Source organism: Rutilus rutilus, assembly GCF_951802725.1.
Source record: "Rutilus rutilus genome assembly, chromosome: 1".
Lineage (NCBI taxonomy): Eukaryota > Metazoa > Chordata > Actinopteri > Cypriniformes > Leuciscidae > Rutilus > Rutilus rutilus.
Genome location: NC_140209.1, coordinates 78,056,644 through 78,128,732, shown reverse-complemented (window position 1 = coordinate 78,128,732; position 72,089 = coordinate 78,056,644). Strand labels below are relative to the sequence as shown.

General features: G+C 41.6%; 1 protein-coding gene across 1 annotated transcript; it reads left to right on the top strand.

The window, feature by feature from the left end:
* Nucleotides 1-11,525: 11,525 nt before the first annotated feature.
* On the top strand, nt 11,526-54,920 carry LOC311305260 (uncharacterized protein; the record flags this gene model as incomplete). Its single annotated transcript, XM_084432857.1, has 7 exons — nt 11,526-11,615; nt 12,412-12,494; nt 14,042-14,147; nt 20,313-20,357; nt 20,922-21,003; nt 47,569-48,870; nt 54,693-54,920. Exons 2-7 carry the CDS (start codon nt 12,413-12,415, stop codon nt 54,918-54,920), a joined length of 1,845 nt encoding a protein of 614 aa, XP_084288983.1. The 5' UTR covers nt 11,526-11,615; nt 12,412.
* Between the last annotated feature and the right edge of the window lie 17,169 nt (nt 54,921-72,089).

The following is a 72,089-nucleotide window of genomic DNA, read 5'->3' as shown; positions in this document are numbered from 1 at the left end:
ATATTAAAATAGTAATGAATAAAGCCCTCGCGCTCATCAAATACGTTTTGCGTCAGATATCAACGGAGAGAGATAGAGAGTAGTAAAGACAGTAGAGCTGCACGATTAATCTTTAAAAGATCTCGATTCAAACACCCACGCGATCTTATTCCTAAATTACAAAAACCTCACCCCTGAACTGAACATTAAAATCTGTTTGCGCTGTCGTTAACCCAGAGAGAGCAGTTGTCAATATGAAACAGCTTTACAATCACACAGTATTTCTGTTACAAATATTCAAATGATCACAGATGTACTGAGATAAAAGTTTATAATTAGAGTAAACACGGGAGGTCTACGACCACCAAAATAGAGTAAATCACCTTTTGAAAGTTGCTGCCTTCAAATAACGAGTGTATCGATTACATCTGATGCTTCAAAACATTCATAAAGTCCGTAACTTTTTTGTGTTCAAAATGTACAAAATGTATACAATGAGCGCATCATGAATGCCTTTTTTTCAAACCGTGGTTTTGTCTTATCCTGGATCGCAGCCGTTGCGGAGTAGCCCAGTACCTGCGTGACTCGTCATAGACATAAATAGAGAGAAGTAGCTCCGGCAACAATGTTCTTCCGCAGGACGCATGCAGTTGTGTTTATTAACTGCTAGAGCGCTGATTAATCCAGTAATGAAACAAGTAAAGTCTTTATGAATCATTCAAAACGATTTTAAAAATAATTTGTTCTACACACATATTACATGGGTGTTCAAGCATATTCTACCCCTTCTGAGAGGGTATTCTCCACTGCTGGAGATACAATAAGCTAGGAGAGGTCCCAAATTATTCTAGAGAATGCAGAAATTTTTATTTTCCTTAAAAAAAAAAAAAAATAATAATTTTTGCAAAAATTGCAAAACTAATATGTTGAATTTGTTGACATTACCAGTGTGTTAAACTCATTTGGGATTTTTCCCTTTCTACTATTTTTTTATTAGTTGTTTTAATATTTTTTAATGAATGGGAACCGGAACCGGAATCGTTTGGTGGAACCGGAATCGGAACCGGAACCGGAAAATTTCTTACGATTCCCAACCCTAGACACTACGTCCATATTTTTTTACAGTCTATGGTCGAAACACTGATCCGAAGCGTGATTCGAAACACCCATGTCACGTGACTATGACCAAACGAAGCCTCGAAGTGTTTCACTAAGTGTTTCATCAGGTGTGGTCCGCCGAATCAGTGTTTTATTGACACGGTCGGGAACAGACCACACAATCGCACATCTGTATAAAAGTGAAATCAACGCATTTTGACCTCGTGGGTTTTTGAGATAACGGATTTTTGGTGATATAGTGACATAGTGTGATTTGATTAGTTATAGGCAATTTAGGCTTTCATTTAAATTTACACAACACATTAACTGATAGGCTAGAGACAGACAGAGTATACATATAGTGACACATTAATAGATACATAGATATAAATATATATAGACAGCTAGATTAATAGATAGATACATATATAGATAGATTACAGATAGGCCTACATATATAAATACATAGATTATAGATAGATTATACATATATAGATAGATTATACATATATAGATAGATTATACATATATAGATAGATTATAGATACATACATAGGTAGATTCATATAGATAGATAGATAGATTTGGATAGATAGATAAAATGCACACAAATCCTGGTGAGCAGTTTCAGTCTGTGTTATGTTATGTAATCTGAATCATGTAATATATACTTCATATATGCCGTCAGTTTAGGATTTGTTACTAATTGCTGTTTTCATTTTTATTCAGAGCCAGAAATGTCAACATCAGACCCATCATCATCATCATCACCATCACCATCAACACCAGTAGAAACAATACCTCAACGATGCGTATTTGCCCAGAACACATGATCCACTAACTTACTGGAAAGAGAGAGCAGTAATCTTTCCTCATTTGTATGTCCTTGCTAAAAAATATCTTTGTATGCCAGCAACAAGTGTCCCTTGTGAGAGGATTTTTTCAAAGGCTGGAGAAATTATCTGTAAAAAAAGAAGTAGGCTAAGTCCTTCCACAGCAGAGAAATTAATATTTTTGAATACAAATCTCTAAAAAAGTGAGACATTGTGGCTTGATTTCTTTTATTAATATTCATTTTTCATGACCAAAATAACACTATGCACAGTGAGTAGCCTATAGGTTACAAGCTTCACATATTAGAAAATTATAATAATAAAAAAACAACACATTTTTTTTAATGGCTCGTCAAGGTTGTTTCAGATCAACACCTGCAAGTGACCACTAGGTGTCACCGCTGAGACGGGTGTCGGATTGATTCGAAGCCTCGACACAATATGGCACATTTGGTTCAACTGTTTCATTGCTTCACGAGGCCTCGATCTGGCCATCACTAATGCCTACATGTGCGTTCCGTCCGTGTGCACGTGTGATGCTGATATTGCGCGATGTTAATCATGGGGAACCCGAGACTGAGTGCATTTGACCGGCATAAAATCGGCATGTCAGATTGCCGGTCATGGCAGATCACGTGAAAATCGGCCAATTCCGGTCACCAGCAGATCAATCGGTGCATCTACTCCTAACTTAATAAAATAAGCTTTTTTTACTATGAGGAATTATTACATCAAAATGTAGATCTGTGTGGTGGTAGACTACTTTATCTTAATGAATACATACACTTCTCTCGCATTTGCTTGTGTGCCAGCGATTACCGTATTTTCCGCACTATAAGGCGCACTTAAAAGCCTTTATTTTTTTCAAAAAACGACAGTGCGCCTTATAATCCGGAGCGCCTTATATATGGATCTGGCGCCTTATGTTAACGTCTGTTAAACAACCGCTGACTTAAACCTTGTTTATACTTTCGCCTGACACCGGAGCGCGAGCCTCCGCTGACTGCGCGCGCAACTCCCCAAACAGACGAGGCATTTATACTTGACGCAACTGTTTTGTTTTAGACTGAACACCAGACCATATAACTGATTTAGACGCGCAAACTGGGTGCCGGTGTGATGAGATGTACTACTAATATCCGTCTGCTCGGGCAGATTCGGCTCAAAGTCATGCATCTTCAGATTCAGAGGCGCGCGCGCTGTTAAGCCGAATCTGCCAGAGCAGACGGATATAATTTTTTTATTAACTTCGCGCTCATGCGGACGCGTCGAGTATAAACAAGGTATCTTGGTTTACATTTGGACTTTGGATGTGATCTTAGGCTTGAAAAGGTTGGTGACCACTACATAACGCAAACCCAGTCAAACGTTTGACTGCAGTATCTTCTATTCTATGCGCCTTATAATCCGGTGCGCCCTATATATGAAAACAGTTCTAAAATAGGCCATTCATTGAAGGTGCGCCTTATAATCCGGTGCGCCTTATAGTGCGGAAAATACGGTAACCCTTCAGTGCCAGTGTTGGCACGCGTGCCTTAGGTTGCCGAGCCCTGCTCTAGATCTAATATTATCACATGGAATAGATGTTGATGCCGTTGAAATTCTGCAGCAGAGCGATGACATCTCAGATCATTATCTAGTCTTGTGTAAATTACATTTAGCCAAGGCTGCAAAGCCGACTCCGTGTTTCAAATATGTTAGACCTATCACTTCTGCCACTAAAGATTGCTTTATTAATAATCTTCCTAATCAGTTTCATCATCTTAGCATCCCGGATAGCTTAGAAGAACTAGATATTGCAACAGAAACTTTTAACTCTCTCTTTTCCAGCACTTTAGACACAGTTGCTCCGTTGCGTTTAAAGAAGATTAAAGAAAATAATCCAACGCCGTGGTACAACGAGCACACTCAGGCCCTTAAGAGAGCAGCCAGAAAAATGGAGCGCAACTGGAAGAAAACTAAACTAGAGGTATTTCGCATTTCATGCTTATTCATCTGCTTATTTTTCAACCCTATTAGAAGAAAATAAACATAATCCTAGGTATTTATTTGAAACGGTGGCTAAACTAACGAAAAAGAAAGCTTCAAACACAGAAGTTTCCAAGCAGCACAGCAGTAATGACTTTATGAACTTCTTCACTTATAAGATTGATAATGTCAGGGACAAAATTATAACTATGCAACCGTCTACTACAGTATCGCATCAGGCAGTGCATTGTAGTCTCCCTGAGGAAAAATTTGATTTGTTCGTTGCTATAGGAGAGGAAGAATTTACTAAACTCGTTAAATCATCTAAATCTACAACATGTATGTTAGACCCTATACCGACTAAGCTACTGAAAGAGATGCTTCCAGAGGTCCTAGATCCTCTTCTTAATATCATTAATTCATCTTTGTCTCTAGGATACGTACCAAAAACCTTTAAGCTGCCTATGATTAAACCGCTTGTTAAAAAAACGCAACTTGATCCTACAGAATTAGTCAATTACAGGCCGATCTCGAATCTACCTTTTCTGTCAAAGATATTAGAAAAGGCAGTCTCTTCACAACTGTGTTCCTTTTTAGAAAGAAATGATATCTGTGAGGATTTCCAGTCAGGATTTAGACCGTACCATAGTACTGAGACTGCTCTCATTAGAGTCACAAATGATTTGCTCTTATCATCCGATCGTGGTTGTGTCTCTCTATTGGTGTTACTCGATCTTAGTGCTGCGTTTGACACCACTGACCACAACATTCTTTTAAATAGACTAGAAAACTATGTTGGCATTAGTGGAATTGCACTAGCATGGTTTAAATCATACTTATCTGACCGTTATCAGTTTGTAGCAGTAAATGAAGAGATGTCTCATCGAACACAAGTTTAGTATGGGGTACCACAAGGCTCAGTACTAGGACCGCTGCTGTTTACTCTGTACATGCTACCATTAGGAGATATCATTAGGAAACATGGAATTAGCTTCCACTGTTATGCTCACGATACTCAGCTGTATATTTCTTCACGCCCAGACGAAACTTACCAATTCACTAAATTAACAGAATGCATAGCTGATATAAAAAATTGGATGACTTGTAATTTCCTACTTCTAAATTCTGAAAAAAACAGAGATTCTAATTATTGGACAAAAAACTTCCTCACGTAATAACTTAGAATACTGTCTAACACTTGATGGCTGCTCTGTTAAGTCTTCGTCGTCAGTTAGGAACCTGGGTGTGCTTTTTGATACCAATCTTTCATTTGAAAGTCATGTGTCTAGTATCTGTAAAACGTCTCAGGTTACGAATGTAACCTATGTTCCCTGAGAACAGGGAACGAGACACTACGTCATTGGGGAACTTCATATCGGCTTTGGGGAACGCCTCAGGCGTGACAGGTGTCTGAAATCAAATATCAACTCACGGCAATCATGTGTACCGGCGACAGCCCGTGAATCATTAGCTTGATTGATTAGCGCTCGACCTGGATGTATAAAAGGGAGCCTTGCACACATGACAACATCCTATCGTCTGAAGGGACTGTTGCAGGCAGGCCCCGAGGCATGGCAGGGAGACGTAGTGTCTCGTTCCCTGTTCTCAAGGAACATAGGTTACATTCGTAACCTGAGACGTTCCCTTTCGAAGGGAACTCGACACTACGTCATTGACGCTTTGGGGAACGAAATACCCACTCTGCCATGCTGAGGGGAGTGCATGCCCAAAGGCAGTGACAACTGTCCGAACCAGTAAATCAGAAAAAACTGGAACCACTCACCCTTAGGTCACATCGGGCTCTCAGTGACAGCACTCCCTACCGGTCATAGCCCAAGCTAATGAACCTAGAAAACCGCCAGAACATAGTTAATGGGGGGTATATCTGGGCCAGCTCAAAGGCTTAGGACCACAACTTCCAATAGAAGGGGTCCCTTCTAGGGAGTGTGGCTAAGGAACCTGAGGGAACCCCAGCCAGTCACTATTCAGGGGAATGCGCCACCTGAAATACCACCAGGCAGGCCTGACCTGGTGTCAGACATAAGACACTACAGTCTGGCCACTTCCTGTCTGTCTGAAGACAGAGCCTCTGGTCACTTGCCTTTAGGTAAGGCATCTAACCCGAGGGACTGCAAAGCAGGCAGTAAAACCACTCGGCCCGGATCTCAGACACGGGATATCCTGGAGAGTATGACTCAGCATAGCGCTTTACAACCCTTGCCAGCGAGGGTAGTTTCTCTACTCGATCCATGGATCTACCCAGTGTTTGTATTTTAAAACCACTGAGGAGGTCTGTGAGGACCTAGGACTGAAATGCCACCAGGCAGGCCTGACCTGGTGTCGCTACATAAGACACTACAGTCTGACCACTTCCTGTCTGTCTGAAGACAGAGCCTCTGGTCACTTGCCTTTAGGTAAGGCATCCAACCCGAGGGACTGCGAAGCAGGCAGTAAAACCACTCGGCCCGGATCTCAGAGACAGGATATCCTAGAGAGTATGACTCAGCATAGTGCTTTACAAACCTTGCCATCGAGGGGAGTCTTCTCCACGGATCTACCCAGTGTTTGTGTTTCAAAACACTGAGGAGGCCTGTGAGGGCCTAAAGGGAGCTCACCTTCAGGAAGGCCTGGTAGGACCTCTGACCTGATAACCACCACAACATGTGAGAGTTTGAATTCAACCACAACATGTGGGAGCTTATACTCAGGAAGGCCAGTGAGGCCTCTAACCTGGCAACCACAATAGGTGGGAGCTCACATCAGGAAGGCCGGTGAGGCCTGTAACCTGGCGACCACAGCACGTGGGAGCTCACATTCAGGAAGGCCGGATGAGGCATGTAACCTGACATGTGAAGGCTCATAACCAGGAAGGCCTGGTGAGGCATGTAACCTGGCAACCATCGTATGTGGGAACCCATGATCAGGAAGGCCAGATGAGGCCTGTAACCTGATCACCACAGTAAGTGGGATTTCACATTCAGGAAGGCCGAGGAGGCCTGAAGCCTGGTGGCCACTAAATGTGGGAGCTTAATACTCAGGAAGGCCGGTGAGGCCTGTAACCTGGTGACCACAGAATGTGGGAGCTCATAGGATGGCCTGGAGAGGCCTCTGACCTGCTAACCACATTATGTGGGAGCTCATTTAACCACAGTATGTGGGAGCTCACATTCAGGAAGACCTGGTGAGGCCTCTGACCTGATGACCACAGCATGTGGGAGCTCATATTCAACCACAGTATGTGGGAGCTCATCTTCAAGAAGGCCTGGTGAGGCCTATAACTTGGTAACCACAATATGTGGGAGCTCATATTCAGGAAGGCCTGGTGAGGCCTCTGACCTGATAATCACCGTATGTGGGAGCTATACTCCAGAAGGCCTGGTGAGGCCTATAACTTGTTAACCACAGTATGTGGGAGCTCATATTCAGGAAGGCCTGGTGAGGCCTCTGACCTGATAACCACAGTATGAAGGAGCTCATGTTCAACCACCGTATGTGGGAGCTCATGTTCAAGAAGGCCTGATGAGGCCTCTGACCTGAAAAACCGTAGTTTCTGGGAGCTCATATTTAACCACAGTATGTGGTAGCTCAAATTCCCACTATATGTGGGAGCCCATCTCCAGGAAGGCCTGGTGAGGCCTCTGACCTGCTAACCACAGTATGTGGGAGCTCATATTCAACCACAGTATGTGGGAGCTCATAATCAACCACAGTATGTGGGAGCTCATATTCAACCACTGTATGTGGGAGCTCATATTCAACCACATTATGTGGGAGCTCATATTCAACCACAGTATGTGGGAGCTCATATTCAGGAAGGCCTAGTGAGGCCTCTGACCTGCTAACCACGGTATGTGGGAGCTCACATTCAACCACAGTATGTGGGAGCTCATATTCAGGAAGGCCTAATGAGGCCTGTGACCTGCTAACCACAGTATGTGGGAGCTCAAATTCAAGAAGGCCTGGTGAGGCCTCTAACCTGATAACCACAGTATGTGGGAGCTCATATTCAACCAGTGAATGTGGGAGCTCATATTCAGGAAGGCCTGGTGAGGCCTCTGACCTGATGACCACAGTATGTGGGAGCTCACATTCAACCACAGTATGTGGGAGCCCACATTCAGGAAGGCCTGGTGAGGCCTGTAACCTGACATGTGGAGGTTCATAACCAGGAAGGCCTGGTGAGGCCTGTAACCTGGCGACCACAGTAAATGGGAGCTCATATTCAAGAAGGCCTGTGAGGCCTATGACCTGATAACCACAGTATGTGGGAGCTCATATTCAGGAAGGCCTGGTGAGGCCTATAACCTGATACCCACTGTAAATGTGAGCTCATATTCAAGAAAGCCTGTGAGGCCTATGACCTGATAACCACAGTATGTGGGAGCTCATATTCAAGAAGGCCTGGTGAGGCCTATAACCTGATACCCACAGTATGTGGGAGCTCATATTCAGGAAGGCCTGTGAGGCCTATGACCTGATAACCACAATATTTGGGAGCTCATATAAAGCTAAGGCTAAATATGAATATGTTAGACCTATCACTTCTGCCACTAAAGATTGCTTTATTAATAATCTTCCTAATCAGTTTCATCATCTCAGCATTCCAGATAGCTTAGAAGAACTTGATATTGCAACAGAAACTTTTAACTCTCACTTTTCCAGCACTTTAGACACAGTTGCTCCTTTGCGCTTAAAGAATATTAAAGAAAATAGTCCAACGCCGAGGTACAACAAGCACACTCAGGCCCTTAAGAGGCCTGGAAAGATGGAAGAACTGGAAGAAAACAAAACTAGAGGTATTTCGCATTTCATGGAAAGAGAGCTCGATTGCATACAGAGAGGCCTTAAAAGCTGCTAGATCTGCTTATTTTTCAAACCTATTAGAAGAAAATAAACCAAACCCTAGGTATTTATTTGAAACAGTGGCTAAACTAATGAGTCAGTAAATGAAGAGATGTCTTATCGATCACAAGTTCAGTATGGCGTACCACAAAGATACTCAGCTCTATATTTCTTCACGCCCAGACGAAACTTACCAATTCACTAAATTAACAGAATGCATAGCTGATATAAAAAACTGGATGACTCGTAATTTCCTACTACTTAATTCTGAAAAAACAGAGATTGTAATTATTGGACAAAAAACTTCCTCACGTAATAACTTAGAATACTGTCTAACACTTGATGGCTGCTCTGTTAAGTCTTCGTCGTCGGTTAGGAACCTGGGTGTGCTCTTTGATACCAATCTTTCATTTGAAAGTCACGTGTCTAGTATCTGTAAAACTGCATTTTTCCATCTTAAAAATATATCTAAATTACGTCATATGCTCTCATTGACAAATGCGGCACAATTAGCTCACTTTTGTTCTTATTGACTCAAATAACTCAGTCGATTTTGGTCATACAGGCAAGTTTTGTACATAATTTGTACATAAAACTGTTAAATGTCTTCTTTTATTTGTGTATACTCATAATAAAAACAAAATGTTGTGTTTTTCGTAAAATAAAGAAAATAAACAATGCTCGTTCTGCCGTCTCTCTAAATGAGAAACTCATTTTGAAACGCGACAGAAAATGACCTGTAACTCAGCGAATGTTTGTCACACAGACTTGAAACACATGTCTATACAATGCTTGGAGTCTCTATTTTTAAAGTATGTATATTATATAAAAAACAAATATTCTCTTTTTAAGTAATCCGTGTGAAAGCAGTGGCATGTACAGTTTCTCAAACGCGTCCTAATTAATTTTAATGTGACCACGCCCACGCGCGCACAAGCGATTGACATGCAAATGATCCATGTGGAGAAACACAGACCTGTAAACGCCCTCATCACCTCAAAACAAAGATTCAGAGACTTCGGTAACTTACTCCTCTCTGCTTTTCATCGAGTTTGGAAGACTGTTTGTGCTGTGCTGTGCTGTTTACCTTGTACTTACCTCAGAAGAACGCGATTTGAAGATGAGAAGATTTTTAAGGTAAGACATGTTAAACGACCAGTTTAAAATGTATGTTATGAAATGAGTTTGGAGTAAAAACATGAACTAAGCCTAATATCATACATGTATGTATCTATAAATAGACAGATTTAGTGCAAATATATTTCAGCCTCCGGTAAAATATGTGATAGGCTACTGTCTACATTATATTTTTATATAAATGTTCGGTTTTGGTTAGCCTATGACACACTTCAATACTGCCTTATGCATAGATGTTTGTGAATACAGGTGTAAATGTTTGAAATGTGTGTTGTTCGCGAACAATCCGTTCATAATATGGTAACCATAATGTTTCATATTTTGGAGCGAGCTCTGGTTTTGAATGTATCGCGATCGCATTTGAAAAGCAAAACGCACCAAACAAAGGCTTCATGTTTTTACTATTATCTCATTTCATATCATCATAACGAATGGAAACATTTGAAGTAACATATGATAATGAATATATTTTTCTCTAATGTAGTTGTTACTGAAATCTTTTGGAAGATTTATATGCTGCTATAGGTTATTGTTATTATTATTTTATGCAGCACTGCCCATAGCCTATGCTTACAAGGCACAACAAACCTGGTGTTCATTATATTATATATTGTTGGAAACATTTGTGTGTGTGTGTATTTTGTGAATTTTAAAAAGCAATTTTAACCAGAAAAATCTATATTCCCTATAGTTTCTCTTGATATCAGTATGTTCACTTTTTTATTTATTTCAGGGCCCAGATGCCACTGAGTCTTGCTGACTTCAGTCTCTGTATTTGAACATGGTAAAGTGAAAATCAAACACCTTGGAAATGAAAGGTATGTACAATGTTTTTAGGAATGGCACAAAGGTCTCTGTCTTTGGATAATTGTTTTCAACAGTGTGCTTTTTCTTTTTTAAATCTCCTCATTCTTTGTGCAAGGTTGCTCAGAATCATAGGGCCTGATAGCTCATGATAGGGCCTGATAGCTCCTGAAATAGGGCCATTAGGGAGTGTCTTTGTCTTTCTCAGGTGTGAAAAGCTTGCATATTAATGAGGTGATCCGCCCCTCCCGCATAAAGCTTTCTCACACAAAACATGTCTTAGAAATTATAAATCAATATATTGTCTTCTCTGAATGAGCAGTCAGGATGATTTTCACATAGTTTTGGAGCAAATATTCTAGGCTACGTGATACAATTTTCAAAAGTCTTGTGAAGAAATAATCAGTAGGGGTTTCATTACCTTATATCAGTGACAATTTTTTTTGTATTTTCACAAACCACGCATAAATGTCATTATCTCAAAACTACAAACTTTTACATACATGCTGCTGATATATTATTGTAGCAGAGTTTGTGCTGAATACAGTGTAATTAGACTTTAGCCATGAAAATGTCACAAGTAACAGAAATAACCAGAAATGTCAGAGCATGTCAGAACACCTCCAGGCCCAGAAAACCTCTCAGACCCCAGAGGGTTAACCTGTCAGGCAACACCTGAGCATATAAGAGGCCTGGATGAAACCCTGCCCAGTCCTAGGGGGCGGGACTCAGCCTTCACCTGTCAGGCACACCTGAGCATATAAGAGGCCTGGATGAAGCCCTGCCCAGTCCGAGGGGGCGGGACTCAGCCTTCACCTGTCAGGCACACCTGAGCATATAAGAGGCCTGGATGAAGCCCTGCTCAGTCTGTCCCTGTGTTTGCTGCAGAGAGTCCGACTGCACCTTGTATTGCCCATCTTTCACAGTTGGCTGAGCACTGGATGCAATATTTGGGTAAGTTATGGATATTAGTGGATATAGTTAATGATGTTTCTTTGTTCAGTGTTGAATGACTGCTCTGATTAAGATTTATTAGAATATCTTTGTTTACTGATTATTGTTTTATTTTGCCTTTTAGCTGTTAAATCATCTATCAGTCAGTTACATAAAACTGTTTAACAGCCTAACCTCTGGGCTTCATGTTTTAACGGGCTAGCCAGTGCAGAGGCATTTAAAGAGCACAACTACCATAAAGTTTCTACAGTGGTAATAAAAGTATTAGTCCAGCATGTGTAAAACTGGTAGTAACATCACCAATGATCGTAAATGTAATGTTAAAGCATTGATAATAACAACCTGGAGGCCGCACACCTCCCAGTGACAAGAAAATGCTTGTTTAAAAAGAGGTTAAGGGTATTTAGTCTGGGTTATTATAAACTAATACAAGAGGGTTACAAAATAACACCCCACTAATGAAATGAAACAGTATGGTTAATAAATAATATCACCACTCTATACGGACATACTGTAATTAACAATGAGTAAAAGTAATTTGTGTAAGGATGATTTGTTCTTTGTCATGCTTTGTTCTTTGGATCTCAGACGGGAGCCAGCTCCAGTTTGTTCACCTAAAACAGCCCCCAGCCCCAGGCAGCTATAACAGTCAGTGGTTACTGTAAAGTTCTCTGTCTATCAGGAGAGGAGACGGAGCAGCCGGAGGACAGCAGAGGGACACCAGATGTTCAGCTGAAGGAATAACTGGAAAGGTGCACCACTACTTTGATAATAAGAAGTGTTCAATGTTTTGCAGAATGATGGCAGGTGGGATAAAGAGCCGGAGGACACTGAGTCTCCTGATCCTCCTCATCTTCCTCAGCCTCACTGAACTATTTGGTAAGAAATATTTTACATTTTAACACGTTCAGGCTCTCTTCTACATCTTTAAAGTTTCAATAATATTTGACTTGGCAACACCAGCGGTTACTGAGGTAATAAGGTATTTACCTTATTACCTCGGTAACCGCTGGTGTTGCCAAGTCAAACATTAACAGCTTGACACAAGACACAATGTGTGAAATCAATAGTGTATTATTCATTATTTCATTATATTAAGTGACTTTAAGTACTACGTACTTACATTGAAATTATTAATTTGATACAATGTACTTATTGTGTAACTACATGTTTTTACATTGTACATTTAAAAAATTCCTGCATGTAATTACAGCTGTAATTAATTTATGTAATTACATTTGTAATTACACAGTTGACCCTTCCCTTACACCTTAAGGCTACCCAATCCACCTCACCTGTCCCTAACCTTACCCGTATCACACCTCAATAGCAGCAAAAGTGTTTTACAATACAACATGAACACAATAAGTACATTGTACTTATGTTTTGATGTAAGTACATAGTATTTAACGCCACTTAATATAAAGTGGGACCATCCTTAACACTAAGAGGGTTTAACAGACATGTAGAATAAATATGCTGACAGATTGTGACAACCCTTTAGCGTGTAGAGACTTATGCAACAAACAAATGCCTTGATGTTTTGGGGGGGTCAGACTATTCACCAGAGAACCAGTAATAACACATCGGGATCAACAGCAGACAGTTGTTCATAATCATTTGCATGAATGTGTCAAATTACAATATCTTTAGAAGAGAAATTGCTTTTATGAAGTGACCAGATGATGTGGAGGTTGAACAAGTAGTGTTTATTTTAGAGTTTCACTTCTGACCTGAGAAATGTACCAAAGCCACTGAGAAGAACTGTAATGACTGAGGCCCAGACCAAGTGTTAGGCTAACCTAACCTAACCTAACCCTAACCTAAACTAACCCTAACCCAGAGCCCATTTACCAGGAGAGATTTCTTTAAATACTGAACTGCCCTTATTTGTTTTAACCAAAACACTGTGAGCCCATACACAAAAGAAATATATTTGAAATATATTTTCAGAGTATATTTTGGAATATATGCAAATATTTGAAATTGGCCCAGTAAATATATTTCACACTTAACCATATATTTTTGTTATATTTCAGAATATATTTCAATGTATTTGGAATATATGCCACATATATTTTTGACACTTTTGGGGACCCATACAGACAAAAATACATTGAAATATATTCTGAAATATAACAAAAATATATGATGTTAAGTGTGAAATATATTTACTGGGCCAATTTCAAATATTTGCATATATTCCAAAATATACTCTGAAAATATATTTCAAATATATTTCTTTTGTGCATGGGAGGAAACCTTGTAACTCCTACACCAATCTAACTCATGCAGTCACAGTACGTGTGGGTTAATACTGCAGGAGACACTCACTGAGCTGCTGAAATATGACAGACATCTTAATAAAGACATCAGCCAATAAGCATGAGGAACACCTACACATAAGTATGACATGTTTGTTTCAGAGGTGAAAGATGAGTGGCAGGATCTCCGCCCCGACACCGCTGGCCTGCACCGCCTCAGAGGACTGTCTGAACACATGCTTCATGAAGGACTCCCGTCAGACCAAAGGTATCTGGAGAAATGTCTCAGGAACGCCTTGATGGAACTTCCTTTGGCACAAAAGTCCACTTAGACTCAAGGGTGAATTATGGGATGACATTTTATATGCAAAAGGTCAAAGGTTAACTTTAACTTTGGGGTTTAAAATGTGTGTGAAGCATCCAGGTTTTAGAACTTGTAGCTTCTTTGCAGGAACATCCATATCTGAAGCAGTGAAGGTTGGCTTGTGGTCGAGCACGGCCCTGCAATCTGACATAATTATTACTCTTTCTTAATTCTTAAAACGGAATTTGCTTTGGTCATGAGGTGCTACACGCAGACAAACATACAGTCGACATAAATAAATGTAGAAATATCTAAATATTAGTGCTGGGCAACGATTACAATTTTTAATCGCGATTATTCGCATGATTTTCTTGCGATTAATCACATTTTTACGCGCAAAATTTAATAATGAATTCTAAAGTAGTGTATTGCGCACTTTTGATGTAAATGTACTGCTATATACACAAAAGTGCAATAACATGTGGTTTGCAAAAACTTTAAACAAATAGCCTAATGTGCTTTTTACCAGCAGTTTTCCCTTTACACAGTAGCAATAAAATATTTCTTGTAAATCTCAACTTAAACATTAATGTAATCAAATCAAATATTTAACCAAAGCTATTTGCCACTGCCAGGGCATTACATTTTATCTAGCTTGTTAAAACAACTTACCATCAGCATCCAGTTTTCTTGGGTTTTTCTGAACAGGTATCCACAGGTATCTCTCATCAGGGAGCAGCAGAAACCGTCTGTGTTCAGTAGCAAGTGTCCCTGTTACAGTGAGGTGAAGTGGTCGAGCACGAGGTGCAGTGACAGACAGGTGCGTTCCCGTGAGACTGTCGCGGTTGTGCGCACACGCCCGCCCGCTCGCTGCCGAAGTTGAATTGTCTTGAACTTTTTGTACACGACATGCAGCACAAATCATTGGGAGAGAAACTGATCCTCGCTGTTTGTGAGTTTCCAGTATCTAAATAGTTATCAAGTTTAGCGTAAGTTATAACTTAGCCTAGTTTTGACGTAAATGGACACTAAGTTACGACTTACGCACTTCTAAATATTTTTGCGTTGCACCATTAAACTTAGTTGAAGCGTAACTCTACATATAAACTAAATATTTACGGCAGCCTCCGATCAGGAGTAACGGATGGAATAAAATATCAGACACACTGAACTGCATCAATAAGCTCTTCTTTTACCTGACAGACTTCAATTCTTTAGACATATATGATTATGTTGACATTTACACTCGCTTACATTTTAAGAGAGAGAACATTATGTGAAAAGATTACTTTGTTAGCGGCTATCTTTAACACGAACCCGTCCTAAACAGCACGCCGCTGTGTGCATCGGTCCATGCCCAGGCAGCAAGCCAACATTGAATAAACATTGTTTTTCCATCTGAATCATCATTATGGTTGATATTGAAATTTCAATGCAAAATAAATGTTGTATCACCATTACCATATCGATGAAAACCTGATGTTATTAATGTTGATGGCAACAGTGTTGGGGAAGTTACTTTTAAAAAGGAGTGTTTGCTCGTTACTCGTTACATTTTAAAAAAGTAATCCGTTACTTTACTTAGTTACCCCGTTTGGAAAGTAACTTTTTACTTTACTCGTTACTTTTACGTTACTTTTATGTTGCTTGACTTTGGGCGGAACCCAATATCTGTTCCTAAATATGTAGACATAAAGTTATACAATGGAGGACATAACAGGTAATTATTTTGTGCTCTTTATTATAAAAAATAGTATCAATTTCGAAAGAAAAAAAGTCCTTCTCATTGGCGCTGCTGTGTGCGGCAACTTTTATTCTCAGCCGGCTCTGCATCATGGGGTAGAGTGCGACACTCCGCGATGAGCAGCGCGCCCGCGCCACTTCTCTCCGCTCCGCTCCCCCTATCCACCGAACATTACATTCCGGCAACAGCCAATAAAGCTTCCCTGCTCTCCAACACCGGTGTGAATCGCGTCTTGATAGCATAGGACAAAATGATATAGAAGACATAAGCTTAGTTTTCAGACATACGACTCACTCTATCAAGGGAGTAGGAGAAAAAAATATATATTTTGAGAGAAAAAATATATTTTGTTTAAAAGTACACATATTCAAGCTTTCTATATATTTCTCAGGTCTGTGAGACAAGTAGCTTATCTGAGTTTCGGTTCATTTACAGTATAGAGACGAGCTCCAGTTCACGCGCTGGTGCCGTCATGATTATTTTGCATGCCATATTGACTTATTTATTAAATTCAGGCAATTAATCGGTTGGTAAAACATTGATTAAAATTAAGATACAATTAATACAAAACGAAATTCGTTTTAAAGAAAGTCTTTCTACAAAAACAAACTTAATAAAGTGGTCTAAATCATGTCTGCCCACTCCATTTATCTCCCGATATATTGCACAAAATTATGATCTTACTCATGCTTTTCACTTTTCATATAATCAACATAGATTAAATTATTTATTTATTTTATTTAAACATAAATATGAAACTAAATAGTTTTCTTTAATTTACTTATTAAATTCAGGCAATTGGTTGATAAAACATTGATTTAAATTAATATACAATTAATACAAAACGAAATTCACTTTAAATACAGGTTTTCTACAAAAACAAACTTAATAAAGTGGTCAAAATCATGTTTCCACACAAATTTTTTATTTTATTTAATTTAAACATAAATATGAAACTAAATCGTTCTCTTCAGTTCTCAACAGTTCTCTTCTCTCAAGCGCGCAGCTGAGGCAGTGTCGCTGTCAAATATACCCATGGGAAAAGTAACGTTGCGCCGAATTGAAAAAGGAACTACGTTTCGTTACCAAATTTTTAGTAGTAACGCGTTACACTACTTTTTACCCGAAAAACGCGTTTGTAACGCGTTATCAAACGCGTTACACACAACACTGGATGGCAACAATATTGGAACAACATTGATCTATAGTTATCTTTATGATTGATTAAGCATTGATATTTGGTTAACCGGGCGATCGCTGAATGTGTTGAAAAGTTATTGATTTATAGTTGACCGGGAAACGACGCTGTTGTTGAAGAGTCATCGGCATATAGTTGACCGGGAAATGTGATTGAAAATGCATCGATTTTTGGTTGACCGGGAGATCAACACCAACGTACTGCACCGGACACAGCTCATATCTGGACCTTGGCACAGCGTACAGGTAAGCTTGCTTAATGTTCGATATGAATGAATTGTACCAAATCAAATACTGTTAGGTTGATCGTTAACATGATGGTTAGTAACCGACGCAGTGCTGCAGTCACTGAAATAGATTTTTGTTTTACCAATGTGTCAAAATCTGCCAAAAGTACTTTGTTGTTCTCTTCTAGGTTATAAAGTTAGCAAAACCTCCGGGTCCCGTCTATTTTTGTGATAGCTAGCTCAAAATACATGTCTGTACCCAGGGCCGTTTCTAGCCTTTTTGGCACCCTAGGCAAGATTTTTGTTGAACAATTTTCCTGGAGGGAGTAAAGTTCATAAATGATCGTTCTTTCCCATAAGATTTTGTAAAACTAAGTTGGGTAGACCTCTGTCCCACTAGGGGGGTTCGGGGCATGCTCCATGAGAAAAGGGAGAAGAGCGAGTTCGGCAAAAGGTGGATTCGAACTCGGGTCGAACGAGTCAAAAGCTACTTTCAAGCACCTCACGTAACTCCTTTTGTAACTCCATTGTGTTTGTTTTAAGAAATGATAACAGTCGTTTTATACTAGTGCTAATGCGATATCACGATTTTTGATGATCTTCTGCACCTTTTCTGAGCGCGCGCGGGGAAGTGTTATTATACAGCGCCTGACAACCAGGCCTGGCGTCAAGGGGGGGCTTAGCCCCACACTTCATATAGAAACAATTAAAATGCCTCGTTAATTTTAAAGACATAGCCTATTATTATTAGCCTGTTTTTGCGGTGAGATTTATGCATATTCCTCCATGCACCCAGTATTTAAGCAGAAATAAATCTGCAAAAATCTTTTGTCTATGGTAACTCTAATCAATACATTTACTATTTAATTAGTTATAAGTATCCAGTTATTTATATTAAATGTGTTGAGTTAACAATAGTTCTTAATTAATGAAATAATAAACATGATTTTTTTTAGAGTCACTTGGCCTCATAAATTGTCCTTATGAAAGATGTCACTGCAAGCTAATCCTTTTTGCCTCCCTTTAATTCGAATACATCCATGAACATATTGGGCACTTTTGAAAAGTGCTTTGAATGTAGATGAATGTCGAAACATGATAGGCTAGCCTACAACACATGGACAAATATCCGATCATTGAAAAATCATAGGCCATAGCTACTGAATTTGTTCCAAGTGTTCAAATATGTGTTCTGTTTAACTTAATTTTTTGCATTGTGATTTTATTTTCTGTTTTAGATGCTCTTACTCAGCAGATGGGGACAGCCGCCATCACCCAGCAAAAGTGGCTGCGCTATTGGCCAGACTGGGCAGGAGGGACTGGATGACAAAATATTCAGGCGTCAGAGGACATTGAAGTGTAAATAAAGAGTACAAATAATTAAAATGGCTAATAAAAATGAATTTGTTTAAATAGTGTGGTGTGTTAAGTGTTTTATACAAGATTTCAAATGTTCCATTACTTTTTAACATCCTGGCTGTAGTTAAAGCAGGCTATTTAATTTATGGCATTACATTTAAAATTAACATTTAAAAACGATTGAAATTCCATTGAAATCACGTTGATCCTTAGTTCAGTTGAAATTTCAACATTGATTCAATATTCCTGATAATTGAAATACCATTGAAATTCCGTTGATCTGTGGACAGGATTTCAACGTTGTTTCAATATTAAAACGGTGCAAAATGATGTAGAATCAACATCAGAGTTCGATGTTGATTCATTGACTAAATGTTGAAAAAGGAATGTTGATTTAACATAGTTTCAATGACTGTTTGCTATCTGGGTGTGCATGTCAAATAAAAGTCATAATCAATAAACGTAATTTCTTATGTTTTTTGTATCAATATTTATTTATTGATCTTTATTCATTTCATTTCAAATACAGTTTCTGGATGTTATTTACAAAAACACTTTCATGATCAAGTATCGTATTTAACGGAAACTTATTTTTACCGTTAGTAACGTGAGGCAAAAGAATGAAGGATAAAATGAAATTCACAGCATTTCAACACAACTTCTGCTCACGTATTTGAAGGCTGCTATTGGATCATCGAGGCGAAACGTCATATTATGCGACTACGCATTACTTTACGGAGAGCTTACGACCTACTAGCTAGGTTCTGCCTTACGAACAAATGGTGCAACGGAATAAAGTTCAGAGTTAGTTACAAACTAGCTAGTAGTTACTAAGCCTCTAGTGTGGACTTTACGTTCCAATTTAAGAAAGAACTTACGAACGGCTGGTGCAGCCCTACCCAGGACATCAACAGGAGGGAATTCACATGGCAGAGCATCCCCGCTAAACTAACGCAGGCCTATCAGTTAAAGTTATGTATAATTTTAATTAAATTAGGGGCCACCAAGACGACACCATTCTCTCTACACAGACTTTGAGAAACGCTGATGGCGTTCAGATGCGCATTAAGAACTGGTTCTATAGTTATGTGCGTTTGAATATATGTGCGCAGGTTTGTTATTCCCTACAGACCAAGCCTAAACAAAGTACTGGTGTTTCCTTATAAATTTTGATACAGAATTTTATTTTATTTTGTCACTTCGGGGTAGATACGCGAATTGAGTTTCCTAACGACGCTTTATCTGTAGAGTGGTAAAGGGATCCTCCATAGGGAGAGACTAGTTGGCACTTCAGCACTGCGTTGTCATCGGGTGATAATAACGCGTTAACGTGCCCAGCCCAAATAAATATGGAATAAAACAATGCAAGTTATATAAGAATAATAAAGAGCACCGGGAATCACAGCCGGAAACTGAATAAACACACAGGAACAAAGCAAAGCGCACCTAACACTGAGGCAGCTATACTCAGCGCCATCTTGATGTCTATCAGTCAGGCTCTAGTGTCAGTACTGGCACCTTACTTGGTTACACATCTGTTTGTTATAGTGTGTTTTTAATCAAGGGAAAATAAATAAAACAAGAACTGTGTTATCATCTTAGGGACACATCCATCCATGAGGCCAGAGTTAAGAGATCCAGCAGCAGGTGAGGATGCATTTACTCTTTGTTCTCATCTAAGCTTTTTGGTTCAATTCTTCACCCTTTTGTCCTAATATGGTCACTTGGTTCCAAAAATCAAAGATGGCGACGGCCACTAATCAAACTCAAGGCTCCAAAGCGGTAGTCCAAACCAGCGGGTGACATCACGGTGTCTACATCCACCTGTCTTATACAGCCTGTGGTGCGGCCCAAACCACTGCACTGACACCGCTGTAGGACCAATGTTTAATTTTGCAAAATATTTAATTTATACCAATGTGTTGTTATTCTTCTTACTTTTTATGGGTTTTAATGAACTAGTGTGATTATAGTGTGAACTATAATAAGTCTCTATAACTCTATAATAAGCGTGTTCATCTTCTCTCAGGGTGGGCATTGGCTAATGAACTAGTGTGATTATAGTGTGAACTATAATAAGTCTCTATAACTCTATAATAAGCATGTTCATCTTCTCTCAGGGTGGGCATTGGCTAATGAACTAGTGTGATTATAGTGTGAACTATAATAAGTCTCTATAACTCTATAATAAGCGTGTTCATCTTCCCTCAGGGTGGGCATTGGCCAGAGTGTGCAGGGTCATTGGCAGCAGTGTGAGGAGGGCTTTACGTCCTGTGGCACTCAGGAGGAACAGGTTGGTGGACTTTTTAAATTAATTTAATGAAAAATTATAATAATAATAATAATATATCAGGCTACAAAGCTGTACTGTAATTCTCTAGGAGAAATCAGTGAGACAGCATTTAGCAGCAGGAGTCATAGTTGAGACTCGAGGGAAATGCCTTGCTCAGTCACATTAGTTATTGTCCTCCTCAGGAGAAGAAAATAAACAACAGTAGAGCGACTTTAGAGCGTTCAGCCTGACCAGGATGTAGTGGCGCGGGCGTGCAGTGATTAGCACTGTCGCCTCACAGCAAGAAGGTCGTGGGTTTGAACCCTGGTCGTTCCAGGCAGGCCCTGGCATTCGCCCATCACAACCAGCCGGACATCCCTCACCAATACACCATCCTTGCTTTTAAGGGCTTAGATTTAGGGTTTGACGAAACTCCTAGCCCATGACACTGCACAATAGTGGGGCCATGACAACTAGACAACAATATATTTTAATAGGTTTGGTATTTGGGAAAAAAATGTATTGCTGATATATAGATGATGGGGGGTCTCGGAGTAACCAAGTTAGATGAAGTTACTGTCAAAATGTATTCGTATAGCGCTCAATTCACATAGTCTCAAAGCAGCTTCACAAAAAAACATATTGTAAGCTTTAGGCTAATATTGAGCAGTTTTAGGGCTAGGCAATATCACGAAATATGTTGCTGATAAATTACTGTTTGAGATTTAACCTAGATAGCCTACTCTTATATTTATTAATTTACCCTGCAGATAAGTCAGTGCCACTTTTAGTGAGCATGATCATGACAGCATGAAATTACTGGCATAGCATAGGCTATCAAAGGAGAGATCATTTCTATCTAGGCTGATAGGCTAGACAATATTTTTCCGCATGTCATGCAGGGCTCCGGAATTTCAAATCATTCGTAAATTCTTCTTTGTTTTTCCATTAGGATCTGTGAATAAACACAAACTCGGGATTTTACACAAATGATGATAATTCACTGTATTTCAGTAAAACATCGGATAAATCCGAAAGTGTGTTTTATTTTATTTTAAAGCAAAACCACAGTGACAAATAAGACAATAATAGGCTAGCCTACCAAATAGTATACAAGCCCAGATCGATATAATAAATCGTACTCGGTTACTAACGTAACCTCGGTTCTCTCTAGAAGAGGGAACGAGTACTGCGTTTTATCAAAACGCTACGGGAAAAGTCTCTTTTCACGAAACACTGAAGCAAAAAATTATCCTTTAATTTTCATATATGTAAAACGCGTTGCGGCAGCAGCAGTCAGCTATGGCGAGACGGCTTGCTCGCTCATTGGCTGCTCTGCGGCAACTGCTTAAGCCTATCGAGCGAGGCCTGAGATGACGTCAGGCCAATGAGGGCGCTTCGCGCCCTCCTCGCCACTTCCCGCCGAAACGGGCGTGGCTTACCTCTATAAAAGGAGCTCGAGAAGGCTGATTCACTTGATTTTGATCGCCGAAGCGAACCAGAGTGAACCGTACGCACGGCAGAGAACGCAGTACTCGTTCCCTCTTCTAGAGAGAACCGAGGTTACGTTAGTAACCGAGTACGTTCTCTTACGAGAGTTCTCTCGTACTGCGTTTTATCAAAACGCTACGGGAACCCCTTGCAAAACGCCGTGCGTGCTGGGATAAAAACACTGATCACCGGAAGCTATTTCAGGCACACAGTGCATAATCACCAGATTGACTCACACAGAGTCAGGGAATAAGGGTGGGAGCCTTAATTCCCTATACTGTAGCGTCGTAGAATAGACATGTCCACAGACGCAAGTATAACATCACATAGACAGGGTAGGGAACCTGAACTAATGTGGGAAATGTGGGTCTTACACAGTTCTGCCCAAGATAGTCGGTAGCGCATTGCGCATGGGTTTCAGCGGTCTGACTAGACGGCTGAACAGATTACACCGACAAAAGCTTAGCCTGTAAGGCGGGAACCTCTAGGTTATAAAACCTGATAAATGTAGACGGAGAGGCCCAGCCTGCCGCCGTACATATATCCTGTAGGGAAATATATCCCGCTGGACCAAGCCCACGAAGAAGCAACGCTTCTTGTAGAGTGCGCTCTAACTCCCAACGGGCATGGAATGCCCTTGGCAGTATAAGCCAGCGCTATGGCGTCAACTATCCATCTGGATAGACTTTGTTTCGAAACAGCCATTCCTTTGGAACGTCCGCTGAACGAGACAAAGAGCTGCTCTGTCTGTCTGAAGACAGCAGAGCGGGACATATAAGCTCTTAAAGCCCTAACAGGGCAAAGAAAACTTGAGTCCCCTTCCTCACTCGATGCCGGCAGGGCAGCCAGGGAAATAACCTGAGCCCGAAAAGGCGTGTTGAGGGATTTCGGCACATAGCCGTGCTTAGGTTTGAGTATGACTTTAGAGTCATTAGGACCAAACTCCAAGCATGCCGGGCTCACAGAGAGCGCGTGCAGATCGCCTATGCGCTTCACTGAAGCGAGAGCCATCAAAAACACTGTTTTGAAAGACAAATGTTTGAGGCTAATAGACTGGATAGGCTCGAAAGGGGCACCTTTCATGGCCGCCAGGACCGTAGAAAGGTCCCACATAGGGACTGAAGGAGGTCTGGGTGGATTCAGTCTCCTAGCTCGCCTGAGGAAGCGGATGACTAAATCATTCCTTCCCAGTGACTGACCCAGCGTTGAACCGGAGAACGCTGAAATAGCCGCCACATACACTTTGAGCGTGGAAGGGGATCTGCCCTTATCCAACAGCTCTTGTAGGAAGGAGAGAACCTCCGTTACCTCACATTCGAGGGGTGAAAAGCTCCGAGCTGTACACCAGCCGGAGAAAGCCGACCACTTTGAAGCATAGAGTCGCCTGGTCGACGGCGCTCTAGCCTCCGTGATGGTATTCATGACTCCCTCTGCGAGACCAACGGGTATCCGTTGAGCGCCCACACATGAAGGGACCATAGTTCCAGGTGTGGGTGCCAGATCGAGCCCCTGGCCTGCGAGAGGAGATCTCTCCTCAACGGCACTGGCCATGGAGCGATGTCTGCTAACTGCATCAGAACTGGGAACCATGCCTGGTTCTTCCAAAACGGTGCTACAAGCAGCACTGGGCATTTCGTTTTCCTGACCCGTTCCAACACCTGAGGCAGGAGGGAGATGGGGGGAAAAGCGTATAGCAGGCAGCGCGGCCACTTTTGGGACAGCGCGCTGTCGGTCTTTGAAAAGAATGCGGGGCAGTGAGCGTTTTCGCGGGACGCGAATAGGTCCACCTCCGCTTTGCCGAATCTCTCCCACAACAGCTGGACTGTTTGTGGGTGTAGAGACCATTCGCCCGTAGGAACGTTGTTCCTGGACAGTCTGTCCGGGCCCACATTCAGCAGCCCGGGCACATGTACTGCTCTCAGCGAGCGCAGGTTGTGCTGAGCCCATAGCAGGAGGCGTTTCGCCAGCCTGTACAGGGGTATGGAATTCAGACCGCCCTGGCGATTTATGTAGGACACCACTGCCATGTTGTCCGAACGGACTATGACGTGTTGGTCCTTGATGTGGGGACAAAAACGCGTCAGCGCGTTGTGCACTGCCAGCATTTCTAGGCAGTTTATGTGTTGGAGCTTTTCCCGTTCCGACCATAGGCCGAAGGACGGTCTGCCCTCGAGCAGCGCTCCCCATCCCGAGGTGGATGCGTCCGTAGACACCATCCTCACCCTCGAGGAAGTCCCCAGGCTTACACCTGATTGGTACCAGTCTTTCGCCATCCAAGGCACCAGGGCTGTGACACAGTCCTGATCGACCTTGAGGCGTAATTGACCGGACACCCACGCTCTGCGCGGAACCCGCGCTTTCAACCAGAACTGCAGCGGGCGCATGCGGAGCAAGCCCAGCCGGAGAACTGACGATGCTGAGGCCATGAGACCCAGCATCCTTTGAAATTTTCTGAGCGGGGTGAAAGCGCCGCGGCGGAAAGACATCGCCGCGCGCTGAATGTTCAGCACGCGCTGTGGCGACAGCCGCGCTGTCATAGACTGTGAGTCCAGAACTATACCCAGAAACGGAATCGTTTGGCTGGGGTTCAGTGAACTCTTCGCCCAAATGACCGTGATACCAAGATTCTCGAGGTGATCGAGTAAAATGGCTCTGTGCTCTATGAGCTGAGATCGTGATTGGGCTAGGATCAACCAGTCGTCCAAATAGTTCAGCACTCGCATGCCTCTGAGTCTGAGAGGAGCGAGCGCTGCGTCCATGCATTTCGTAAATGTACGAGGTGCCAGGGACAAGCCGAAAGGCAGGACTGTATACTGGTATGTCTGACCCTCGAAGGCGAATCTCAAGAATCGCCTGTGATGTGACGCTATCTGTATTTGAAAATACGCGTCCTTCAGATCTATCGACATGAACCAGTCTTCTCGGCGAACATGCGCGAGAATTTTGCTGGTTGTGAGCATTTTGAAACGGCGTTTCACTAATACTCTGTTCAGTCGTCTGAGATCCCGAATGGGTCTGATACCGCCGTCCTTTTTGGGGACTAGAAAGTATCTGCTGTATATCCCCTGTTCGCTTTGAACTCGGGGAACAAGCTCTATCGCCCCTTTGCTTATCAGTTTTGATATTTCGGCGTGAAGTAGGTGTGCTACATTCAGCGGAACCGAAGTTTCGACGCGCGCTGTGAAGCGCGGAGGGCGTCGACAAAACTGTAGCGAGAAGCCTCTCTTTATAATGCCTAAGACCCAGTCCGAAACCCCTGGAAGCGCTGCCCATGCATCTGCATGGTTGGCTAAGGGCCGGATACAGAGCGCGCTCTGTTCGCCGTGCGACAGAGGTACTATGGGGCTCACAAACATAGGCGTTATGCCTGCGGCATTTGAGGCGGGGGGCGCGCTTAATACAGCGGGCGGAGCGCTCGCCCTCGACCTTACAACAGTGTTTGGCTGAGTGAGGGGGGGCTGCGCGAGTCCCGTGGGACTCATGTGTGCGAGTAGATGTGGGCTGTGAGCGGGCACATTTACTGCTTGGGGCGCGCTGCTTGTGTAAGCAGCGCGCGCGCTGACAGGTCTCGTTTTTACAGAGAGCCTGTGATCTGATAGACATAGTGTTCGTGGGCACTGAGTAGTGGGCACTTTTACTATGTGGGGAGCGCAATCAACCTGAGTCGATTTTATTTGCGCGAGCCCTAAGTGCAGGGCTGTGCTTGTGTGTAGGGATGGGCACTGAGAAGTGGGCATCGACACTACATTTATAGCACCATCGGCCGTGGCCGGGACACCAGAAATACCGTGAGTAAGTGTGGGCGCGGGAGAGCGGGAACAGTTACTGCAATGAGTGCACTGTCTGTCTGAGCAGAGTGAATGCACACAGGTTTCGTCTTTACAGAAACCACAAGGCATGCAGAACATAGTGTTTGTGGGCACTAGGCAGTGGGCACGTTCACTATGTTGCGTGCGTGATCGACCCGAGTCGAATATATGAGCGCGGGCCCTGTGTGAAGGGCTGTGCTAGTGTGTAGGGATGGGCACTAGCAGTGGGCATCTTCTCTACACATATAGCATCATCGGCCGTGCTCGTGGGCAGCAAAAAACACGTCTGCAGTTGCCTCTCGGGGAACAAACAGAGTGATTTGCATTCGGCGGCATAAATATTTTCTGCCGGCCGGCCTGGGGTTCGAACCTCCGACCCCCCGCGCGCAGGTCTAAGAATCTACCACTGGACCACAGTGAAGATACATTGATAAAGTCAGCGCGAGTATTATCCGCACTGGCGTTTGCTTGTCAGGCATGTACCACGTGCTTGTGGGCAGCAAAAAAAAAACACGTCTGCAGTTGCCTCTCGGGGAACAGAGTGATTTGCATTCGGCGGCATATATATTTTCTGCCGGCCGGCCTGGGGTTCGAACCTCCGATCGCCCGCGTGCAAGTCTAAGAATCTACCACTGGACCACAGTGAAGATACATAGACGGCATGTACCACGTGCTCGTGGCCAGCAAAAAACACGTCTGCAGTTGCCTCTCGGGGAACAAACAGAGTGATTTGCATTCGGCGGCATAAATATTTTCTGCCGGCCGGCCTGGGGTTCGAACCTCCGATCGCCCGCGCGCAAGTCTAACAATCTACCACTGGACCACAGTGAAGATGCATAGACAAAGTCAGCGCGAGTATTATCCACACTGGCGTTTGCTTGCAGGCCTGTACCACGTACTCGTGAGCAGCAAAAAACACGTCTGCAGTTGCCTCTCGGGGAACAGACAGAGTGATTTGCATTTTCAGAACGCCTGCAAATGTGAGAAGAGTGGAAATCGCCCAGATTCAGCGGGGCTGAAAACACTCCATTCTCTTTCGCCAGTGACGCGCGGGAACCGTAGAAACGGTGTTCGGTTGCAGGCAAGCGGGTACTACGCGCTCGCTGGCTGCAAAATGCATCTCTGCAGTCGCCTTCAGGGGACTTACAGAGCAAAGCATTGGCGGCATAAATATATATGCCGCTAGACCGGGATCCGAACCCCGGTCTCCCGCATGGAGACACTATAATTCCACCACTGAGCCACAGGGGGATACAGGCTTTGAAAGCGGCGTCAACATGTATTCTTCGGCGTTTGCTGGCAGGCAAGCGTGTAACAGACTCACTTTCTGCAATAATATTTCCAGTCGCCGAACAGGGAACTGAGAAATGTGAGAGAAAAGAGTTCAGACCGACCAACGGTGGGACTAAGAACACTCTTTTTTCCTTCGCCGGTGAATGACGCGTGCAGAGGCAGGGTAGCTTTTCTTGTAACGTAAAGAAAAACTAATCCCGCCGTCCGCTTCCAGGAAGGGCAGCCTCGGAAAGGATGCCTGGCGAGTCCTCAGAGTCACCGTAGGCAATTGGCTCGGAGCGAGCGCGAGCGCTGCCTGAGAAGGCGTCTTGAAAAAGACGCAGCTCTTTTAGGGGTGAGTGTTGCAGCGAACACACACACACACACAGAAAACAGAGCAATAGCAATAAAGGATATAGGCGTCGGAAAGCGCAGCAGGTACGGCTGCCTGTAGAAGGCGGCGTTGGCCAGCGGCTTCGAGGGCTCGTCCCGCTGAAGTGCTTGCTTCGAACGACGCTTGCTTCCGTGATCCAGTGATCCAGCGATGCGTGCGCTTCGCTGAAGAGATTAAAATCAAGTGAATCAGCCTTCTCGAGCTCCTTTTATAGAGGTAAGCCATGCCCGTTTCGGCGGGAAGTGGCGAGGAGGGCGCGAAGCGCCCTCATTGGCCTGACGTCATCTCAGGCCTCGCTCGATAGGCTTAAGCAGTTGCCGCAGAGCAGCCAATGAGCGAGCAAGCCGTCTCGCCATAGCTGACTGCTGCTGCCGCAACGCGTTTTACATATATGAAAATTAAAGGATAATTTTTTGCTTCAGTGTTTCGTGAAAAGAGACTTTTCCCGTAGCGTTTTGATAAAACGCAGTACGAGAGAACTCTCGTAAGAGAACTGTTTTAGTAAATACATATTTATTTATTTATTTTCACATTTCAGCACTAGCCTACACGGTTTTAATTCTATTGTAGCCAACGCACAAAACCCAATGGCCTGATGTCACAGTAACAGATAGTCGAAGTAGCCTACGGTTGACACTTATAGAAAACATGAATCTTTAAAACTATAACACAGGGATTTACAGAACCAACAGGCCCTCATTTTATTAACAAAGAAACGTGAGTTTGCCATTAAACATTTTATTTGCACTTTGTAGCCTACCAAATAATGCACGCATTGGACAACATCTCGTTAAAAAAATTACAACAAAAAACGGCCGTGTTTTAAAAATTAAAATCAGCTGCTTTTACATTCTTACAGTGAATTATCATCCTTTGCGTAAAATCCCGAGTTTTTAAAACATCTCCTTGAAGTAGGCCTGCGTTCGTTTTTAAACAATAACTTCATCCATTCTGTTTCTTAATAAAACATTAGCCAATAGATCTTAACTAAAATTACCATGGTAAACCGACAAGATAGACATATAGCCTACGATTAAAGTTAGCATTTAATATTTCTTTAATACGGCCAAATCATTCAGAAAATCGTACTTAAAGGAATGCGCATGCTCAGACCTGAATCGTCTACACCAATAAGATTGCGGTATTATAAACCAATTAAATTGGGTGTGGGCAGAGCGACACGTGTCGCCCCGCCTAAAAGTGTCGCCCCGACCCATCGTCCAGGCTGCACTCTGGGGTACTACGGGTCTCGGGGTACTCCCCCAGAAGACTTTAAACATTAAACACTTAATTTCCTGCATTCTGGAGACATACTTGTGTCAACCCTCAAAAACTGCTACCTTCTTATGCCATTTGTCCAACTGAACCCTATAAATCATTGAGCTACATTTAAATAATTAAATATCATAGGCCATTAAATACATTTATTATGATTTTTATAATTACTATTGATAATAAAAAAATATATATTTAAAGGTTCAGTGTGTAATATTTCTGAGGATCAACTGACAGAAATGCAATATAAGATCCATAACTGTTTTCAGTGGTGTATAAAGACCTTATATAATGCACCATTATGTGTTTATTACCTTAGAATGAGTCATTTGTATTTACAGACACCGCTGGGCCTCTTCCATGCTTCGTCATGTTTCGACAGTAGCTGAAAACAGACTAACTGCGCTACAGAGCGCGTTTCGCGCTTATACAGTCTATGGTTTCGTCACTAAGTTCTTCTTGTTCTACTTCAGGCAGTGCAGACACTCATCTCTATGTTGAATACTGTGACAGCATGAGAGGTTCAGGATCTTTAATTTGTGCGAGTTCCCAGTAAACACCACTTCAACAGTCTCTTCAGTATTTAGGTGTGTTTAATGATTAAACAAAAGGTTTACAACTTAAATCTCTTCAGCTCAAAAGTAACTTAATCTTCTTTGTTTCACAGAGGTACGTCTCCTTTCCACAGCCACACACAAATCAACAATTTCTCACACCCACTATTATGGTGCGTTCAAGTCCTCCTGGGAATTTCGTACATACGAGGTGGGAAGTCGTGTTGACGACGTGAGGTGCGTTCAAGTCAGTTTCGTCGGAGCAAGATGGTGGTGTACCTTCTTTTAATGAATAACACGAAAATATAGCAAGTTTTGTTAACTCTGCTTATAGAAAATGAAGAACAAAGAATGCGCATCGGGTGTGTTTTTCTTTTTATGTTTTTAATTAACTTATGAGGCCAATGTAAATTAACTGTATCATTATATAATTAGTTAATTGTTATATTACAAGTAGGCTATATCATATTTTGTGCAGAGAGCTTACTTTGTTATAAATGAAAAAGCCTTACAATGTCACTGCTAAACCTGTAAGTGATATATTTTACTATCACTTTGCTCAACTACAGACGTTGCATTCATTGATTCTGCCATGCTTCTCACTGACACGCCCCCAACTCGTACAGATCGGGGCTTAAAGAAAATCCCGAGCTCCCCACTGGTATTTACGACATTGTGGTGGCGTTCATGTGCATTCAACTCGTAAATACGATCTATACGAGATGACTTGAACGCACCATTAGAGCCTGCTGTTGGACTCATTAGCTGCAGCTGTACTCTCAGGCAGCCTGGGTTTTGTAGTCCTTAACAGACGGCCATCTTGCTCCAGCCATCTGAGGGCAATGTATCTGCCCTCTAGAACATGCCCTCTCATGATGCCACATACCCCCTCCTCTGCTCTGAGCCTCTTGGTTGGCAGGCCGCTGTGAAGAGCACATTCTTGCGAGAGAGGGCATCAGCATTTCCATGGCATCGTCCAGGCCTGTGGACAACAGAGAAGTTGAAGGCTTGCAGACTTAAAAAACATCTAGTTATTCTGCCATTGTTCTCCTTATTCCGGGCCATCCATTGCAGTGGTGCATGGTCTGTCATTAATACAAATTTCCTCCCCATTAGGTAGTACTTGTGTGCCTCTAGTGCCCATTTAATAGCCAGGCACTCTTTCTCAATTGTGGCATAATTTTTCTCGTGCTTTGCCAGTTTCCTACTGATGTAGAGCACAGGATGTTCCTCGCCTTTATGTGTTTGAGAAAGGACTGCTCCTAGACCCACCTCAGAGGCATCAGTCTGCACCAGGAATTCTTTTGTGAAGTCTGGAGATTTCAAAATCGGTCTGGAACACAACATCCTCTTTAACTGGGAGAAGGCCTCCTCTGCCTCTTTGCTCCACCTTACCATTCTGGAGTGTCTGTTAGTGGTTAGCTCTGTGATGGGTGCAACCAGACACAAATCTCCTATAATATTTGGCTAGGCCAAGGAAGGACTTTACCTGTCTTTTGGTTTGTGGCCTAGGCCAGTTCTGAATGGCCCCAACTTTGGCTTCTTGAGGTTGTACTACACCCCTACCTATTGTATAGTCCAGATACTCAGTTTCGCCGTAGGCAATTTAAATTTTTTTTGGGTTTGCAGTCAAGCCCGCCTCTCTTAGGAAATCAAGTACCTTCTGCACCATTCCAAGATGGCTTTCCCAGTCTGAGCTGTGGATTACCACATCATTTAAATAAGCAGCAGCATACTGCTGTTGGGGTTGAAGAACACAGTTCATGAGCCTTTGGAAAGTGGCTGGAGCCCCACGAAGGCCAAAGGGTAAATGAGTATAATGGTATAGCTCTTCTGGTGTTGCAAAAGCAGTCTTCTCTTTTGTATCTGAAGATAAGGGAACTTGCCAGTAGCCTTTTGTTAGATCTAGTGTTGAAATGAAGCATGCTTTACCTAGCCTGTCAATCAATTCATCAATGTGGGTCATAGGGTATGCATCAAACTTTGAGATCTCATTTAACTTCCTAAAGTCATTGCAGAACCTTACTGTGCCATCGGGCTTGGGGACCATTACTATAGGGCTCGACCATGCACTCTGCGACTCCTCTTTGACCCCAACTTAAGCATTTCCTTCACCTCTTCCTTGACGGCTTCTCGTCTGGCCTCTGGGATTCTGTAAGGCCGCTGCTGTACAATTTTCCCCGGGACAGTATGGATCTCATGCTGGATCATTTGAGTATGGCCTGGGACTGGGGAAAAAACATCTTTGTTACTAGCTTTGTTCTGGGTTCAGATCTGGGCTCACACAAACTTCTTCTCGTGGTGGGTCACTGGGTTTCCTTGGGGAAAGAGCACACACCATCACGTCTCTAGGGTGCCAACGTTTCAAGAGGTTGACATGGTATATTTGGTCAGGCTTTCTCTTGCCTGTTTGCTTAACCCTGTAATTGACCTCCCCTACCCTCTCTTTGACCTCAAAGGGTCCCTGCCAGGTGGCTAGGAATTTTCACTCTACAGTGGGCACCAGCACTAACACTCGGTCTCCTGACTGAAATTCTCTAGGCTGAGCTGGGCAGTTATATATAGCTTGTTGTTCCTGTTGCGCTTTCTCCATATGTTCTCTTACAATAAGGTAAATGGCTGCCATTCTGTCTCTCATTTCCCCCACATGATCAATGAACGACCTATGGGGGCAAGGCTGTTCCTCCCATGCTTCCTTTGCTATATCCAGCAGTCCCCTTGGCTTGTATGGGTACAAAAGTTCAAAAGGGGCGAACCCTGTAGAGGCTTGTGGTACTTCTCTAATTGAGAACAACAGATAGGATAAGAGTTGATCCCAGTTTCTGCCATCCGTGTCAATGGTCTTACAAAGCATCTGCTTGAGGGTCTTGTTAAAACGCTCCACAAAGCCATCTGTCTGTGGATGGTACACTGATGTTCTTATTTGCTTTATCTTTAGGAGGGTGCAGAGCTCTTTCATTACACGAATGGGGTCCCTTGGTCTGTCAGAATTTCTTTTGGGATACCCACTCTAGTACTAATCAGGAATAATTCTTTGGCAATTTGTTTTGATGTAGCTTTCCTTAACGGCACCGATTCAGGGTAGCGGGTTGCATAGTTTACCATCACCAAAATATATTGGTGACCCCTGCTGCTCTTCGGGAGAGGCCCCAGAATGTCCATCCCAATCCTCTCAAAGGGGGTTTCGATGATGGGTAAAGGAATCAAAGGACAACAAAAATTAGGTTTTTGAGCTGACTGCTGACACTCCGGGCAACTACGGCAGTAGTTCTCTACTTCCTTATGCACACTAGGCCAAAAGAACCGTTTTAACTATCTTTCTTTGTTTTTTTCCACCCCTAAATGTGCCCCAAGCAGATGAGTGTGGGCTAGTTGCAGTACTGTGGCCCTATGGGTTTGAGGCACAAGCAATTGCTCTATAGTTTCCTCCCCCTCTTTTTTTATTTGGTAGAGCAACTCATTCTTAATTGCAAAATGTGGGTACACTATTGGAAGATTACTGGGAACTATTCCATCTACAACTTTCACATTTTTCAAAGCATTAATGAGTGTAGGGTCATTCATTTGGGCTGTTCCATACTGGCCTGTTAACACCTGGTACCCTGGCACTTCTGGACCGCTATCACTCCCTTGGGTTGACCCCAGCTGGTGTGTTAGAGTTTGGACATTTTGACTTGCATGATTTATTATATTTTGTCTGATTTTACCCCTTGGCTGCTGTGGTTCTCTTGTTCTCCTTGCTTGTACGTCTTGCCACAACATGTGAAACACAGGACAATCTCGTCCAATTAATACCTGTACCGGCAGGGATCCCACCACCCCAGCTCGAATTTCATACTTCCCTCTAGTCGTGACTATTGTTACTGCAGACGTGGGGTATGCACAGGTATCACCATGCACACATGAAACTGGAACTGAGTTTTCTGGTGAGATTTGCTTTGGGTTGACCAAGGACTGGTGCACCAGGGTAATCATGCTTCCAGAGTCCAGTAATGCCTCTACATCTTGACTATTTACTGATACAGGGCACGTCATAGCTTGGAACACAGAGTTGCCCAACAAGGCAGCAAAAAGGTTATTTTTCAAGCCACTTGAAGACTCAGCCGTCGGCATAGGCTCATCTGTTTGGTTGCACTGCCATGAAATGTGTCATACTTCCCCACACTTGTAACAGGTTCTCAGTTTATACAATGTGCTTTCGACTGGCGAATCTTGCTGGCTGGACCTTTTCCCCTGTGGACTGGCCCATCTGGGAGTAGGGGCTCTCGGGAATTTTTTTTGTTGGGGCTGCGCATTGGTTGGGAACCGTGAGTTCAGCATTTCTGCACTGGCTTGGTATCTTTCAACTTCTATCAATTCTTGGGGTGAACTTGGGTTATTCAGACGGACAAATCGTTTAGCTTCAGCAGGTAGGGCTCTTACAAATCTGTCCATCACCAAGGAATCAACCACTTCTGTTGCTGAGGGTGCCTACCAGGCTCTAACCATTTCTTAGCCAGACGCATTAATTCGTGCATCTGTGTACGTGGTGGCTGTTCTTTCTTGAAGCACCATGCATGGAACCTCTGGGCCCTCCCGAATTCTGTAAAACCACTGCGACTTAATATTTCTTTCTTTAAGGAGTCATAATTATTGGCCAAGGTTGGGTCTAGATCTAGGAAAGCTTTCTTTGATTCTCCAGATAAAAATGGTGCCAATATTTTGGCCCATTGATCTCTTGGCCATTTTTCTCTGAAAGCAGTTGTCTCAAAAGCATGCAAGTAAGCTTCGACATCATCATTTTCTCCCATTTTGGGAATAAAGTCACTAGCCCATATCCTGCTAACATCTTGGGCTTGTTTCATTTCCAATTCTTTAACTTTAAGGTTATTAGCCCGCTTTTGTTCCTCCAGCAAGCTAGCTTGGATTTTCTGCTGCACTTTATTACTCTCTATCATTGTTTTCAATAACTCTTCCATTTTACAATCAATTGATTGTGTACTTCGCTTAGAAAAAAGGCTTGTGAGGTCCTCTACGTCAGTGGTTCCCAATTCCAGTCCTCGTGACCCACTGCTCTGCACATTTTGTAGGTCTCTCTTATCTGACACACTCGGTTCAGTTCATGGAGTCTCTCCTAATGAGCTGATGATCTGGTTCAGGTGTGTTAAATAAGGGAGACATACAAAATGTGCAGAGCAGTGGGTCACGAGGACTGGAATTGGGAACCACTGCTCTACGTCACTCTGGAACATCAGCAGTCATCCACTTGCCCGCATTCTCCACCATATGTGACAGCATGAGAGGTTCAGGATCTTTAATTTGTGCGAGTTCCCAGTAAACACCACTTCAAATGTCTCTTCAGTATTTAGGTGTGTTTAATGATTAAACAAAAGGTTTACAACTTAAATCTCTTCAGCTCAAAAGTAACTTAATCTTCTTAGTTTCACAGAGGTACGTCTCCTTTCCACAGCCACACACAAATCAACAGTTTCTCACAAACACTATTAGAGCCTGCTGTTGGACTCATTAGCTGCAGCTGTACTCTCAGGCAGCCTGGGTTTTGTAGTCCTTAACAGACGGCCGTCTTGCTCCAGCCATCTGAGGGCAATGTATCTGCCCTCTAGAACACGCCCTCTCATGATGCCACAATATATACGCTAGTAGAAGAAGAAGAAGAAGTAATAATATACTGCAGAGTACTTTGACTCTTTTTTTTAACTTTGATATATACAGAGTACTTTGACAAAGGTGCTGACGGAGCAACAGAGTGAGCTTACATTTCACAAACACTTCAAACGACTGCGTGCGGTGCCTGTGGAAGCTGAGCCCTCAGCCCTGCGCTTCAGCCAATAACAGACAGTTCTGAAGCGCTTCAGCCAATAACAGACAGTTCTGAAGCGCTTCAGCCAATAACAGACAGTTCTGAAGCGCTTCAGCCAATAACAGACAGGTCTGACTCCGGTGCAAAACCAATCAAAACTTCCAGGTCAGCTGGGGGGCAGGGCGTTCTTTGACATTCAATCACTGGCGCTCGTGTTTAGAATCCGTATTGCTAACGTTTCAATATTTTATTGAATATAAGTGAGCTATGCTCATATTCTGATTTTAAAATGTAATTGTGGCAACTCCTGAAATGGGTCATCCCATTAATATTACCAGAGCACTGAGCATTTGAAGTAAATAAAAAAACTCGGCTCATAACATGGACACCGTTATTGCATGGACGGAGCAAGAACAATGTAAGTGTCTTGAAAACATTGACACAGTTCAACTGAAAGGTAAAGCTTGCCCTCTTTAACAATACAGTTAAACTAAATGTACGAAGCAATCTTTATACAAAGCTGAAAAACCCTCAACAACAGTGAAATAAGATCGCATGATGTGTCTGTCAATCAGATGCATGTAAAAGCAATAGTAGGCTCCCAGCACATTTTTGGTAGAATGGAAAAAAAGAGCATTTCATTTAACGTTAACCATACCCCACTTATTTTTTTTTTTCTGGCACTTTTTTATTCATACTACTTCTCTCTTTTTTTATCAGACCTTTCACTTAACCCTCTTTGCTTTCAATTATGAATAAAACAATGTATTTTGTATTTTAATTTATTAAAAGTAATAAAACATTTCTCTTGACAACAGGGAAAGCTAGTATGTTTGCTTAGCATACCGTCAAAAACTACAATTTATGAGTTTAATATGATATTTTGCTTCAAAAATCAAAATGATTTGAAATTACTTCTGTGGTTTCATGTGTGATAATATATTAATTTATTAAATTCTATAATACAGGCTATGTTGATTAGCATTGCATTAATGGGTTAGTTCACCCAAAAATGAAAATTAGCACATGATTTACTCACACATAATTAATATAAATGTCCTGGCTCCTCCAAGTTGAATGGCTGGAAAAAATTTAAAACCCAAAAAAGTGCATCCATTCGTGATAAAAATAAAATACTCCACATTGCTCCAGTGGGTTGATAAAGGCCTTCGGAAGCGAAGCCATGGGTTTTTGAAAAATACCCATATTCATAACTTTATAATCTAAAATAACTAGCTTCCGCCAGACGATCATACGCATGCTAAGCAAATTGACTTGCACCACAAGAGTAACCTGTGACACATGTATGATGTAGAATGTAGGAGTATCGTAAACTTAGACGCCTCTCGTGGTTTAAACAAATAGGGCTGTGCAACAAACTGAAGCTCCTCTTCTATAATATATATACGTTGTGCGTCGAGTCAGGGGTTAGTCTTCCACCGTGAATCAATGTGTAGGGCAGGCCATCTTAAGTTTATCATGCGACGACAATACTTTTTGTGCGGAAAAACAACAAAAATAACGACTTTATCCAACTATTAGTGTTCTTCAAAGTGGGCCTCTGACGAGAGTTCACGGGAGCGCCAGGACGCATGCGCGAGAACTGAGCTTACGGCGTTCTTCTTCTACTACTACTTGTTACTGGCTGCTCACTCCTTGGGAGTATTACCGCCATCTACTGTACTAGATGACGTCCCGACATTGCCGGAAGCGCAAAACGGTCCGTTTATAAGCAGAGGAAGACGCTATGAAGACGTATGTAAGCCATTGAATTCGACACTTATTGTGATTTAGGTCTCGATGATGTCGGGATGTCATCTTGTACCTAAATCACAATAAGTGTGGAATTCAATGGCTTACATACATTGCGTGTATTTATTCAATTTCATAATATTACAGTCAGTTAAAAAATTATTGGAATTAATACATTAAAATGATTCGATGATTTAAATTGAGCAATTCAAATTAAAATCTAAATTCAGTTTCTAGTGACACATATTTATGTACACACAGTCAGTGTTAAAGGCAGGGTAGGTAGAAATGGTCTAAAAATTGTATTTTTCAAATTTGTTTAAACTTTATGTACATATCAATACATAATTAAAATGTAAGTACTCTGAAAAAGAAAGTATCAAAATCGAGTGTCTGTAGACCTCTCACGACTGTTTTAAAGACATCTCATTATTTCCATTCACTCCACCCCCTCATTTCTGTGCTTCTTCCAAAGCCACGCCCCCAAAACACATGAACGCGCGACTCCGACCGCTGAGCTAGAGGACGCATTATTTACCTGAGACAAGCGGAGGGGAAGGGGCATTTTTTTGCCTGGTTTGCCTTCACTAACTGCATATGCCGGTACTGTAAATTTAGATTGCTCTTTCTCTGCCATTGTTTTGGTATTCCTAGGTTCAGTGCCTTCTTCTTCTTCTTCGATAGATTTTATTGGCAGCTTGCAAACATAGTGCATTACCGCCATCTACTGGACGGAGGTGTGATCAGGTTCCGTGCCTCTCGCACTCCTCAAATCAAACGGTCGCGCGCAAGTGGGCAGGTGCTGTGTGGCAAAAGGGTGGTTGCCATGGTTGCGAGAGAGTGACAGTCGCCTAAGCCAATCCTTTGATTCGTCCCGAATCGAAATAATGAGCTGTGTTTAATACAGATTAAACGGTCTAGAGTCACTTGATTTTTATACTCTTTTTTTCAGAGTTCTTACATTTTAATTATGTATTGATATATATAGAAAGTTTTAACAAATTTGGATCTTTAATTTTTAATAAATCCTACCTACCCTGCCTTTAAACTAATGAAACGAGTTATTAAAAGAGTTCAACATCAGAAAACATGGAGTGAGATACCACATGTTTCATAAATGATCATCTTGACCTAATCTTTATTCATATTAAGGCGAGACACGGCAGGCAAAAACATCAGGTTTTTTTTACTGGTCAATTTTGAGATTTTTGAATATTTGTCTTCAATAACATGTCTTCTTTCAGACTTGTGGTGAAAAAAAGTCTGAAATACACATTTAGGTCTTTATTTTACTGCACTGTGTCTGTTTGCGTCTGTAGATTTCTTATAAACTCATCAAAAGTTGCCGTTCTCAATCAAAATGTCTGCTCTCTGTCATCACACACACCGCTGGAAAGCTCTCTCTCTCCCGTACAGTGCTGTCGGATCCAAAATATGATCATTTCCTTTTTATCAGCAACCAATCGCGAAAGTAAAAGGGCTGAATGCGCAATCTCATTGGCTGATGATAAATTTTTAAAGCCTGTTTTCTCAAAATGACCTTTCTCTCATCCTCCAAGTCCGAAATAAATCATAACTCAGCGAATACTTCTCACACAGGCACGTGAGATATGTCTTTATGAAGCTTGAAATCTCCTCTTTTAAATGAAGTAATTAATATAAAAAACAAATGTTTTCAACTCATGTAATCCGTTTGAAAGCAAGGAGAGGTACCGTTTTTCCTTCTGCCTCATTATCTCTATAATCAGCTGCGGCCGCCCCGCCCCCGGCGCGATTCACATGTAAATCGTTAGATGATCTAGTATGCATCGCATACGCCCCTCGATCAATGCCATAAAAAGTTTCTTCATCAGACTTACTGATAGTTCATCGCGTTTTGAGTATGAAACGCTTCTCCGGTAATAAAGACTCCCTTCAGATGATTCTGGACAGCGAGGAAGAATGCACCTTTTCCTCAGAGGAAGATTGTAACTCAGACGACGAACAGCAGCATATTGAAGAGCGAATTCCGCCGAGAACACAATTTCGGAGCAAGTTTTACTTAAAAGTCTTTTGTCTTTTATTTTTCGTGTTCGCATGTATGAGGAAAAAACAATATTACGTGACAGTTCTCCATTATGGACGTGAGCGCTCTAAAAAAAGCACTAAAAGACTTTCAAACTTTCACAGAGACCTCAAAACAGAAAGTACAAATCCTTTCTTTAAAACGAATTTCGTTTTGTATCAATTGTATCTTACTTTTAATAATTTTTTCATTAACAAATTTCCTGGATTTAAACTGCAAATTAACATTTATATTTCTTATAATAAAAATGAAAGACCTATGTTACAGACATATGAAAGACAACATTTCGTTGATTAGTTTTGGATAGATTATACATTTTTAATGTAAAATATCTGCCACCTCAAATAAGCTTTTGTTTGCCAATATTTGCTTATGTTAAATATAATATGTTTTGTCAAAAATAAAGTTATCAAATAATCAATCAAATCCTTAACTTTGAAATATGTATGATAAAATGTATACTTTAGTTTTTACAAAGAAAGATTACACTTGAATTGTTGTTGTAATTGTAACCTTTTTAATAAAAAAATATATTTATAAGGTAGATGTAAACAAACTATTAAAAGGTAAATACAAGCCTTTTCTTTAAATAACTTTTATTGTGTTTTATTATCGACAAATTTGGGGAGAGCATAAATATTCCAAAACTGAAAATACAGTATGAGAATTAACTGCACAATTACTAGACATGTTTTCCTTGGATATTATAGGCCAAATTGCAAGCACAATATGAGGAAAAATAAAAAAGATTTGAGATGCTTCCAACTGTTGCTCTTGCATTCTTGTGGCTCAGTGACTCACCTGAATGAATGGCTAATTAAGTATGCAGGCCCCATTGTCTCCTCAGGTGTGAACCACTAAATATGCATGATCGTTGACGCCCACTCCGCATATTGCCTTTCCAAACAGAAAGTGCTTTGCAAAATTCAAATCAATGTATTGTGTTATGTGAAGGATTAGGCAGGGTGATTTTCACATCATTTTGAAGAAAAAACACTAGGCGATGACATCCATTAGACAAAAGTCTTATTGGCACATATTTAGTGTGTGTTTTGTGGTCTTATTTCAGAAACTTTAGTTTTTAGTTTTTTCAATAACCACGCATAAACATTATTCTCTCAAAAATGCAGACATGTACATTCTTGTTGCTCACATTTCATGGTAGTCCTGTTTGTGCTAAATAGTGTGTAATTTTTTTTGCCATTAATATGTTTATAAGCAACTGAAAAAAGCAAAAATGTCAGGGCATGTCAGAACATCTCAAGGACCCCAAAAACACCTCAGACCCCAGAGGGTTAAACATGCATTAATTTATGGCATAAATGTACATAGAAAAAATACATAGAAATGTACATAGAAAAATACAGTTAGTTAAACATGCATTCATTTAGGGCATAAACATATCGCCACCGTCGAGTCGTCTCTTATCAGGCGTCGAGTCATCTCTGCACGGGTGTTGGGGCGTCTGTAGTTTCCATTGGAGGCTGGATACAAACTGGAGCTGACAATCTAGCGTCCCGAGATAACAACAAAAAAGCAGATGGGAAATAATTAGCGTAGCTGCTGTTCATAACAATAATGCATTTAATCTGATTCAACTGTAGTATAAAAGGTAAGTATTATGTGAATGCTTGGCTAAAGAAATGCGTCTTTAATCTAGTTTTAAACTGGGACAGTGAGTCTGAGCCTCGAACAATATCAGGAAGGCTATTCCACAGTTTAGGAGCAAAATGTGAAAATGCTCTCCCTCCTTTGGTGGACTTAGATATCCTAGGAATGACCAGAAGCCTCGAATTTAGTGACCTTAAAGAGCGCGATGGATTATAGGGCGATAGAAGATCCGTTAAATATACTGGAGCTAAACCATTTAGGGCTTTATAAGTCAGTAGCAATACCTTGTAATTGATACGGAACTTTATAGGTAACCAATGTAGTGATGATAAAATTGGTGTTATATGATCATATTTTCTTGATCTAGTTAGAACTCTAGCGGCGGCATTTTGGACTAACTGTAGCTTGTTTATTGAGGATGCAGGACAACCAGCTAATAAAGCATTACAGTAATCTAGTCTCGAGGTCATGAATGCATGAACTAACTTTTCTGCATCAGAAACAGATAGCATGTTACGTAGCTTAGCAATGTTTCTAAGGTGGAAAAAGGCTGTTCTTGTAACATATGAAATATGATTTTCGAAAGACAAGTTGCGGTCTAATATAACATCAAGGTCTTTTACTGTAGTGGATAAAGTAACAGGACATCCTTCTTAAGTAAAGTTGTAGTGTGAGAGGTTTTGTGGGCAGTTTTTTGACCAATTAGTAATACCTCCGTTTTATCTGAATTTAATAGCAGAAAATTACATGTCATCCAGTATTTTATATCTTTAACACATTCTGTCAATTTAGATAATTTATTGTTTTCATCTGGTCGTGATGAAATATATATTTGAGTGTCATCAGTATAACAATGGAAACTAATTCCATGTTTCCTTATAATATTACCAAGTGGCAGCATATATATTGAGAATAATAGAGGGCCTAACACTGATCCCTGCGGCACTCCATAGTTTACTGACGTTATCTTCGATTTAACCCCATTTAAACAGACAAAATGGTAGCGGTCAGATAAGTACGATCTAAACCAGCTTAATGCTTGTCCATGAACACCAGTGTAGTTTTGTAGTCGATCTAAGAGTATTTTGTGATCTATAGTATCGAACGCAGCGCTAAGATCAAGTAAAACTAGTATTGAGATACAGCCTTGGTCAGAAGCTAAAAGTAAATCATTTGTGATTTTAACGAGCGCAGTTTCAGTGCTATGATGCGGCCTGAATCCAGACTGAAACTTTTCATAGATGTCATTTTCTTGCAAGAAAGAGCCCAGTTGAGAGGACACAACTTTTTCTAGTATTTTAGACATAAAAGGTAGATTTGAAATGGGTCTGTAATTTGCTAGATTATTATGATCTAATTGTGGTTTCTTAATAAGCGGTTTTATAACTGCCAACTTGAATATTCTTGGAACATGACCTAAAGATAAAGACGAGTTAATAATATTGAGGAGAGGCTCTTCCACTACAGGTAACACTTCTTTCAATAGTTTAGTTGGTATTGGATCTAATAAACACGTTGTTGGTTTAGATGCAATGATAAGTTTACTTAGCTCTTCCTGTCCTATAGTTGTAAAGCGCTGTAGTTTTTCTTGAGGAGCGATAATTGAGGCTGAATCATAAGACACCATTAAAGATTGTACATTTACAATTGTGTTTCTGATGCTTTCTATTTTCTCAGTGAAGAAATACATGAAATCATTACTACTGAACTGTAACGGAATATTTTGCTCAAGTGACGTCTGTTTATTTGTTAGTCTAGCCACGGAGTTAAATAAAAACCTTGGATTATTTTGGTTGTTTTCTATTAGTTTGCGGAGATGCTCAGCCCTGGCCGCTTTTAGGGCCTTTTTATAACGTGACATACTGTCTTTCCACGCGATTCTAAAGACCTCTAAATTAGTATATTAAAGTATATAAAGACCTCTATTGACAGTATATTCTGATTTACAGGATAACAAAAGTAGATATCCATAAATCCCCTTTTCCCCCATCTAATATGTGAACACAAGGAAAAAAGAATTTTTAACCTGACATATTTTAAATATATGCAAATTAGTGCATATTTAATTAGATATTGCCTAATTTGCATATTTAAACATTAACCCTCTGAGGTCTGAGGTGTTTTCTGGGCCCTGGAGGTGTTCTGACATGCTCTGACATTTCTGGTTATTTCTGTTACTTTTGACATTTTCATGGCTAAAGTCTAATTACACTGTATTCAGCACAAACTCTGCTACAATAATATATCAACAGCATGTGTGTAAAAGTTTGTAGTTTTGAGATAATGACATTTATGCGTGGTTTGTGAAAATACAAAAAAAAAATTCTCACTGAAATAAGGCCATGAAACCCCTACTGATTATTTCTTCACAAGACTTCTGAAAATTGTATGACGTAGCCTAGAATATTTGCTGCAAAACTATGTGAAAATCACCCTGACTGCTCATTCAGAGAAGACAATATATTGATTTAAAAATTTTACGACGTGTTTTGTGTGAATAAGCCTTATGCGAGAACTCATTAATATGTATGGCTTTTCTCACCTGAGAAAGACAAGGAACCTCCCCTAACGGCCCTATTAGGAGCTATCAGGCCCCTATCATTCTGAGCAACCTTGCACAATACTGTAAATGAGGAGATTTAAAAAAGAATGGCTTTTAAATTGTTTGGATTTATTTACACAACATAATCCAAATAGACACAACAAATGGCAAAAAAGCACTTATTAAAAGACAGAGACCTTTGTGCCATTCCTAAAAACATTGTAAATACCTTTCATTTCCAAGGTGTTTTATTTTCACTTTACCATGTTCATGTTCCAGAGACTCGTGTGAATGTTGAAGTCGGCAGGACTCAGTGGCATCTGGGCCCTGAAAAAAAAAGTGAACATACTGATATCAAGAGAAAGGCCTGCACGATTTTGGAAATAAATATTAGATTTTTCTGGTTAAAATTGCTTTTTAAAAATCACAGAATACACACACACACACACAAATGTTTCCAACAATATATAATATAATGAACACCAGGTTTGTTGTGCCTTGTAGGCATAGGCTATGCGCAGTGCTGGGTAAAATAATAATAACAATTGATAGCAGTATACATCTTCCAAAATATTTCAGTAACAACCAAGCTAGAGAAAAATATATTGATGTTACTTCAAATGTTTCCATTCGTTATGATGATATGAAATGAGATAATAGTAAAAACATGAAGCCGTTTGGTGTGTTTTGCTTTTCAAATTTTCAAATGATACATTCAAACGCGATCGCGCTGCAAAATCTGATACATTCAAACGCGATCGCGCTCAAATATAAAACATTATGGTTACCATATACATATCTACGTTCGACCAGATATCCACAAACACAGTAGGCCTAACAGTAAACACGGGTCTAAATATTATAATATTCACCATATATCTAGCAACAGTTCAACTGCAATGTGACATTTATGCAACAATAACAAACATGTAAGAATTTCTTACCTTAAATCTTTCTTGTCTTCAAATTGCGTTCTTCTTCTTCTGAGGTAGCCTAAATCCAATGTAAGCTCAGGCGCGTCTTTCAAACTCGACGAAAAGTGAAGTGAAGTGTTTTGGTGTTTTGTTTTTGAGGTAATGAGCGCGTTCGCGTTCCATGTGGAGATTTGCATGTGAATATCTTTTGCGCGAGTAGGCGTGGCCAAATAAACTGTAATGAGCAAGCGTTTGAGAAGCTGGACATCTTGTTGGTTTTATACAAATTACTTAAACAGAGAATATTTGTTTTCAGTTTGAATCCGATCATTTAAAAGTACACACTTAAATGTTTAGCGGGCAAACCACCCTTTTCCGACTGAGAACCATGGCCTCGGATTTGGAGGTGCTGATTTTCATCCCAGCCGCTTCACACTCGGCTGCACACCGTCCCAGTGCATGCTGGAGGTCCTGGCTTGATGAGGCCAACACGACAACATCATCCGCAAAGAGCAGAGATGAAATCGTGTGGTCCCCAAACCTGACCCCCTCCGGCCCCTGGCTGCGCCTAGAAATTCTGTCCATAAAAATTATGAACAGAACCGGCGACAAAGGGCAGCCCTGCCGGAGTCCAACACGCACCGGGAACAAGTCTGACTTACTGCTGGCAATACGAACCAAGCTCCTGCTCCGGTCGTACAGGGACCGGATAGCCCTTAGCAAAGGGCCCCGGACCCCATACTCCCGGAGCACCCTCCACAGGCCGCCGCGAGGGACACAGTCGAATGCCTTCTCCAAATCCACAAAGCACATGTGGATTGGTTGGGCAAACTCCCATGAGCCCTCCAGCACCCTGTAGAGGGTATAGAGCTGGTCCAGTGTTCCACGACCGGGACGAAAACCACACTGTTCCTCCTGAATCCGAGGTTCTACTATCGGCCGGATTCTCCTCTCCAGTACCCTGGCATAGACTTTCCCAGGGAGGCTGAGAAGTGTGATCCCCCTATAGTTGGAGCACACCCTCCGGTCCCCCTTCTTGAAAAGAGGGACCACCACCCCGGTCTGCCAGTCCAATGGTACTGTCCCCGACCGCCACGCGATGTTGCAGAGGCGTGTCAGCCAAGACAGCCCCACAACATCCAGGGACTTGAGGTACTCAGGGCGGATCTCATCCACCCCCGGTGCCTTGCCACCGAGGAGTTTCTTGACTACCTCGGTGACTTCAGCTTGGGTGATGGACGAGTCCGCCTCCGAGCCCTCAGCCTCTGCTTCCTCAATGGAAGACGTGACGGCGGGATTGAGGAGATCCTCGAAGTATTCCTTCCACCGTCCGGTGATATCCCCAGTCGAGGTCAACAGCTCCCCACCTCCACTGTAAACAGCGTTGGTAGGGCACTGCTTCCCCCTCCTGAGGCGCCGGACGGTTTGCCAGAATCTCTTCGAGGCCGACCGATAGTCCTTCTCCATGGCCTCACCGAACTCCTCCCAGGCCCGAGTTTTTGCCTCCACAACCACCCGGGCTGCAGTCCGCTTGGCCCGTCGGTACCCATCAGCTGCCTCAGGAGTCCCACAAGCCAACCAGGCCCGATAGGACTCCTTCTTCAGCTTGACGGCATCCCTTACTTCCGGTGTCCACCACCGGGTTCGGGGATTGCCGCCTCGACAGGCACCGGAGACCTTACGGCCACAGCTCCGAGTGGCCGCGTTGACAATGGAGGTGGAGAACATGGTCCACTCGGACTCAATATCTCCAGACTCCCTCGGGATCTGGTCGAAGCTCTGCCGGAGGTGGGAGTTGAAGATCTCTCTGACAGGAGATTCGGCCAAACGTTCCCAACAGACCCTCACAGTACGTTTGGGTCTGCCGAGTCTGTCCAGCTTCCTCCCCCGCCATCGGATCCAACTCACCACCAGGTGGTGATCAGTTGACAGCTCCGCCCCTCTCTTCACCCGAGTGTCCAAGACATACGGCCGGAGGTCAGATGAAACGACCACAAAGTCGATCATCGACCTCCGGCCTAGGGTGTCCTGGTGCCATGTGCACTGATGGACACCCTTATGCTTGAACATGGTGTTCGTTATGGACAAGCTGTAACTAGCACAGAAGTCCAATAACAGAACACCACTCGGGTTCAGATCAGGGGGGCCGTTCCTCCCAATCACGCCCCTCCAGGTATCACTGTCGCTGCCCACGTGGGCGTTGAAGTCCCCCAGTAGAACGACGGAGTCCCCAGTCGGAGCACTTTCCAGCACCCTTCCCAGAGACTCCAAGAAGGCCGGGTACTCTGCACTGCCGTTCGGCCCGTAAGCACAAACGACAGTGAGAGACCTATCCCCGACCCGAAGGCGTAGGGAAGCGACCCTCTCGTTCACCGGGGTGAACTCCAACACATGGCGGCTGAGCTGGGGGGCTATAAGCAAACCCACACCAGCCCGCCGCCTCTCACCATGGGCAACTCCAGAGTGGTGAAGAGTCCATCCTCTCTCGAGGAGTGTGGTTCCAGAGCCCAAGCCGTGCGTAGAGGTGATCCCAACTATCTCTAGTCGGAATCTCTGAACCTCACGCACAACCTCAGGCTCCTTCCCCGCCAGAGAGGTGACATTCCATGTCCCTAGAGCTAGATTCCACGTCCAGGGATCGGGTTGTCTAGGCCATAAATGTGTGACAAGTATTCGCTGAGTTTTGTTTCAGTTTATAGACGTGCTCAAGAAAAAAAAGTTCACCGCGACGGAGAGGCAGAAAGCACACCCTGTTTATTTTCTTTATTTTACAAAAGCACAATGTTTTGATTTGATTGTAAGTGGACACATACAAAAGTAGAAATATCACAGATTCTTTTTTTATATTTCTTTTTTCTGTATGACCATAAATGACGGAGTAATTTAAGTTTATAGTTCTACAATGTGGAGAAAATCCAGCAAAACGCGCCGGCGCGTCTGCCGACCCCAGAGGGTTAAATTACAGAAAACTTGTAATACACTTTTTTCTCATCTAAATGTAGGTAATCACCTGGGAAAGTTTCATGGTGATATCTGCTAGTTAAAGATTGTACCCTATTCACCTGTAGTGTCTCGCCTTAAATGTCATATATATGTTCATTTTCCAGAATGGACAGAAGATGATTGCTTCAGAGATCTCACACAGCTACAGCCGAAAACTTCTGGTCATGGCTGACAAAGAGAAGCCAGCCGAGGACAGAGTCCAGCAGGAGTTCAGCGTGGATCCTCATTACTCAGTAACAGTCAGCACAGAACGCCTGTTCAATGGCTCATGTGGACCAGAAGCAGACCAGTATGACCACCAGCAGATCCTCATTATGCAGGACGACCCTACTGTCAGGAAAGCTGCTGCTTCTCTCTATGAGAAACGTCCAGCAGTGACCTCTGTCTACGCTCTGGATGAACACCAGAGACCCGAACTGATCCACGGTGCCCCTGTGCCTCTGTCAGAGGACAGCCGACTGACGCTGGTAGGCCACGGTGAGAGAGACGGCTCTGGAGAGACGAGACTGGCAGGGTACACGGCTCGAGACGTGGCCAGAATCATTCAGCACACCTTCAGGACGGGCCACAGAATCAGAACGACCAGTGTGGTGGCCTGTGAGTTGGGGTCAGATGAAGAGTTTGCTGAAGCCCTGCTGAGGGAGCTCCATGAGACGGCCCACATCGAGACCGAGCTGCACCTCAGGAGCGCTGTGCTCCAGGTCAGACACACAGGAGAGATCATCACCCAGGAGATCTCAGAGGAAGGGGTGCAGTGGAGACAGAATGATGACAGCAAGAAGGTGGTGGCAACCCTGGACAGGAACGGAGACGTAGTTATCAGAAATGAGCCTGGCAGCAGAGGAGAGCAAGTCTTTACTCATGAAAGAAACTTTCTAATGCCCAAAAAAAAGAACCAACCAAAACTTGAAGTTACCAGCAAATACGGCTGGCCTGATGAGCCACACAGATTTATTGACCAGAATGTTTATGAAGGGTTAGACACTGATGCTAAAACTGCTGTTAATGAACTTGAAGCTCTGTCCTGGGCTTTCTTTCATGAACACCTGGACCCTCCACAAAGAGTAAACACAGTCAACCTGGACATAAGGCAGAATTATGTAATAGGGAAAAAAAAGCAAACAAATAACCAGCTGGAAGGCATTGAGTGGATAACGAATCAGAATGAACTAGAGAATGTTCTTTCCAGGTGTTATGTGATTAACACAGCACAAGATGTCAGAAGAATCATCCGTCATTATGCAAAGGATGGAGATGATGTAGTTACACACCTGATGGTCAGAGACTGGATATACGTTGTTAATCCTGTAAATCTGTATGTGTATCCAGTTGGAAAAAGGCTTGACAAAAATCAAGGAGATAAAGAGGAGGACGTCAAGAACCTTATTAATGGACAGACAGACAGAGTAAGTTACGATCAGCTTCGAGTTGATCAAGCTAATCAAAATTTTGAAGCTAAAAAAACAGCATATGCTAATTATGTGGGACAGTTTTTTCTTGGACCGGAAACTTACCCAACTTATGTATCACCAAGAGAGCTCAAGCACCCCACATATTTCACTGCATCAGTCATAGCTGAATCTGCTCGAAACTTCCGGACATTTCCTCTGATTCTTATGGCCGTGGAAATGGTTGCAAACACAGACGAACAAACCAGAGCGATAGGAGAGAATTTTCTTTATGAAGGGCATTCGATGGCAGCAGGAGGTAGTTGGATTAACCCTAAACTACGTGGATTTAGCGGCTCAGCAACACTTGAAGTTTCCAGCGAACAAACTGCTTCCGCTAGTCAGCCTCAAGCCTCCTCAAGTCACAAGGCTAACCTTGAAGCAGTCATAGGCAGAGAAGTCAACCTGTATAATTCGTGGAAAAATAGATTAGGTGGTGGGGAATTGAATGCTGATAAGGTACGCGTGATTGCAGAAGAGTTCAAGTTAACTGAAGGTGATCCAATTACAAATTACAATGATTTTAAACACAAAATGAATACAATCAGTGGAGCTTCATCATCCGGCCCCATAAGGAGCCCACACTGACGGCTACGCAACTGTCCAAGAGCTAAAGGTGGTGTAGCAGACCTCCCATGGCCACACCATCAAGAAGAACACACAGCCATGTCTAGTGCGACTCTTTAACCGGGGAAGACTTACTGCTTAATGTTTTTTCTTTATTATTAATTTTCTTTATAATTTTATGATGTTTTAGTGTAGTCAGACTGTGTGTGCTGAGCAGAGAGAGAGTTATAGTTAGCGTAGAGGTAATGTCCACTAGCAGAGATGATCCAGTGATGATGAAGACGAGGAAGATGTGTAGAGCTGCTCTTAGCGAGAGAAGAGATGTTTCAGCTGATGCAAATGCACCACATGTACATCACTGATGTATACACTGGGAAATAGCTTCTTAATGTGGATAGTGCCATGTGAAAGCATGGGGTAAACTCCAGTGTTAAACACAAGCATTAGGTAAACAACATGATTCTCTACACCTCTCACTGTGATGTATATAAGCTTTACTGTACCACCTCAGAGAAACATGAAGGCATGAGGGGGTGAGAGGAGAAACATAGAGATGATGGGGTGAGGAAGGAGAAACCCAGAGGAGCCGTTTACAGCTAGCATGATGGGGAATGAAGACCTCCTCTCATGTAGCCTTATATTGTTATATGCCTGTTTCTCTCTGTCTGACACACGACACATGTATACATAATAAATCTCTTGGCAAAAGTAACTGGTGTAGTTTCCGTGATTCAACACTAATGGGGGAAACACTGGGATGTGTGTGTACAGGGATAATAACTGTGGCGTTAGCTGATGTAGCTCTGGAGATGTGTAAAGCCTGATATAATCAGTGTAGGGAGTTTATCACCCGTTGTCTGCTCTCGGCCCCAGCGCTGAACACTGGCGAGGACGGGCCTCAGTCTGCACAGCACTGCATTATCTCTGAGCTCGCATTACAACAGGCACATCTGATGGGGAATGTGGGAAAACTTCACTGGGTGGCCCTGGGGTGTCGGCAAACACACACACAAAAAACAGGAGAAACATATTTGACAGTAATACAGAATGCCTGAGAGCCTTACAGCACTATATTACACTATATTTATATTTTTTGAGTTGTCACCTGAATATTTTGTTTCCTTTTATATAAATAAAGACATTTCCTCAATAAACAGTGCAGAAAAATTCCCCAGAATGCAGGAGATGAAGTGTTTAAAGCCCACATTGTTCAGGGGGGCGACCCCCAGACCCCCCTATTGAAGGTTCAGTGTGTGAGATTTAGTGGCATCTAGTGGTGAGGGTAGTGAATTGCATCTATCCAGTCCTCCACTGCCCCCTACCTTTCAGAGAGCGTAGGACAGCTACGGTGGCTGACACAGCACAAAAGGAGACGGCAGAGAGTGGCCAGTCAAGAAATGAGGTTTCTTAAGGTGTATTTATTAAGAAATTATATTTACTTAATTATTCAGTAAAACCATATGTTATTGTGAAACACTAGCACAGAGTGCCAGCTTAGTGCATAAACTGTTCCTTGAGTTATAGAGCAACACATGTGCATTGAGTAACAGGCAGGTGGTCTGACAACATTACTTTAATGCTCTGTCCAGCTCATCTGAAGAAAGCACATCAGCTGAAGCATGAAGCGGGACTCGGCTAAAGCGTAGAAACAGCAAATGTGTTCGCCAATCCTGCCTTTTATCATTATATTCACTATTCTTCATTCTCATGTCCGTGAAAGCCTCTGGTACAGTGAGTGTGGGCGTTTTACACGAAGTAAACACATCTAGAGCTGACACACACACACACACACACACACACACACACACACACACACACACACACACACACACACACAGGCATCCAAAACATGCTAATAGATGGCTAGATACACAGGTGGATAAATAAGAGATAAATGTGTTTAATATAAAGTTTTCTAATTCTGTCTAAGAAGCCATAAATAAGCCGCATTAAATGAGCTGCACTAAATGAGCTGCACTAAATGAGCTGCACTAAATGAGCTTCACTGAATGAGCTGCACTAAATGAGCTGCACTAAATGAGCTTCACTGAATGAGCTGCACTAAATGAGCTGCACTAAATAAGCTACACGAAATAAGCTGCACTAAATGAGCCGCACTAAATGAGCTGCACTAAATAAGCTACACGAAATAAGCTACACTAAATGAGCTGCACTAAATGAGCTGCACTAAATAAGCTACACGAAATAAGCTGCACTAAATGAGCTGCACTAAATGAGCCGCACTTAATGAGCCGCACTAAATGAGCCGCACGAAATAAGCCGCACTAAATGAGCCGCACTAAATAAGCCGCACTAAATGAGCTACACGAAATAAGCTGCACTAAATGAGCTGCACTAAATGAGCTACACTAAATGAGCTGCACTAAATGAGCTACACGAAATAAGCTGCACTAAATGAGCTGCACTAAATGAGCTGCACTAAATGAGCCGCACTAAATGAGCCGCACTAAATAAGCCGCACTAAATGAGCTACACGAAATAAGCTGCACTAAATGAGCTGCACTAAATGAGCTACACTGAATGAGCTGCACTAAATGAGCTGCACTGAATAAGCCGCACTAAATGAGCCGCACTAAATAAGCTAGACTAAATGAGCTGCACTAAATGAGCTGCACTAAATGAGCTGCACTAAATAAGCTAGACTAAATGAGCTGCACTAAATGAGCTGCACTAAATGAGCTGCACTAAATGAGCTGCACTAAATAAGCTAGACTAAATGAGCTGCACTAAATGAGCTGCACTGAATGAGCTGCACTGAATGAGCTGCACTAAATGAGCTGCACTAAATGAGCTACACTAAATGAGCTGCACTAAATGAGCTGCACTGAATGAGCTACACTGAATGAGCTGCACTAAATGAGCTGCACTAAATAAGATACACTAAATAAGATACACTGAATAAGATACACTGAATGAGCTGCACTAAATAAGATACACTGAATGAGCTGCACTAAATGAGCTGCACTAAATGAGCTGCACTAAATGAGCTACACTTAATAAGCTACACTAAATGAGCTACACTGAATGAGCTACACTGAATGAGCTACACTAAATGAGCTGCACTAAATGAGCTACACTAAATGAGCTGCACTAAATGAGCTGCACTAAATGAGCTACACTTAATAAGCTACACTAAATGAGCTACACTGAATGAGCTACACTGAATGAGCTACACTTAATGAGCTGCACTAAATGAGCTGCACTAAATAAGCTGCACTAAATAAGATACACTGAATAAGATACACTGAATGAGCTGCACTAAATGAGCTGCACTAAATAAGATACACTGAATGAGCTGCACTAAATAAGCTGCACTAAATGAGCTGCACTAAATAAGCTACACTAAATGAGCTGCACTAAATAAGCTGCACTAAATAAGATACACTAAATAAGCTGCACTAAATAAGATACACTAAATAAGCTGCACTAAATAAGATACACTGAATGAGCTGCACTAAATAAGCTGTACTAAATGAGCTACACTAAATGAGCTACACTGAATGAGCTGCACTAAATAAGCTGCACTAAATAAGATACACTTAATAAGCTGCACTAAATGAGCTGCACTAAATAAGATACACTGAATAAGCTGCACTAAATGAGCTGCACTAAATAAGCTGCACTAAATAAGATACACTAAATAAGCTGCACTAAATAAGATACACTGAATGAGCTGCACTAAATGAGCTGCACTAAATAAGATACACTGAATGAGCTGCACTAAATAAGCTGCACTAAATGAGCTGCACTAAATAAGCTACACTAAATGAGCTGCACTAAATAAGCTGCACTAAATAAGATACACTAAATAAGCTGCACTAAATAAGATACACTAAATAAGCTGCACTAAATAAGATACACTGAATGAGCTGCACTAAATAAGCTGTACTAAATGAGCTACACTAAATGAGCTACACTGAATGAGCTGCACTAAATAAGCTGCACTAAATAAGATACACTTAATAAGCTGCACTAAATGAGCTGCACTAAATAAGATACACTGAATAAGCTGCACTAAATGAGCTGCACTAAATAAGCTGCACTAAATAAGATACACTAAATAAGCTGCACTAAATAAGATACACTAAATAAGCTGCACTAAATAAGATACACTTAATAAGCTGCACTAAATAAGCTGCACTAAATGAGCTGCACTAAATAAGATACACTGAATAAGATACACTGAATAAGCTGCACTAAATGAGCTGCACTAAATAAGATACACTGAATAAGATACACTGAATAAGCTGCACTAAATGAGCTGCACTAAATAAGCTGCACTAAATAAGATACACTAAATAAGCTGCACTAAATAAGATACACTAAATAAGCTGCACTAAATAAGATACACTGAATGAGCTGCACTAAATAAGCTGTACTAAATGAGCTACACTAAATGAGCTACACTGAATGAGCTGCACTAAATAAGCTGCACTAAATAAGATACACTTAATAAGCTGCACTAAATAAGCTGCACTAAATGAGCTGCACTAAATAAGCTGCGCTAAATAAGATACACTGAATAAGATACACTGAATAAGATACACTGAATAAGCTGCACTAAGTGAGCTGCACTAAATAAGCTGCACTAAATAAGATACACTGAATAAGCTGCACTAAATGAGCTGCACTAAATGAGCTGCACTAAATGAGCTACACTGAATGAGCTGCACTAAATGAGCTGCACTAAATAAGATACACTGAATAAGCTGCACTAAATGAGCTGCACTAAGTGAGCTGCACTAAATGAGCTGCACTAAATGAGCTGCACTAAATAAGATACACTGAATAAGCTGCACTAAATGAGCTGCACTAAATGAGCTGCACTAAATGAGCTACACTAAATGAGCTGCACTGAATGAGCTGCACTAAATAAGATACACTGAATGAGCTGCACTAAATGAGCTGCACTAAATAAGATACACTGAATGAGCTGCACTGAATGAGCTGCACTAAATAAGCTGCACTAAATAAGATACACTGAATGAGCTGCACTAAATGAGCTGCACTTAACGCCCGGCGGGCCTTGCTCATTCGAGCCGATGGGATTGGAGCTGAAAAAGAAGGGTGAGTAGATTGTAAAGTGACATATAAATTAAACAATTCTGCTTTTTTCATCCTGTGGGAAAAATTTGCATCGGAATTAATTAAGGCTTGTCTCAGCCCCTTAACTGTCCACTTCCCTATGGGAGGGATGTTTGGGTGAGCTGAAAGGTGGGAAGGCACGGAGGAAGACGATGAGGAAGATGATGAGTTCCTCACTGGCGGTGGTGAGGGGAGTCTTCGGTGTCTTGGAGAATGCGGAGAGGATCTGGAGGGCCGGCGTCCCCTGTTTGAGGATGGAGGCTCAGTGTTGTTGTTGGCTGCTGGAGAGGAAAAGGTCGCTGGATTGGCGGTTTGCGATGGAGACACCTCCGTGATGAAAGACTCATTGTCGGAGGGGAAGAGCTCTAACTCGGACATAAAGTTCGAGTCCGATGCTGAGAAATTGTCATGAGACAGGAGGTAAGTGAAGGCTTTTGTAGTAAGAACGAGGACACAGGAGTGCTGGTGTACTTGACTATTCATGTTGTGAACCAGCGCCCGGCACACGGGCCAATATAAACATGTAGTACTGACCATGAACACTAGATGGAGTATACATCCTGTAACATCTTCCTTTTTCTTAATGAAAGTTAGGCTACCTGTCCATACCTAATAATTGAGTTATAGACTGAGGCCTATTGAATATGACAACAAATTAACATGTTCCATCATACCGGCCATAAACAAAATACAGTTGTTGTACGTTTTTTTTTTTTTTTTTTTTTTTTTTACGAGCAAACAACAAACAACCCTTACGGCAAACTTTAAACTACAGATTAAGTCTGTTTGGTGCCCTGGTCAGCCGACCATAGCGTGACATAGCTGGGGGCCTTGTTGGTGTGGACATTGGGTCAACAGCTGAATTGTCAACATGCCTAGGTGGGGTAGCGCATGCTTCGTGACCACCCGGCTCCTCAATCAGTGTCTCTGGCCCCCTCTGGTTTTTGAGGGGCACATCCATCGGCGTGCTGCTCTGCGCCTGACCGTCCGAGTTCTGTGGTGTATTTGGCTCTGCTGCCCGAAGATCAACTCTGTTTCGGCGGTATAGTGCTCCCTCCACCTCAACCAGGTAGGACCGCGGGGCAACCCTCTGCACGCAGGATCCCCGTCTCCAGATGCCTGTCCGGTCACCAGGTAATGGCTTCATTCGCACCCCTTGGCCTACCGTGAGCACAGGTAGGTCCTTTGCTGAGCGGTCATAGCTTGCTTTGGAGACCTGCCTCCTGTGACGTAGCTTCTCCAACACTCCAGTCACCACACACGGTTCCAACAGCTTGTTGGCCACCGGTAGTGCTGTCTTAAGACGCCTTGACATCAAGCGCTGCGCCGGACTGCTGTTCATTCCTTCCGTCGGTGTGTTGCGCCACTGCAGGATTGCTTTCCAGGCATCCTCGCCCTCACGGTGTGCTTTTTTGCATAAGTTCTTTGCTATCTTGACTGCAGCTTCAGCTTTGCCATTGGCCTTGGGATAATGTGGTGATGAGGTGATGTGTTCAAACTCCCACTCTGCTGCAAACCGCTTGAACTGATGCGATGAAAACTGAGGGCCGTTGTCAGAGATAACCCGGTCCGGCAGCCCGTGACGAGCGAACTGTGCTTTGCAGCGTTTGATTGTGGTCTCTGCCGAGAGATCTGGGAGGAAGTCAATCTCCCAGAAGTCTGAGTGATGATCAACTATCAGGAGAAAGTCTTTGCCATTCAGTTGGAAAAGGTCAGCGCTAACTATCTGCCATGGGCGTGTTGGCAGCTCGTGGGACATCATCGACTCTTTCTGCTGTTCAATGGCATACTCATTGCAGACTGTGCATTTGCCGACAAAGTCAATGATGTCAGCTCGCATCCCTGGCCAATACAGAGTGTCGCGCGCTCGCCCCCAATGTGGCTTGAGTGTACCCTTGCTAACATCTCGGTACGCAGTGCTTTAGGAATAACAACCCTGTCTCCTCTGAACAGCACTCCATTTTGAACGCTGAGCTCCTCCTTGTAGGCCCAATATTCTCTCACCTCCAGTTCAGCATCTTCTCTGAGGTCCGGCCAGCCCCTCAGTGTCACTGACTTCACCGCCTGGAGCTGCTCATCTTTGTCCGTGTGCTGTCGGATTTGTATGAGTCTCTTGTCTGTGACATTAAGATAGTCAGACTGGTTGATGTGCTCTACCTCTCTCTGCTCTGTTTCCAGACTGCAGACTGTGTGCTCACCAAGGCTGGAGTTTGTGTGTGTGTCTGGCACCGTGGCTCTGCTAAGCGTGTCACTCACATACATCTCTGGGCCGGGCTTGTAGACAACTGTGAGATTATAGCCCTGAAGGGACAGCAACATGCTCTGCAGGCGCTTAGGGGCATTCAGCAGTGGCTTGCTGAAAATGGCGACGAGGGGCTTATGATCTGTCTCTGCAGTGACATTGCTGCGCCCGTACAAGTACTGATGAAAGCGTTGGCATGCGAAAACAATGCTGAGGCATTCCTTCTCAATCTGGGCATAATTTTGCTCTGTTGGTGTGAGAGCTCTCGAAGCGAATGCCACAGGTTGTCCCTCCTGCAACAGGACGCAGCCCAGGCCATGCTGACTAGAGTCACTCTGGATTGTCACTGCCTTTGTCACGTCGTAGTAACGCAGCACAGGTGTTGTAGTCACCAGCTGCTTCACTTCCTTCACTGCTGCATCATGTTTTGGAAGCCAGTGCCACACCGCATCCTTGTCCATGAGCCTCCTCAGCGGCTCGCAGACCTCTGACAGGCGTGGCAGGAACTTCGCCAGGTACGTCACAAAGCCAACGAACCGCTGCACGGCCTTCACATCCGTCGGGAGTGGCATGTCCATGACCGCCTTCACTTTCTCCGGGTCAGCTTTCAGTCCACTTGCCGATAAAATGTGCCCGTGAAAGTGAACCTCTGGCACTTTAAACTGGAGCTTCTTTATGCTGAGCCTTAGTTTGACCTGCCTACATCTGTCCATGAGGGCCAGCAGCTTGGCATCATGGTCACGCCCAGCCTCTTCGTCAGTATCCCCACAGCCCACAATGAGGATGTCATCTGCTATGGGGTCTACTCCCTTGAGTCCCAGCAGGAGCTCGTGCTGCTTTCGTTGGTATACTTCAGGGGCCACTGAAACGCCAAAGGGGAGTTTTAACCAGCGCTTGCGCCCCCAAGGTGTCCAAAAGGTGGTCATGTAGCTGCTTGCTTCGTCCAATCTGCACTGGAGAAAGGCGTCCCTTGCGTCCACCAGGGTGAAGACCCTAGCCTTGGGGAGCTTGTAGAGTATGTCTTCAAGAGTTGGCATGATATAGTGTGACCGCAGCAGAGCCTGGTTGAGGTGCTTTGGATCGATGCATATCCGCAACTTGTCTGGTTTCCTGATGATCACCATATTGCTAATCCAGTCTGTCGGCTCCGTGACCGAGGTGATGTGGCCCTCCGCCTCGTATTTCTCAAGCTGAGCTTTCACTGCTGCCCTCATGGCGACCGGTACATTGCGGGGGGCACTCTGGACTGGCTGAACCGCTGCATTTAGCTGAAAGTGCACCACCCCTGGAACGGATTCTACTGGCGCGGTGAAGACATCCTGATACCTCTCGATGAGAGCCTCCCTTTTCAAAAGCCCCGCCTGGATACTACTGTCCACCGCATTCAGGTCTGCTGGGATGGTGAACTGCATAAGACCAAGGCGCTCACATGTAGACCCAGAAAGCAGGGGCTGCTGACTGGTTTCGACTATCTCAAACTCTAAGGTGTGTCTGCGATCCAGCACGACACACTCTGTCATAAACATACCCATAGAGGTCATTAGCTGACCAGAGTAGAGCTTGAGCTTGGTGCTGCTTGGCATGAGTTTCTCTCGTGGTGCGATCCGTATCTTGTCTTTCAGGCTCATAACGTCACACGTGGCTCCTGAGTCTAGCTGGCATTTTTGCTTAACACCATTCAGTTGAAGAACGGCAAACCACTTTTTTCCTCTGGTGCCTACGGCTCCAATGCATTCGGTTGAGAAGAGATCATCTCCACTACCATCTGTTTCCTGGGCTAGCACTGGATTTTCCATGGAGTGAATGTGTGCAGATGCCTCTGATCCCCTGGTTTTCATGCAAACGCGAGCAAAATGGTTAGCTGTACCACAGGCTTTGCACACCTTTCCGTAAGCAGGACATTGCTCTCGCCCTCTCCCATGATGCACACCACAGTATCTGCATGCAGAGACACTGTCTGTGGCTGGGGTGCTTTTCTTCAGCTGCCTCCCTGTAGCATGGGGAAATTTTTTTGATGGCTGTCTGAATGCTGCATTAACGCTGTCCGTATGTGGCCTTTCTTGTTCCATGGACCTCAGTGTCATGTCTGTCAGCTCTGCATATTTCTATGGCTGTAGTCAGTGTCAGTCCTTTCTCTCTCAACAGCCGTCTACGCGTGGCTTCATTAGTAATGCCAAGTACTACTTTGTCTCTTATCAACTCATCCCTGAGAGCCCCATAATCACAGGTCGCCGCCTTTTCCCTCAAGCGGGTAAGAAAATTGTCAATGGACTCACCATCCTCCTGTTTGCAGCAGCCGAAAACATATCGCTCATATATTACATTCTTGGCCGGTTTGAAGTACTCCTCTAATTTATCCAGAATGTTCGTCACATCTCCGCGTTCCGCTTCCGTCAACTGCAGGTTGTGCTTGTACACATGTCGACATTCTGGCCCCATTAGCGTCCTCAAAGTGGCAGCTTGCACTGCTGAAGATGCGGCTACCAAGTCCACCGCCAAACTGTAATCTTCAAATTCAGCCCTGAAAATGTCCCAGTTTGCGCTCCAGTCTCCGCTGAGCTTCATTGGACCGGGAGGGGGAATCGTGTGGTTGAATGCCATCTTGTAAACCAATCGTCGTCAGTGAGCCACGGAGCTAAAGCTAGGTAGTTAGCTGGTAGCGCTAGCCAGTAATACTGTATTAAACTAGTGAAAACAAAAGAACGAAATATGCATAGTCACTCACTCCGTAATTGTGCTGATACACTGTCCATTGGCTGTCATTTTCTCGCTTTAATTAATAGCTAAGCCACTTCTGACCAGGGTTATTATAGTTTTGCATTTTTCATTAGTTTTTATTTTTATTTCGTGTTGACTTTTTGTTTTCAAATTCAGTTTAGTTTTAATTAGTTTTTAAAGTGGGTTTGCTAGTTTAGTTTATTTTTTATTTTTTGAAAATGCTTAGTTTTAGTTTAGTTTTTATTAGTTTTAGTGTTAGTTTTAGTCTTTTTTTGTAATTTGGGTTATTTGTCAGGGGCAAGATTCAAAAAGGTCGGAAAAAGTATTGTGTAATAATAACTCAACAAAAACATCATACAATTTTAGAAAAAAATTCACACCCCATTGAAATTCTTTTACCTCTTACAAAATCCACATGCCATACCAAAAATCTACACATCTTCTATACAGAATTCACACCCTATACAAATACCACAGCTGTACAATTTTCACACACTATACTAAATTTACCCTATACAGCCAATAGCCTAGTCATCTGGATTGAAGCAGCAAACATTCAGTGTAAAAGTAAAAAAATGACATAACATTATTTAATATTTGAATCACAGCTTATATAGTGTTTTGACATCGACAACCACAACCAAAAAGTGCATTTTACCTCAAACTTGCGACTAGTTAACTTTCTAAAGAAGGCGCAATCGCTTCTCGGGTCGACATTAACACACTGACAAAATTATATTCAGAATTTAAAATATTTTTATACCACTTTTTAATGTGTGATTGTGTAAAGGTGTTCACGAGATAGAGATACCAACCTTTCGCGAACTTGCTTTCAACGTCGAACGAACACTCGTTCTCATGGAGACGCGGTGTGCACGGATGGGAGGGGCTGTGTGTGTGTGTGTGTGTGTGTGTGTGTGTGTGCGCGCGTGCATGTGAGAGACGCATGGGGAAAGGAAATGCAGCTGAATGAATACGCTGCGTGTTTTAAATAGCGTTAAAAAATGAAAGACCTTGACAAAGACGAAAACTAAGGACATTTACTCTATAATTTTATTTTATTTTAGTTAGTTTTGTCAAACACACATTACAGTTTTAGTTAGTTATCATTTTTTTGTAATGCCTCGTTTTTATTTTTATTTCAGTTAACGACAATGTTTTTTCCCACCTAGTTTTCGTTTTTTCGTTCGTTTTCGTTAACGATTATAACCTTGCTTCTGACACCATGTAGTAAGAACGAGGACACAGGAGTGCTGGTGTACTTGACTATTCATGTTGTGAACCAGCGCCCGGCACACGGGCCAATATAAACATGTAGTACTGACCATGAACACTAGATGGAGTATACATCCTGTAACAGCTTTATTTATATTGGCTTCTTCTTGTGCTGATTGGATGATTACCTGAACATGCTCCTCCCGAACTTTGTTACATAAAACTTCATTTAAGAAATGATTAACATTCATGTTTTTAAGCTTCTCTAACTAAAATCGACAAACAAGATTCTAGCATAAGCTCCTATGTTTTCAAGGTGCTTAGAAATAAAGTGCGAGATGCAAAGGATTGCGTCATCAGTGCTGCGTTCTTGCTTATAGGCGAACTGGTACACATCTAGCTTTGACTCTACATCCTTCATGAGTATAGACACAACAAATTTTTCAAAACATTTCATTACAATCAAGGCTAGAGCTATGGGACGAAAGTCATTATTCTCTGAGGCGCCTGTTTTTTTAGGCAGTGGAGTTATAACTGATTTCTTCCACAGAGCTGGGACAGTGTGAGTACATAACAACTGTTGGAAAATAGGGCACCATGCCATTGTTAGTTCTTCTGCACAACTTTTGAGCAGAAAGGCTGGGAGACCACCGTATGTCCTTTGCTGAAAAGTCATTGGATGCTAAATGGTTCCACTTCCAGATAACAGTCACTGATTTCATTGTGTCCCAAAGTTTTTTTAGTATTTAATGTTTGGAAGTTTTGTTCCATTGTTTGCCTGTGTTTTTCCCTCGCATTAGTGAGGAGTTGTTTAAGTTCTTTTTGGACCACTGATAATCCCGCTATCCTGCAAGCTTGCAGTTGTCAGCTCCAACATATAGTCCCAAGCACAAAACACTTAAGACGCGAATTAAAAACAAAACACTACAAACACTTAAAACCAACAACAGCACTCGACCGGATCGCTACAGAGCAGCGCCACCGGAAGTCAAATTGATTTAAACGGACAAAAACTTACAGGCCTTAGAGGGGATTCGAGGATCCCCTTTCCAATAGGTAGCAGTCACCGGACGACAGACTGACTGATCCCACCTTTAATAATAGCCAGCTAAAATGTTTTCGGTACATATCCTAGTGACAAAGAGGAATTAATGATATTAAGAAGAGGATCTATGACCTCAGGAAGCATCTCTTTCAGTAGCTTATTCGGTATAGGGTCTAACATACGTGTTGTTGATTTAGATGATATAACAAGTTTAGACAATTCTTCCTCTCCTATTGCAACGAATAAATACAATTTTGTTTAGTGTTTGAGCTCATGCGCATATGTCATTAAAATAAATGTTTAATTTATAATTGTTGCATGAAGTCTCCCTTTTTAGTTGCAGGGTTGTAACAATATATATTTTTTCTGCTCATGCCCTCTAAGGTTCATTGTGTCAACTTTGACCATTGGGTGGCGCATATCCCTTTTGTTGTTACACAGCAGAAAAAGGAAGGAAACAGTAGGAAGCAGTGCTGGTAGAATGCATGAAGTGAAGTCACCACTTAGGATTGGTCACTTGTCAGTTTCTTTGAAGCTGTTGATTTGTCAAACATGCAATGGTAAGTTTCTCATTTACTCCTGATAATAAGTCATCTGAGGTTATTCATTACAGCTACAGTAAACTCTGAAGACCAATTATAGCCATTATGGTTTGCTGTTGAGTAAATGTGCACCTGAGGGTGCTGTTAACACCTGTGCTGAATGCAGAGATGATCTGTTCATTAGAGGTGTGAAAGCAACACATCTAAACACACAGTGAATGCACTGATGCAATAGCTGCTGCTCAATATTCAGGGGTCAGTTACATCATATTTTGCTTTGATGTATTTTAAAAGTTAATGAAGTAGAACTTTTATTCGGCAAGTAGATATACAAAAAAATCCTCTCAGTGCAGGTGCCAACAGTACAGAGAAACATATTACCCCCACCAAAAAAATAAAATCAAAGAGAGCTGATGATCTTCTCAGTCAGACATTGTTACCAATAACTATTGTGGCAGCCTGATTCAGTTCTCTAAGAAAGTGTTGTTTAAACTACTGCAACTATCACAGTATTAACAACAATTCAATTTACAACAACATAAAACTTAATATTTGGCATGTGTAATATCTGTAATGATGCTTTATATCATTTTATAAACAGAAACTCAAGCTAAAACACTTCGTTCTGAAACAGTATCAGTTGTCATTTTTAAAATGACAGTATAGAAGATTTGGCCCATAGCGGCTTTTATGATACTGTTATGGTACTTGCGACGTGGATGTAGACCACCCATTGCAGTGTTGTCTGTCCGAACCAATATGTGCTTGTCCTGCAGCAACGGTCAAAACCGGCGCAGAGCCAGCAGAACTGCTGTCAGCACGAGGCAGTTGATATGTCACTGCAGCAAGGTTATAATCGTTAACGAAAACTAACGAAAAAACGAAAACTAGGTGGAAAAAAACATTGTCGTTAACTGAAATAAAATAAAAACGAGGCATTAAAAAAAACGATAACTAACTAAAACTGTAATGTGTGTTTGGCAAAACTAACTAAAATAAAATAAAATTATAGAGTAAATGTCCTTAGTTTTCGTCTTTGTCAAGGTCTTTCATTTTCATTGAATTTCATTAAAACACACAACGTATTCGTTCAGCTGCATTTCCTGCTCTCCCTCCGTCTCTCTGTCACTCATGCGTCTCTCACATGCGCGCACACACACACACACACACACACACGGCCCCTCCCCTCCGTGCACACCGCGTCTCCATGAGAACGAGTGTTCGGTCGACGTTGAAAGCAAGTTCGCGAAAGGTTGGTATCTCGTGAACACCTTTACACAATCACACATTAAAAAGTGTTATAAAAATATTTTTAATTCTGAATATAATTTTGTGTGTTAATGTCGACCCGAGAAGCGATTGCGCCTTCTTTAGAAAGTTAACTAGTCGCAAGTTTGAGGTAAAATGCACTTTTTGGTTGTGGTTGTCGATGTCAGAAGCTGTGATTCAAATATTAAATAATGTTATGTCATTTTTTTTTTTTTTTTACTTTTACACTGAATGTTTGCTGCTTCAATCCAGATGAGTAGGCTATTGACTGTATAGGGTAAATTTAGTATAGGGTGTGAAAATTGTACAGCTGTGGTATTTGTATAGGGTGTGAATTCTGTATAGAAGATGTGTAGATTTTGTAAGAGGTAAAGGAATTTCAATGGGGTGTGAATTTTTTTCTAAAATTGTATTATGTTTTTGTTGAGTTATTATTACACAATACTTTTTCTGACCTTTTTGAATCTTGCCCCTGACAAATAACCCAAATTACCAAAAAAGACTAAAACTAACACTAAAACTAATAAAAACTAAACTAAAACTAAGCATTTTCAAAAAATAAAAACTAAACTAAACTAGCAAACCCACTTTAAAAACTAATTAAAACTAAACTGAATTTGAAAACAAAAAGTCAAAACGAAATAAAAATAAAAACTAATGAAAAATGCAAAACTATAATAACCCTGCACTGCAGTCAAGGTCCTGTCCAGGAGCCCAAGACTACGTGCCCGTTGCATATAGTGCCCCAGACCATTCCACCAAGGTGGACATCGTCTGGCCGAGGACCCGCGCTGTGACTGTACTGCAGTTCCTGCACCAACCCCGGCTCAGAACTATGATGGATAGATGCACTTTTATGATGGATAGATGCACTTTTATGATGGACAGATGCACTTTTATGATGGACAGATGCACTTTTATGATGATAGATGCACTTTTATGATGATAGATGCACTTTTATGATGGACAGATGCACTTTTATGATGGACAGATGCACTTTTATGATGGACAGATGCACTTTTATGATGATAGATGCACTTTTATGATGGACAGATGCACTTTTATGATGGACAGATGCACTTTTATGATGGATAGATGCACTTTTATGATGGACAGATGCACTTTTATGATGATAGATGCACTTTTATGATGGATAGATGCACTTTTATGATGGACAGATGCACTTTTATGATGGATAGATGCACTTTTATGATGGACAGATGCACTTTTATAATGGACAGATGCACTTTTATGATGGCGAGATGCACTTTTATGATGATAGATGCACTTTTATGATGGATAGATGCACTTTTATGATGGACAGATGCACTTTTATGATGGACAGATGCACTTTTATGATGGACAGATGCACTTTTATGATGATAGATGCACTTTTATGATGGATAGATGCACTTTTATGATGGACAGATGCACTTTTATGATGGACAGATGCACTTTTATGATGGATAGATGCACTTTTATGATGGATAGATGCACTTTTATGATGGACAGATGCACTTTTATGATGGACAGATGCACTTTTATGATAGACAGATGCACTTTTATGATGGACAGATGCACTTTTATGATGGAGAGATGCGCTTATGATGGACAGATGCACTTTTATGATGGCGAGATGCGCTTATGATGGACAGATGCACTTTTATGATGGCGAGATGCGCTTATGATGGACAGATGCACTTTTATGATGGACAGATGCACTTTTATGATGGACAGATGCACTTTTATGATGATAGATGCACTTTTATGATGGACAGATGCACTTTTATGATGGATAGATGCACTTTTATGATGATCAGATGCACTTTTATGATGGATAGATGCACTTTTATGATGATAGATGCACTTTTATGATGGACAGATGCACTTTTATGATGGACAGATGCACTTTTATGATGGATTAGATGCACTTTTATGATGGATAGATGCACTTTTATGATGGACAGATGCACTTTTATGATGGATTAGATGCACTTTTATGATGGACAGATGCACTTTTATGATGGATAGATGCACTTTTATGATGGACAGATGCACTTTTATGATGGATAGATGCACTTTTATGATGGATAGATGCACTTTTATGATGGACAGATGCACTTTTATAATGGATAGATGCACTTTTATGATGGCGAGATGCACTTTTATGATGATAGATGCACTTTTATGATGGATAGATGCACTTTTATGATGGATAGATGCACTTTTATGATGGACAGATGCACTTTTATGATGGACAGATACACTTTTATGATGATAGATGCACTTTTATGATGGATAGATGCACTTTTATGATGGACAGATGCACTTTTATGATGATAGATGCACTTTTATGATGGACAGATGCACTTTTTTATGATGGATAGATGCACTTTTATGATGGATAGATGCACTTTTATGATGGATAGATGCACTTTTATGATGGACAGATGCACTTTTATGATGGACAGATGCACTTTTATGATGATAGATGCACTTTTATGATGGACAGATGCACTTTTTTATGATGGATAGATGCACTTTTATGATGGATAGATGCACTTTTATGATGGACAGATGCACTTTTTTATGATGGATAGATGCACTTTTATGATGGATAGATGCACTTTTATGATGGATAGATGCACTTTTATGATGGACAGATGCACTTTTATGATGGACAGATGCACTTTTATGATGGACAGATGCACTTTTATGATGGAGAGATGCGCTTATGATGGACAGATGCACTTTTATGATGGCGAGATGCGCTTATGATGGACAGATGCACTTTTATGATGGACAGATGCACTTTTATGATGGACAGATGCACTTTTATGATGATATATGCACTTTTATGATGGATAGATGCACTTTTATGATGATAGATGCACTTTTATGATGGACAGATGCACTTTTATGATGGACAGATGCACTTTTATGATGGACAGATGCACTTTTATGATGGATAGATGCACTTTTATGATGGACAGATGCACTTTTATGATGGACAGATGCACTTTTATGATGGACAGATGCACTTTTATGATGGACAGATGCACTTTTATGATGGACAGATGCACTTTTATGATGATAGATGCACTTTTATGATGGACAGATGCACTTTTATGATGGACAGATGCACTTTTATGATGGACAGATGCACTTTTATGATGGACAGATGCACTTTTATGATGGAGAGATGCGCTTATGATGGACAGATGCACTTTTATGATGGCGAGATGCGCTTATGATGGACAGATGCACTTTTATGATGGAGAGATGCGCTTATGATGGACAGATGCACTTTTATGATGGACAGATGCACTTTTACGATGGATAGATGCACTTTTATGATGGACAGATGCACTTTTATGATGGATAGATACACTTTTATGATGGACAGATGCACTTTTATGATGGACAGATGCACTTTTATGATGATAGATGCACTTTTATGATGATAGATGCACTTTTATGATGGACAGATGCACTTTTATGATGGAGAGATGCACTTTTATGATGATAGATGCACTTTTATGATGGACAGATGCACTTTTATGATGATAGATGCACTTTTATGATGGACAGATGCACTTTTATGATGGACAGATGCACTTTTATGATGGACAGATGCACTTTTATGATGGACAGATGCACTTTTATGATGGCGAGATGCGCTTATGATGGACAGATGCACTTTTATGATGGACAGATGCACTTTTATGATGATAGATGCACTTTTATGATGGACAGATGCACTTTTATGATGGATAGATGCACTTTTATGATGGACAGATGCACTTTTATGATGGATAGATGCACTTTTATGATGGATAGATGCACTTTTATGATGGACAGATGCACTTTTATGATGGACAGATGCACTTTTATGATGGATAGATGCACTTTTATGATGGACAGATGCACTTTTATGATGGATAGATGCACTTTTATGATGGACAGATGCACTTTTATGATGGATAGATGCACTTTTATGATGGACAGATGCACTTTTATGATGATAGATGCACTTTTATGATGGACAGATGCACTTTTATGATGGATAGATGCACTTTTATGATGATAGATGCACTTTTATGATGGATAGATGCACTTTTATGATGGACAGATGCACTTTTATGATGATAGATGCACTTTTATGATGGACAGATGCACTTTTATGATGGATAGATGCACTTTTATGATGGATAGATGCACTTTTATGATGGACAGATGCACTTTTATGATGGATAGATGCACTTTTATGATGGACAGATGCACTTTTATGATGGATAGATGCACTTTTATGATGGACAGATGCACTTTTATGATGGATAGATGCACTTTTATGATGGATAGATGCACTTTTATGATGGATAGATGGACAGATGCACTTTTATGATGGATAGATGCACTTTTATGATGGACAGATGCACTTTTATGATGATAGATGCACTTTTATGATGGATAGATGCACTTTTATGATGGATAGATGGACAGATGCACTTTTATGATGGATAGATGCACTTTTATGATGGACAGATGCACTTTTATGATGGATAGATGCACTTTTATGATGGACAGATGCACTTTTATGATGGACAGATGCACTTTTATGATGGACAGATGCACTTTTATGATGGACAGATGCACTAATCATATGGCCCTAAATTTTGACCCACTGTGGTTGAAAAAGTATCATTTTGGATAAATAGGGTAACAAGTTCAATCAATAACTAAGAAATATTGACATTGTTTGTCTAAATTGTTTTTTAAAAACAGGAAATTGACCAAAGCGTGTGAAACTGTTATGATCCTCTTTGCTGTTACATTCACCTCAGGCAAAGGGTCCTCAGAGATGGGACTGACCATGCTATGTCCTGATCTAAATATTCAACTTGGGAAGTTTCATGGTGGTCTCTTTTTGAATATTTTTTTCGGGTTTTTCCCGTCTTAGAATTTAGAGAACAAATGCTTAATTTGCATTAAAAAAAATGAAATCTCAGACAACTTGCAATGGTGTTTTTCTTAGTTATTATGTAATATGGAATACATCACATATCATATATACACTGGGAACATTTAAGAGTGATATTGATTGAATATGTATGTCGGCCTTAAAAAAATTACACAAATAATGCTTAATTTCACCTTAAAAGTTGGTATTTTGCATATATATATACATAACAAAGGCAGTGAGCCTCCATTATATCTTTGCTCTGACCCTTGACTATCGATCTAGAAACTTAATTTCCTCATCTTGATTGCCTACTTACAAAAAACTAGGGGAAAATGGTCCAACGACTGAGCACTCATTTTGATATGCAAATTAGAAGGTAAAAAACTAAAAATTTCGCTTGGGTACCAGTTTTTTTGGACTCAGCGCCCTTGAAATATGTAAGGTAGTCCGGTTCCCGACTTGTACCCATAAATGCTCCTCACTTCTTATAGAAGGCCATTTTTCTGAACTCCGTCTAGTTTAAAAGGAGATAATCGATATTGCTGTTGTGCTGGAAGAGAACATCATCATACGTGAGCTGGGAGATGTTGCTAATGCCTTTTCCTCACTCGTGGGTCTTCTTCACTGTCTTGACATAGACTATCCCAAGGGACTGAAGTGCACATTTGAGATGATACAAAAAGCTTTCATGGGCATCGGCAGTGGCAATTGTTCTGCAAAAGTTCATGGACTCCGCAACAAGTTGCTTCAAGGCAAAGTTGGCCAAGTTAATAGCAGCAGTGTTCAGTAAAGAGTACATCACACCACCATCTCCATATATGTATCACATGGTTAGAAAACTAAACAAAAAGAAAGAGGCCTGTAAAAGTTACAGTCGAAAGTTTAATGCAGAGGTTCTAAAAATGTTAGTAGGATGACATTGTGTTCAGTTAATCTGCTCAGAGATGTTTGTGCAATTTAACTACAGCACTGGTAAGCCAGTACGCTTATATTTCCCAACTTCAAGGCAGATTTTTATATTACTATACTTACAGTTCTTTTGTGTACTAGAGCTCATTTGCATACATTTTTTAGATAAATGTTCATGTAACATGTTATGAAATGTCAGTTTTCAGCTTGCAATTAATTACAGCACATTTAAGCCAGTAAGCTTTTATATTTCACAACTTCAAGGCTGTAAGATTTTATTTCTACATTTACAGTTTTATGTACCAGAGTTTGCATACATTGTGTTTTTTTTTAGATAAATGTTCATGTTTACAGAAACGTTAATATGAAATGTTAACGTTTAGCTATGTGTTTTAATGGTAAGGAGTTTAAACATTAAGTACATTAATATTAAGAAGGATTTTGTCTGTTTTGAAATCAAATAAAATAGCATTCTGCATGTTCTTCTATGCCAATGAAGCATGTTATGTAGTACTATTAGAAAATAGAAAATTAAATTACGCAGTTAAGTGTGTTGAATGCACTTAACATTCCAACTAAAATGAACTATTCTTGAAAAAGTAACCTGGCTGCCTTAAAAAAAATAAGTTAATTCAACAAAATGAATAATTTTGCCAATTTTTATATTGTTTGCACAACTAATAATTATAAATTGACTCCACAAGATGCTTAGTGTAAACAACTCAAGATAGCAGAAAAGTTTGTTGGTTTCACTAATTTTATGTTGTCTCAACTGGGATTTTAGGTTTACACAACTTTTAATGTCTTGTTGGAGTAACTAAAAAAACTAATTCATTAAACTTAAATTAAAGCTGATCAGACTATTTTATCAGCTTCACCTTTGTTACCCCAACTATTAATTCTAGGTTTAAGGAACACCAATATATGTACAAACAACTGAAGTTTCTTAGCTTACTTAACACAACATTTTAAGGCAGCCAGGTTACAAACTATTTTAAGTTGAAAGAGTTATTGTGTCAAATGCTTTTTTTAGATCAATGAATACTCCAACTGCATAGTTATGTTTGTCTGATTTCTTCAGTGAGTTCTGTTAGTGCTAATGATGTTGAGGTTTTTTTTTCTAAATCCATATTGACTGTCAGAGAGTAGTTTATTTTTATCGATGAATTTTTCTAATCTGTTGTTAAATAGTTTTTCTAAAATTTGTGCAAATTGTGATAATAGAGAGACAGGCCTGTAGTTTGTGAAGTGGTGTCTATTTCCAGTTTTGTATAGAGGGGTGACCTTTGCTATATTCATTTTTGTTGGAAATTTGCCGGTTAAAAATGATAAATTGCAGATGTTCGTTAGTGGTTTGGCAATCCCCTCTATTACTTTTTTATCATTTTTATATCTATTCCATCATGATCAGTGGATGGTTTGTTTTTGCATCCTTTAACAATATCGAGGGCTTGGAGCCAGAGGGGCGCAAGTGGCATTTGACAAACTTTACAGGAGAGCCAAAACAAGATTTTGACCACACTTCAATCAACTGTATTTGTTAACCTTCAACCACAACATTGCAACCACATACATACTTATATGAGTAAGTTCTTAAGTGAACATATTATGGCATATTAACACGATGAACATATTATAAAACCTTGCAAAAATATGGCAAAAACACCAAATACGCCTTTTTGGCACCAAACATTTCCAATTCTTCTAAAGACAAATAGGGCGTATCTGCTGATCAATGCAGAAATGATTGGTCAAAACATTGGTTAAAAACACTCTATATATAGTGTTACATAACTACCCATCTAGGGTTGGGGAGTCAGTAGCAAAGTAAATAAAAGAAAATTTAACTTAAATTAAATAAAGAAAATTAACCCTTGGAGAGAGTACCAGGATAATCCAACCTCCTGTCCCAGAAATCACACAACCACAGATTCAAATAATATCTTTGTATTTGAAAAATGTAAAGAATAACAAGTTCACAAGAAGGATAACAAAGACAAAGTTTAGTAATAATGATAATAAAAAGAAAAAGAAGTAATATCTTCGGGGGAGAGCTATGCCAAAGTAACAAACAAAACTTAAACTAACTAACCCAAAAATCTTAGTAAATAACCTGGAACAAGATAACCCGAAGAAAATAAATAACATCAATCTTCCCTCTCTCCCTGTCTATCCGTAAACAGGAGAAAACGAGGAATATAAACAAAAATGGCACCCTCCCCCTACCTTCCCCAAATCAGGATAATTAAAGATGACATAGGCTACTTAACATGAAATCAAACATAATACAAGTTCAGTTCTCTTTCAACTTAAGAACACTTACAACACATCCTGAGCTCACTTACTCAGGAACAAATCAACAACTATTTAAGCACATAAAGCAACAATGTGGTCTGGGCGACAGGAGGAGGAATTAATCCTGGCATCAACAGTCTCTCTCTCAGCTCTCAACAGATCCACTCCGGGTTATATCCTTGCTCCTCCCCTTCACCCTCCAATCACATCAGGCATCCATAGATTGGGTACAGCTGGTTCGAGTACCTGTCATAATAGTGAAAAGACAGAGACAGAGCAAGGAGAGCAAAGAACAAAACCCAAATA